This window comes from Lolium rigidum, chromosome 3 (assembly GCF_022539505.1).
Source record: "Lolium rigidum isolate FL_2022 chromosome 3, APGP_CSIRO_Lrig_0.1, whole genome shotgun sequence".
In the NCBI taxonomy this organism is placed as follows: Eukaryota; Viridiplantae; Streptophyta; class Magnoliopsida; order Poales; family Poaceae; genus Lolium; species Lolium rigidum.
This window is the reverse complement of record NC_061510.1, coordinates 285,480,126-285,551,051: the sequence shown is the minus strand read 5'-3', so window position 1 is coordinate 285,551,051 and position 70,926 is coordinate 285,480,126. Positions and strand designations below refer to the sequence as shown.

General features: G+C 44.6%; 4 protein-coding genes across 10 annotated transcripts; 3 read left to right on the top strand and 1 right to left on the bottom strand.

Moving 5' to 3' along the window:
* Nucleotides 1-8,129: 8,129 nt before the first annotated feature.
* LOC124703513 (uncharacterized protein At3g49140-like) lies at nt 8,130-18,395 on the bottom strand. 2 transcript variants are annotated; one of them, XM_047235724.1, is made up of 11 exons: nt 18,064-18,395; nt 17,839-17,989; nt 17,641-17,743; nt 17,450-17,517; nt 17,167-17,319; nt 16,941-17,069; nt 16,727-16,847; nt 16,539-16,636; nt 8,706-8,858; nt 8,489-8,584; nt 8,130-8,349 (listed from the first exon to the last, which is right to left on the bottom strand). In XM_047235724.1, exons 1-11 carry the CDS (start codon nt 18,297-18,299, stop codon nt 8,155-8,157), a joined length of 1,503 nt encoding a protein of 500 aa, XP_047091680.1. In that variant the 5' UTR covers nt 18,300-18,395; the 3' UTR covers nt 8,130-8,154. The 2 variants fall into 2 exon arrangements, with proteins under 2 accessions (XP_047091680.1, XP_047091681.1); XM_047235725.1 differs by having other exon boundaries at nt 8,130-8,359; nt 18,064-18,390.
* A 25,326-nt stretch (nt 18,396-43,721) lies between these two features.
* Nucleotides 43,722-46,113, top strand: LOC124703511 (cysteine-rich receptor-like protein kinase 6). 2 transcript variants are annotated; one of them, XM_047235721.1, is made up of 7 exons: nt 43,722-43,959; nt 44,154-44,284; nt 44,392-44,653; nt 44,930-45,152; nt 45,252-45,399; nt 45,513-45,710; nt 45,887-46,113. In XM_047235721.1, exons 2-6 carry the CDS (start codon nt 44,156-44,158, stop codon nt 45,696-45,698), a joined length of 948 nt encoding a protein of 315 aa, XP_047091677.1. In that variant the 5' UTR covers nt 43,722-43,959; nt 44,154-44,155; the 3' UTR covers nt 45,699-45,710; nt 45,887-46,113. The 2 variants fall into 2 exon arrangements, with proteins under 2 accessions (XP_047091677.1, XP_047091676.1); XM_047235720.1 differs by having other exon boundaries at nt 44,116-44,284.
* Nucleotides 46,114-50,005: 3,892 nt separating this feature from the next.
* LOC124703510 (disease resistance protein Pik-2-like) lies at nt 50,006-60,670 on the top strand. 4 transcript variants are annotated; one of them, XR_007003138.1, is made up of 5 exons: nt 50,006-51,231; nt 52,638-53,291; nt 53,822-55,653; nt 59,201-59,372; nt 60,435-60,670. XR_007003138.1 is itself a non-coding variant. In XM_047235718.1 (4 exons), exons 1-3 carry the CDS (start codon nt 50,167-50,169, stop codon nt 55,616-55,618), a joined length of 3,516 nt encoding a protein of 1,171 aa, XP_047091674.1. In that variant the 5' UTR covers nt 50,006-50,166; the 3' UTR covers nt 55,619-55,653; nt 59,201-60,670. The 4 variants fall into 4 exon arrangements, 2 of the variants coding, with proteins under 2 accessions (XP_047091674.1, XP_047091675.1); XR_007003139.1 differs by having other exon boundaries at nt 59,465-60,670; XM_047235718.1 differs by having other exon boundaries at nt 59,201-60,670.
* A 946-nt stretch (nt 60,671-61,616) lies between these two features.
* LOC124703512 (cysteine-rich receptor-like protein kinase 36) lies at nt 61,617-64,022 on the top strand. 2 transcript variants are annotated; one of them, XM_047235723.1, is made up of 7 exons: nt 61,617-61,897; nt 62,106-62,236; nt 62,328-62,589; nt 62,720-62,942; nt 63,046-63,196; nt 63,295-63,486; nt 64,007-64,022. In XM_047235723.1, exons 2-6 carry the CDS (start codon nt 62,108-62,110, stop codon nt 63,472-63,474), a joined length of 945 nt encoding a protein of 314 aa, XP_047091679.1. In that variant the 5' UTR covers nt 61,617-61,897; nt 62,106-62,107; the 3' UTR covers nt 63,475-63,486; nt 64,007-64,022. The 2 variants fall into 2 exon arrangements, with proteins under 2 accessions (XP_047091679.1, XP_047091678.1); XM_047235722.1 differs by lacking the exon at nt 64,007-64,022 and having other exon boundaries at nt 63,295-63,789.
* Nucleotides 64,023-70,926: the final 6,904 nt, after the last annotated feature.

Below are 70,926 nucleotides of genomic sequence, written 5' to 3'. Positions count from 1 at the left end.
AGTATGATCAAGGTTATGATGGCATATCACTTCAGAAATTATCTTTGTTATCGTTTTACCTGCTCGGGACGAGCGGAACTAAGCTTGGGGATGCTTGATACGTCTCCGACGTATCGATAATTTCTTATGTTCTATGCCATATTATTGATGATACCTACATGTTTTATGCACACTTTATGTCATATTCGTGCATTTTCACGGAACTAACCTATTAACAAGATGCCGAAGTGCCGATTGCTCGTTTTCTCGCTGTTTTTGGTTTCGAAATCCTAGTAACGAAATATTCTCGGAATTGGACGAAATCAAGTCCCGGGGGCCTATTTTGCCACGAACCTTCCAGAAGACCGAAGAGGATACGAAGTGGGGCCACGAGGGGCTGCCACCATAGGGCGGCGCGGCCCGGCCCTTGGTCGCGCCGACCTGTGGTGTGGGGCCCCGTGTGGCCCCCCACGTTGCCCTTCCGCCTACTTAAAGCCTCCGTCGCGAAACCCCCGATGCGAAAAACCACGATACGGAAAACCTTACCGAGACGCCGCCGCCACCGATCCCATCTCGGGGGATTCGGAGATCTCCTCCGGCACCCTGCCGGAGAGGGGATTCATCTCCCGGAGGACTCTACACCGCCATGGTCGCCTCCGGAGTGATGAGTGAGTATTTCACCCCTGGACTATGGGTCCATAGCAGTAGCTAGATGGTTGTCTTCTCCTCATTGTGCTTAATTGTTAGATCTTGTGAGCTGCCTAACATGATCAAGATCATCTATCTGTAATACTCTATGTTGTGTTTGTCGGGATCCGATGGATAGAGAATACCATGTCATGTTAATTATCAAGTTATTACATATGTGTTGTTTATGATCTTGCATGCTCTCCGTTACTAGTAGAGGCTCTGGCCAAGTTTTTGCTTTTAACTCCAAGAGGGAGTATTTATGCTCGATAGTGGGTTCATGCTCGCATTGACACCGGGACGAGTGACGAAAGTTCTAAGGTTGTGTTGTGCTTGTTGCCACTAGGGATAAAACATTGGCGCTATGTCCGAGGATGTAGTTGTTGATTACATTACGCACCATACTTAATGCAATTGTCCGTTGCTTTGCAACTTAATACTGGAGGGGTTCGGACGATAACCCGAAGGTGGACTTTTTAGGCATAGATGCGGTTGGATGGCGGTCTATGTACTTTGTCGTAATGCCCAATTAAATCTCACTATACTTATCATGTCATGTATGTGCATTGTTATGCCCTCTCTATTTGTCAATTGCCCGACTGTAATTTGTTCACCCAACATGCTTTTATCTTATGGGAGAGACACCTCTAGTGAACTGTGGACCCCGGTCCATTCTTTAATACTGAAATACAAATCTGCCGCAATACTTGTTTTTACTTGTTTTCTCTGCAAACAATCATCTTCCACACAATACGGTTAATCCTTTGTTACAGCAAGCCGGTGAGATTGACAACCTCACCTGTTTCGTTGGGGCAAAGTACTTTGGTTGTGTTGTGCGGGTTCCACGTTGGCGCCGGAATCTCCGGTGTTGCGCCGCACTACATCCCGCCGCCATCAACCTTCAACGTGCTTCTTGGCTCCTCCTGGTTCGATAAACCTTGGTTTCTTTCTGAGGGAAAACTTGCTGCTGTGCGCATCATACCTTCCTCTTGGGGTTGCCCAACGAACGTGTGGAATACACGCCATCACTGACCACTTGGGGTGTAGCTGCAATATATAACAGGAGGGGTTCCTTCTCTTTTGGCGCCACCAAGATTGGTGGTGTCGAAATTGCGCGTTTAAGATCCTCGAAAGCTCTATCTGCCTCTTCGTTCCACTGGAACTTTTCTCCTTGTTTGATTAGGGCGTAGAACGGTAACACCTTTACTCCCAGTCTGGTGATGAATCTGCTAAAAGTTGCGACTCGCCCAGTTAGCTGTTGTATTTCTTTCAACTTTGTTGGCTTCCTCATTGTTACGATAGCTTGGATTTTTTCGGGATTAGCTTCGATCCCTCTTGCTGAGACTAGGAACCCGAGAAGTTCTCCTGCAGGGACGCCGAAAGAACACTTCGTCGGATTCAACTTGAGACAAAACTTGTCGAGGTTGTCGAAGGTTTCCTTCAAGTCCTCGATTAACGTTGCCCCTTTTTTGATGTTATGACGACATCGACAATGTATACTTGTACGTTTTCCCCAATCTGTGTTGCTAAGCACTTCTGCATCATCCGCTGATATGTTGCTCCCGAGTTTTTCAAACCAAAGGGCATTGTTCTATAACAAAACACGCCATAAGGTGTGATGAACGCTGTTTTGACCTCGTCCTCTTCTTTTCAATCTGATCCGGTTATAACCGGAGTAAGCATCCAGGAAGGAAAGACGTTCACATTCTGCCGTGGAGTCGATAATTTGATCGATCCTCGGGAGGGGAAAGTGATCCTTTGGACAATGTTTGTTGAGACACGTAAAGTCGACACACATACGAAGGACTTTAGTGTTTTTCTTCGGGACCAAAACTGGGTTTGCTACCCATGTGGCCTCTGTGTGCAACTCCTTAATAAAACCAGCTTCTCTTAGTCGATCAATTTCTGACAGCATAGCTTTGCGGTTTGGCTCCGAAAAACGCCGTAGAGGTTGCTTGATTGGTCTCGCTATTGGATCCATGTTTAGGTGGTGCTCGGCAAGTTCCCTGGGTACTCCTGGCATGTCAGCTGGACACCATGCGAAGATTTTCCAGTGCTCACGGAGGAACTCAATGAGCGCGCTTTCCTATGCGAGGTCCATGTTTGTCGCGATGGACGTCGTTTTCTTCGGATCTGTCGGGTGAATCTGCACCTCCTTGGAATCTTTTGCAGTGTTGAAGGTTGATTCCTTGTTAGGCCTCCCTACATCTGGCAGCATGTCATAATCAGTTGTAAGCCTTGACGCCATGTATTCCGCTTGCATCCCGAAAGTTTCTGACAGTCGATGAAAATCCTTGTCACATTTATCGGCTAGCGCGAAATGTCCTTTGACTGTGATTGGTCCCTTAGGTCCAGGTAACCTCCAAAGCAGATACGTGTAATGTGGTACCGCCATAAACCTGGCGTATGCTGGTCGTCCCAACAAAGCGTGATGCTATGACGGGAAATCCACAACCTCGAATTCCAACCTTTCTATCCTGTAGTTTTCTCGGGTCCCAAACTGAACGTCGAGATTGATCCTCCCCAGTGGGTAACTTGGCTTCTCTGGTGTGATGCCATGAAAACGTGTGTCGGTTGGTTTCAAATTTGCTAGGGAGATGTTCATCTTCCCTAGTGTATCTGCGTACATAAGCTTTAAGCTGCTGCCGCCATCTATAAACACTCGAGATACGTCGAATCCTGCAGTTACTGCTGGTAAGATAAGTGCTGATTGCCCTGGTCGAGGAACTTGCTGCGGATGATCCGCTATTGTGAAGCCAATATCTTGCCCTGACCAATTTAAGTACTCAACCGTTGGTGGAGGCATCTTCTCTGCCATAAACACTTGCCGCGAGATTACCTTCTAAGCCCTATTGGATGGCCTAGCCTTCTGAATCATCGAGACCGCACCATTGGAGTTAGGATCAACATATGGAGGTGGTTGTGGTGCTGCCGCTATTCTGAGCTGATGTCGATTTTCGTCCGTGATCGCGGGAGGAGGTGGTAAGTGGATCTCACTCCTGGGCCCCTGGGGGTTTCTATTTGTTACTTGAGCATTGGCTATCCCTGCAACCCGCAGCATTGCTTGAAAATTGCGGCAATCTTTCTGCAGATGTCCTGACTGCCTTTTCCCATTGCTATCGAGATAAAAATGCATCTGGCACGGCCCGTTCATCATATCTTCGGGAGTTACAAAAGGTCTTTGAAACCTTGACCCGCTATATTGCCTGTTATTCCGAGAGTCATCTCTATTGTCGCCTTGCTGTGCATTACTCCTTTGATAATCATCTCTATTGTTTCCTCCATTGTTTCCCCGAAACCCAGCCGATATTTGGCCAGGGGCATCGTAACTCGAGAATTGTCGAGGAAATCGGCACCTATTTTGAAAATTTCGACTGCGGTCCTCCTCTGGTGACCTGTGTCGTTTATTATGTACTGCATCTTCGCCATCTGCCCATCTGTTTGCTATTTCCATTAATGCTGATATTGTCCTTGGGTTTGTTCTTCCCAAGTCCTCCAGAAAATCTCCTCGTCGAACTCCTTCTACAAACGCATCTATCGCTCTCTCGTCAGATATATTTTCTGCCGAGTTTTTGATGATGTTCCACCTCTGAATGTACTTCCTCATTGATTCATCATGCTTTTGTCTACATGACCTCAACTCCTCTAGTGTCGCAGGTTTTTTTCAGGTTGATCGGAAGTTCTTGACAAACACGTCCTCAAAACTGTCCCAGCTGTCGATGGAGCCTGGGGGAAGCTTTTTTATCCACGATCTGGCGGCTCCGCTCAGGTGTATTTGAATGCTCTGCATGGCTGTTGCTCTGGTTCCACCTATCAATTTTACCGTCTCGAGGTAATCGACTTGCCAATCCTCGGGATCTTGCAGGCCATCAAATTTCTTGAAACTATCGGGTAGCTTGAACCCTGATGGGACTCGAGTTTTTCGGACCCGTCGCGTGAAACACGGGAGTCCACACATATCCTCTTCAGCAAGTTCTGGTAAATGCTGATGTTCTCTTCTATCTTGTCGCGCTCTATCTACCCTGGCCTGAGTCGCCGTATCTCTAACTCCGCTTGCTCTTGGTGGATCTTGTACTGCTGCAGTAGGTCTCGGGCTATTTTGTCTTGCAGTTCCTTCGGGAGGTGTGGCTGCGAACGCTGCTCCCATGGCTCCACATCCTGCCATGGCCATGTTATACAACGCTTCTCTTGGATCCCCGGGAGGTGGCCTAGACGCTAAGATGAAAGCTTGCGTTGCCATGTATCCTGCTTCTGGTGTTTTCGGGATGATATTCCCCCTCGTATCGATTGACATAAAAGACATATCGAGGTTTTGAATTAAAGTCTCTCTTTCAGCCTCAGGTATATTTTGGAGCCGAGATCTTGCTCTTCTTCGAGCTTCTCTGTGGCTATCTCCCGAAGTTCCTGATTGTCGACTTAACTCCGCTCTTCGCCTGCTTGATGCGGAAGCTGCCTCCTTTCTTCTATTCGGAGCAGTACGTCTGTTTTTCCAATTCTCTTCCAGCTCGAGCAAGCCTATATTGGTAGGCCTCGCAATTCTTCGATTGTAGCGATTGTTGCCATTGGTTCTAAACCATCCATAGCTCTTGCGGCTCTATCCCATGCTGCTTGTGGAAGTTGAACCCTAATACGTGGTGTAGGCCCGACATATTTATTGCCCAAACCTCGCCTTAGGTCAGAGGGATCGACATATGGATTTCCCAATTCGTCGAAAGCCTCTGATGTCTCCTCCTGATCGCGACTTGCTTCTCCAATGGCGTAAATCTGATCATATTTTGGATTCTGAACCTTGCTGGGTTTGGTGACACCATCATAGAGATTGGTGAAGACCTTTCCAATAGTGATGGAATTGTCGATGAAGTTGAAGTTGTCGGTGTCACTCGAGTCATCGCTTATATAGGAGTCCGCGGATGACTCGAAGGACATGTCGCTGAAGATCTTGGCGAGTTTTTCACTTGCCTTGGTGCTGATGAAGCGTGGCGACGAAATCTCCTCGTCGCCTGACTCGATGGATGATGCTGAGCTCGAAAAATCAGGATCAGCCGCCGATAATCCCGACGAGATCGGAACTTCGAGACGATACGCTCCTTCTTTCTCGACGCAGAAGTGAAACTTTCCAAACGTCATCTCCATGGGCTCCTCCAGATACGCATATGCATCCAAACGGGAGGGCGGGTGAGGAACAAAATCAACGAGACCAGTTTCGATCTGTTTACCTCTGTCCATGATGTTGCTTGCTACCGACGAAGTCGACGATCTTGAACGTGCCATCGAGATCAGCTCCTTGTCGCCTCTAATTCCCACAGACGGCGCCAATGGACAAGGTATTAACTTGTCAATGCCTACGAGTTGTAGACTAGGGTTTCGTTAGATGTAGAGGGCAAGTAGATCTCGAAGGTTTCAGCCGAAAAGTACTCGACGATGTAAAAACTAGGGTTCGTGAGACAATGATTCGATGCTTTCTTTGTGCCTCGACTCCCACTTATATAGGAGGTGGAGCCGAGGGATTCGTGATGTACAAGTTACAGAGTCCGGGAAGGTTTCTAACTCCTCCCGTAATATTACAAGTGTTCTCTCCTAATACAACTCTAGCTTTCCTTAACTAGCAAGCTGGGCTTCCGAATTTTCCTTATCCTTCGGGTCGTGGGCCTTCAATAAACCCCGGGTACCATCTTCGGCAGGCCCATTGGGGATGCATATGTCACCCAGCTCTTGTGACGCACCCCCTCCCCTAGTCTACAGTTCAGGTTGCCCACCTCCCGCGACGCTCATTTATAAAAAATCGTGACATTTAGAGCTCGCCCGTCACGAATTTTTGGGGCCGACCGGCCCAAAACGCCACCTGTAATGCGAAAACGCGGTACCGTCAGAGAAAAAGACATTCGCTGACGGATTTATCAAACGTTAGCCCTGTACCGTCATTGATGCCCTAGTTGTTTGTAGTGGTAGGGTGCTGGCAAAAGCCAAGGAACTGGGCATGCTGAAGCGCCTAGCCGGCCGGGAGCTGACGACTACAGTCTCGCTCTACGCGGACGATGTGGTGACCTTCTGTTACCTGGATGAGGCGGACCTGCAAGCGTTTTGCGGCATCCTTAAGGTCTTTGGCAAAGTCTCCGGGTTTATCATGGACTACCAGTTGGCACCCTACCATGTAAAGTACTTGGGCATACCCCTTGTTATTTGACGGCTCATGGCTCATGCAGTCCAACCGTTGATCGAAATGATTGGGAATAAGCTGCCGACGTGGAAGGCATCCATGATGCCCAAAGCGGTACGTCACACCCTAATCCGCTCGGTGCTCACTGCAATCCCTCTTCACCAACTTATGGTGCTTTTTCTAAACAAGAAGGCCCTTAAGCCGGCGTACAAATTGTTTGCGGTTTCCTATGGGTGGGTAGGAAGGAGGTGAATGGTGGGAATTGTTGCCACGTGAACTCGGACAGGGTGTGTAGACCACTATGCTACGGCGGTCCCGGTATCCCTGACCTTCATGTACGACCATTAGTCTCAGGACCCTTTGGGTGTGGAGGATGCATATAGAGCCCTTGCAACCTTGGTGCGGGCTCGATATGCAGCTATCTAGGAACGAGCATGACATCTTGTTCTCCTCGACCATCATGGTGTTAGGTGATGGGTCCTCCGCTCCGTTCTGGGACGATAGGTGGTTGGATGGGAAGTTGGCCGGGAAGAATCGTCGAATTTGCTAGTGCTAATTCCACGACGCCCCAGACGGTGGACGAACGATGGCCATTATTCCTCCAAGTCCTGCTACTACACCCTCTTCCAAGGGTCGTTAGTGTAGGGGTCTTGAATGTTGAGCTGGAAATCTTGGCCGCCCACCACCTAGAGTGAGGTTCTTCATGTGGCTTGCTTGCCAAGACAGGTGTTTGATGGATGAGAGGATCACGCGCTGCAGGTTGCCTCATCGGCCGCGTTGTGTTTTCTGTGACAAGGCAGAGGAGACTATGTCACATATTCTTACCTGGTTCCCGTTCTCGCGAACTATCTGGCATGAGATCCTATCCTAGATTGATCTATTGCTGGGCCTCCAGTTGTTGAAGGGGATTTCGCAGAGTGGTAGTCGCTGGTGGTGCGCTCCAACCCACGTCATATGCGCCAAGCAACATTGTCGCTAGTTATGCGTACTGCGTGGTGGATCTGGAAGCATAGGAATATGATTGTCTTCAACAACGAGCTGCTTTCGGTGTCCTCTCTAGTTGACACGATCCAAGCCGAGGTGAGATCATGGGCGGATGCCGGAGCACGAGGGCTACGTCAACTTCTCAATTAGCCTTGTTTTCGTGGGTTGGGTTGTGTGGCGTGGGCGTCGGTCCACTTTTTAGACTTGTGTATATAACTTTTTTTCTATCAATGCATCGAAACGCAATATTTTTTACGTTTTCGCGAGAAAAAAAAACACGACTACACAGCTGCTCTATTTTTTTTTTTTTTGAACTTCTGCATACTCTCGAAAGCCAAATCACAATTTCAATTCGAAGTGAGACTGTCATAACTTATGAAGATGGCTAATATTTTATTTCGCTTGATTAACTTCCCTACCAAAAGATGAAATGTCTCATTCCTATTTACATCAAGACTCTTTCTGTTGAGCTTGTGGTGACTGCCCTTCTTGATGTATCCGAGGAAACAGTAGCTCGTGTATTTGCTTCTCTGCGCTGAACTCTGAAGTAGCCTACAGTGTAAGAACCGCATGAGAATGAAATGCAAAGATTTTCTTCCTGTACAAACTAACGTTTCTCCACCTTTCATCTATCCATCACACACATCACAGAGAATGAAACAATTATACACAAAAGCTGACCTTTGTCGGGAAAGCAAATCTCAATGTCTGCACTTGTGTTCCTGAGCACAATCTCAAGTCAAATCCAAGGCAGTCCACCCCGATGATTGCTGCTTCCTGCAGAAGCATAACCGGCTGTGCTTTAATAGCGACTTCGAGATAATATGTCCAATGTACAACTCTTTCCTTAATTTTCAATGTTAACGAAGTGCCTATGAGAAATGTGAGGAAATATTACCTCTACTGGAATGGCCTTGCACCTCCAACAGAGTGATTTCAGAGCCTGTGTTATCTTGTCTCCACCAGCTCTCAAGCGCGATATTATGTTCGGTGCGGAATGCGCAATGATGTCTGGCCTAGATTTCCGGTATTCTTCTATCTTTACTTTGGGCTACAGGGAGTAAGAAATGATGCTAGTGTTCAAGAATGTACAATGGCAAATCTGCAGTTACATAAGATATTAAATTGCAGAATATCACATATAAGCTCGGGCTACAAGAAGTCCATTTTTTCAGAATTCAAAAATAGGGTTTTAAAAGTTTTCAAAAAACTGAAAAAAAATCTACATGTACAAAACGTATGTATCCTACAAGCGTGTAAAGTTGCAATATGAAATACCTTATATTCTAGGAAAAGCAATATTCTGACGATTTTTTTTATGAAGGACGCTTTTATGCTTAGTCAATACACCTGGCCATTGCACAATTTAAGATGCACACAACCGCAACAATATTAACAAAATAAAAATATGAAATCCAAGTAAACATCAAGAAATTTAAAATGTCTACGGAGATGTAGGACCAATCCATAGATCCGCTGTCATCCATGATGGATAAAAATATCTCTCGTCCCGTCCTCCAACCATTTGTTCCGTCTCTGTGGATAGGTCTCGATTCTCTATACGTTGTAGAGGCGATCATGAGCGGAGCAAACTTGTGCACCGGTAAATAACATGACGAACAAATTCCGATAATATAGCGGGATTTTTCGAGAATACACCATTAAAAAATGTATAGATTATATAGAAGGGTGCCAAAGAAGGCAAAAGTTGTGCTGCCAACAAGAGGAGGCAGCTCCTCACATAAGCCTACTCTCCGTACTACCATGATATCTCTCTCGGCTCCGGAAACACAAAACAGAACAACGGAAGAGCTTCGCAAGCCATCATCTATCGTACTCCTCCTCGATCTTCTCCTTAATGGCCGTATGTGACACCCCCACACCATTAAAGACCACGTCATTGTGATGCCTCCATATGCACTAGAAGACGTGAATGATCGTCGTCTACAAGTCTCGCTTATGCGCTGCAATGCACGAGCGAGATGTCCACCAATCCACGAGATCCAGGTCCCCCTCATGGAGCCAGTCCAGCTTGTTTCAAAGTCGAAATGTCCAAGACCAAACCTCATGAGCAACCACACTGCATGTGGCCTCTCTTCTCTCGATCTCACGAACAAGATTCAGTAGATGATGAACACAGAGAGGCGAGAGTTATGTGCTACGTGTAACTGATGCAGCTTTTCTGTTTCTGCTTCCTTTTATTCAGCAAAGAGGAGAATGTGCATGATCTCACGATGCCCACAACGAACGTTTCCATCCCACGTTCAGGCAACGAGAGGATCGGGTCAAGCACAAGACCAAATCCTAGTCTCTATCTTCAGCTAAGAAATAGATGAACTCTAACTGATACTACTCTGATGAAAAAACAAAGACACTACTCAGAGACACGCTAGATTAACCAACAAATTCCTCCTAATCTATGTCTCCTTAACCTCAACGATGTCAATGCGGCGGCGCAGCTCCTGGAACTGCACACGACCAAGTACCTTTGTCATGATGTCGGAGAGCTGGTCCTCAGTGCGCACGAACTAGACGTCAGTGTCACCACTGTCAACACACAGACGAATGAAATGATACCTAGTTTGAATGTGTTTGCTTGGGTCATGGAAGACAGGGTTCTTCATCAAGGCGATTGCTGCTTTGTTGTCGACGTGGAGCTCGATCATGCCATCATCGTATCCAAGCAGCTCGCCCTGGAGCCACCGGACGCCCTGACACGCCGCTACCGTCGCCACGACGTGTTCCGCCTCACAGGACCAAAGTGCGACGATCTTTGCTTCACATACTGCCACGAGACAGCGCTCTCACCAAGAAAGTGCAGAACACCGTTGGTGTTGCGACAAGCTTGGGCTTTTTACTCCTGGTAAGTCTACGAGCATCCAAGGTTCTTTGTTCCGACGATGTAGCACAAAAGATGCTTCACCTCCCTCGAGTAATCGCTTGCGTGTGCTTCCATGAACCTGCTCAGGTACCCCACCGTGTAGCAGATGTTTGGGCGCGTGCGGACGAGGTAGCGGAGGCCTCCGACGATGTTACGGTAAAGCATGGGATCCACCGCCGCCCCGCTCCCCTTCTTGCTCAGCTTCAACCGAGGCTCCATGGGCACGAAGGCAGCATTGCAGCTGCACATCCCCATTTTGTCAAGCAGCTTGTCAACGTAGGCAGATTGCCCCAGCTTGCCAGCGTAGGAAGATTGCCCCGGTTTGATGCACCCAGGGCGCTGGATCACCTCAATCCCAAGGTAGTATGATAGCAGCCCCAGGTTGCTCATCCTAAACAGCGACGTCATCTCCATCTTGAAATCACCGATCGCTGTTGGGGACGCACCGATGACGATTAGGTTGACGACGTACACATCGAGCAGGAACCGTTCCCCGTCCTTGTTGCGGGTGTACACCGCATGGTGAAGCCAAGTGCGACGAGGCTGATGGCCAGCTTCGCGTTCCACGCTCGCGGAGCTTGACGGAGCCCGTAGAGTGCCTTGTGAAGTCGCAGCACCTTCCCCTCCGATCCATCCATGACGAATCCAGGGGGCTGAGCAACGTACACCTCTTCCTGGAGCTCGCCGTTGAGGAAGGCGGACTTGACGTCGAGGTGGTACAACTCCCACTTCTCTTGCACAACGACGGCGAGGAGCAGGTGAGCGGAATCGAGCCGTGCGACGGGGGCGAAGACCTCCTCGAAGTCAAATCCCTCGCGCTGCACATATCCTTTTGCGACGAGGTGGGCCTTGTGTTTGACGACGGCGCCCTTCTCATCCCTCTTCACCTTAAACACCAATTTAAGCCCAATGGGCTTATGGCCACTAGGTAGATCCACCAGGGCCCAAGTCTTGTTCTGCTCGATGGAGGCCATCTCCTCCTCCATTTCCTTGCTCCAGCTTGCGTCTCGCTGGGTCTTAGCGATGCAGCTTGGCTCCTCCGCCGTGGTGCGCAGGAGGCGCCCGGCGAGTCCTGGTGGTGCGTTGTGGACGCCCAAGATGTCCATGACACGGCGGTAGCGGTGCTGCTCCCCCTCGCCGTGCGCGTCAAACATCTTTAGATCGATCTGGCGCAGATGGAGGTGTGGCCAGCTCCACGGATGGTGGCGGTGAAGCACCCATGGGGTGTACCGGCGTGCTTGCGGTTGGCGTCGAGGCAGGGCTGGTCGTGGCAACCTCCTCCTCCGGCTCCTCCATCGCTGCAACGAGCGAGGATGGCGAGGTAATGTACTCCACCACGAATTCCCCACTGCTTCCTTCCGGTTCCCCGTATTGCTCCTCCCAGTTCCAGCTCGCCGTTTCGTCGAAGACGACATCGCGAGAGACGTGGACGCGGCGCGTCGATGGCTCATAGACCATGTATGCCTTCGACCGTGGTTCGTACCCAATGAACACCATTGGGGTGCTCCGGTCGTCGAGCTTGCAAAGGAAGGGGCGCACGGACTTGACGTGGGCAACGCACCCTAACACATGGAGATGCTCGACCGAGGGCTTCCTATCGTGCCACGCCTCGTATGGTGTTCGCCCGTCGACGCTTCACGTGAAGGAGCAAGTCAGGACGTACACCGTTGTGGTCACCGCTTCCCCCCAGAAGAAGCTTGGCATCTTCTTGTCCTTCATCATGCTCCTGGCCATGCAAACCACGGTCTGGTTCCGTTTGACGCTGGTGTTCGCAAAGTGCGCGGCGAGGGTGTTGGAGGTGAACTCCCCGCCGTGGTTGGTGCATAGGGTGCACAGCTTGCGGCAAGCCTCGGTCCGCGCCTCCGCCTGGTAGCGCTTGACTATTGTCGCGGCCTCATCCTTTGTCGACAGTAGCACAAGCCACATGAAGCGGCTGTAGTAATCGACGAGCATCAGGATGTACCAGCAGCCGCCTGGCTTGGGCGCGTGATCGCGTCGTAGCGATCAGCGTGCACCAGCTCGAGCGGCTCCACCGCTCTAAACTTTTCTTGTTGCGGGAAGGGTGCTCGTCGCTGCTTCCCCGCCATGCATGCCTCGCAGAGTTCACCTGTGGGCTCGATGTTGGGATGGCCACGCACCATCTGCTCGCGCCCCATCTTCCGTAGTGCCTTGCAGTGGAGGTGCCCAAAGCGCACATGCCAGCGCCACGACGCCGCGTCATGGCGCAGAGCTAGGCACACGGGCAGCACAGGTCGAATGGTGAGCTTTGTAGAGGCAGTATGGTGCACGGTTTACCTTGACGACGAGGTCATCACGGATCGTGAGGACACCGTGCTTGATTCGGATGTTGCATGCGTGCTCGTCTAGCTGCCCGAGGCTGATGACGCTCCTCTAGAACGCGCGATGTGGTCCTCCGTCGTTTCTGAAGGCCATGGTGTCGTGCCCCATGATCTGCACCACGGAGCGATCGCCGAACTTGAAGTTGCCGCACACCACTTCATCCAGCTCCACAAACGATGCGCGCTCGCCCGTCATATGGTTCGACGCCTCTGTGTCCAAGTACTAGATGGAGTCAACGGGGTCGGTGTCGCTCCCTGGCAGAACCTTCGCTTTTTCGGCATACTTTTAAATAGCCGGCTATAGGATATAGCCGCGGCCGCGACCTCCGAAAAAGGCTATAGCCAGGCTATAGCGGGCTATAGCCACCTTTTAGCACACGAATGCCTTTAGCGGCACCTTGCTCGAAAGGCTATAGCCGGGCTATAGCGAGGCTATAGCCGGCTATTTAAAACTAGGCTTTTCCTCGTTGAGTAAGAACAACGCGCGTTCGGTGAGTGCCGTGGCCGCCTGATGCACTAGCGTGGTGATGGTACCGCAAATGGAATGGGAGGTGCGCCGTCCAGCACGACCTCCGCGAGCAGCATGAAGGGATCAGTGTGGTCATCGACCTTGGCCACGTGCACCTCCTCTCTCTTCTTCTTGCGGCACTCACGGGCCCAGTGCCCTTTCTTGTTGCAATAGCGGCACGTGTCATCCTTCTCGGACCCGCCGGACGCATTCGCGCCATCCCCGACTGATCGCTTATCGTCGTGGTCCTTGCCACGGTTCTTGCCCTGATGGTGATCACCCCCTGATCTGGTGCCACGCCCTCCATGAGCACCGCGCGTGAAGCATGCACGCCACTCCTCCGTGAGGAGCAGCTTGCCGAAGTCGTCTTCTCCGTCAACGGATTCATTCTCCTCCAGCACGTGCAACCGTCCACTGAGCTCCTCGATCGACATCGTCTTGATATCTAACGGAGATTCAATCGATGATGCCATCTGACGGTACTTACGCGGGAGGACGCGCACGAAATTCCTCACAGCCTTGGGCTCGACCTCAGGATCGCCGAGCATCTCCAGATCACTAAGGATCGTGGAGAGGCACAGCGTGAAGGTTTCCACCGTCTCGCTGTCCTTGAACGTGAAACGGTCGTAATCACGATGTCGCGTCTAGGCCTTTGCACCGCGCAAGCGCTCCGCTCCGACGAGCATCGTCTTGCTCGTGTCCCACGCTGCCTTGGCATTGTCCTTGGCGGCGAGGATGTGCACCAGCTCCGGCAGCACGACATGGAGTAGAGCCGATAGAGCCGCGCGATTGTCGTGCTCGTCATAGTCGCCCTCCTTCAAGGCTTCCCACAACCCGTGTACCTGCAGCTGGATGCGCATGAGCACGACCCAATCCGTGTAATTGGTGTGCTTCAGCGTCGGCCACTCTGAGCCGCTGTTGACGGCGTGCACCACCCTCTCCCTCAGCACCAGCTCGCGCCCATGGTGCTGCCCGGGACCACGACGAACCAGTGAGAGGGAGGTGCGCCTCGGAGATCTTGATCACGACCCGGACGCCGTGTTTTTAGGTTTCTTCTTCCCCACCGACGCATCTCTCTTTGGCGGCGGCGTATCCGATTCTGCCATGATCGGCAGGCTCTCATACCAGTGGCCTCTCTTCTCTCGATCTCAGGAACAAGATTCAGTAGATGATGAACGCAGAGAGGTGAGAGTTTTGTGCTGCATGCAACTGATGCAACTTTTCTGTTTCTGCTTCCTTTTATTCAGCAAAGAAGAGAACGCGCATGATCTCACGATGCCGACAACGAACGTGCCATCCCACGTCTAGGCAACGAGAAGATCGGGTTAAGCACAAGATGTTGCATTTCTAACTAAGCATTCTTCCACCTTAAAACTCTTTCCTCATGTATATGCTAGCAGGAGGAGTCTAGCGCATCTCGAATGAATAAATTGCTGAAGGTTACAGAAGCACTACGTGGTATTTTAAACTCAAGGCTTTTTAACATTTCCCATCATTGTGCTTATCAGAAATTATACGATCTATTCTTACAATGGTATCCTGTGCGAACATCGAGTGACCAAGCTGTTACCTAAAGTTGCCATACAATCGTTGTTTAATCCTCTTTTATCGTTTTTGCATTTGTGGTGTGGCACAAGCATGGAAGTGGACGGATGAAGAAGAGAGGGGCAACCCTTATAATAGAGGAAGTAGATAAGTAAAAGGTATGCTTCTCTAAATTAGATTTAGACTTGGTTCCACGCTTATCCTTTAGTAAACAGTAGCACAAAACATGTACGTGGTAAGAGAAAGTTCTTCCATCAGTTGGGAAGTTATTGATTGAATTTAAAGATGGGAGATTACTTGGTGACATTTTATTTCTTTTAGAGGGCATTTGTGATTTGAAGAAGTTTTGGGTTCGGCTAAGATGATTGGTCTTTCATAAATTTCTCAAAGTGGACTATTAATGATTTTTATCACACTGAATTATTTTTCTGCCCTAATATCATTTAGTTGGATTGTTTCTGTCTCATGTCCATAGCTTGTATTTTCTTCCGGGTCATTCCTGGTTGAGAACATTAAGAGGGCTCCATATGTCAATGTGGGTGAAATGTTTAAGGAAAGATTAATTTTAGGTTACATACACCTCGGTCTGACTCGAACCTGAAGTTCCTCTGTTACATTAGATTAGTCTTGCTTTCTCGCAATTTTCTCACATACTTTTCCTACTACAGGCCATAGCTGAGCATCTCTGGGTAAAAGAGGTGGCTGGTATAAAGATATGTTTAGGGAGATGAACCTTAACAAATATGTATGATTAATTCTGATGACCTGATGATTGGATTAAATGCCAATGGATGTTGTGACTAATTATTATTTTCTTCATTCCGCGAAACTTTTGCATCTTGATATCATTTGACTAGCGTCACTAGAACCTTCTGTTTTTATGTAGAATCACAGCCTCCGTGGTGTTACTTATTTTCGTCCAAACTGATTTTCTTTTGAAGGTATTCTTGTGTTAGACTAAAGTAAAATCAAAGGCGGATGAAGAGAATGGAAGTGGAGAGAAATGAGGGCAGGGAGAAAGATGCCGTAGACTTGTGAGTGTGAATTATGCCCTTCGTTCAGATACTCAAAATCGTGGTTTGTCTTTATCTATCAATACGTGTGTGCACGTGCAAACTTACTAGTAGGGGTTTAAAACGTCTACTACTGTTCACCTTTCTAACAATCACACTTTTGTAATTTTTGTATAGCCTTGAGATAAGGTATTTCACATTGAAATTTCACATGGTTGCAGGATATAATGTATACGTGTAGATTTTCTTCAGAAATGTTTGAAACTTTGAAAGACCGTTTTCGAATTTTTCAATGCACTGTATTAGGCTCCCCTGGAGCCCAAACTCAAAAATACTGCACTCATTATAAATTTAAACTGTTAATCAACACCAGCATGCCATAAACTCACCAACGGTTCAGCAGTTCCGGAAAATTACTTTGGCATATCAAATGAAGGAGACATACCTCGGTACCATATGCAGTGATCAGCTCAATGCTCAGAACTTCAACCTTGAAAAATGTAGCTCCACTCTCCTTTTTACTATCTTTTAGGGGTTCATCACCTACCAAATTTCATTAACTGTGAGATTACTTCGTTCCATAAAACAATGTCTGCTGAACAAAAGGTTCATTTCCAGGTTCGTCACAACAACCATTTAATAAATGCCTGGAGACCATGGTGCTCTCTTCAGCGAAGGCAGGTCGCAGCTGGCCCTCAACAACGAGGCTTGCAGGTGGTCGGTCCAACCAATCTATATTAGATTTGCTCGCGCTCTAGCAATAAATGTCAAGAGCATAATGGTTACTCTTGAATAATAATTAAACTTTGTTTCACTGATGGATAATAATTATGTTTCAATCATCTACCTCCACAATCATCCTTGCAAAATAGAGAGGATGGCAGGAATTCACGGTTTCAAGGTTGGACCAGCTAGGCGCATCATCATCTTCATCGTCGTCGTCGCCATCTTCTTCATCAATAGCAAACACACCCTCCTGCACGTTTTTAAGACACACATCATCAAAGTAAATCACTGTATTATGTTTTTTGTTGACCAGTAACAACAATCATTTTATCAAGGATTTTCACCACCTCTTCAAAGTCCTCATCAAAGTCGCTTTCCTCATCATCTGAATCGTCGTCGTCATCTTCTTCTTCCCCTTCTTGCATAAATTGAGCTGATGATGCCGCGGCTAGATCCAACTCAGCAAAGACATCTGTATTATCCAGTCCAATGATAACATGCTGCAGATACAAAAGAACATAGTATAATATTAATTAAGTGTATGCACAACTACAACAACGCATAGTTAACCTGTTTATTAAGAGAATTAAGTGACAAGAAATAGAATGGTAATTACAACGGAATTGTTACCGCGATTTTGTCTTCGCCCATGATGCTTTCCATGACTGCGTCTTCATTGTCGACCTCGAAGTAAATATCTGAGCAGATTGCCACACAGAAGCTTCAAGGAAAAAAAATGAGAGTGCCCCAAAGCAAGTTACAAGAGCCTATTGGGGATAAGAAGGCCGTTGCACAATTATCCGAAGTACCCAGCAGCATACCTCCATTCTCGTCGGTCAAATAGGGGAACTCCGGCAAGATGATTCTCTCGTGTACACCATCGTCGACGAGCGTGGAGATCATCACCGTAGCATTGTTGTTCACCTGCACATAACCAGCACTTTGTTCAACAACAGGGGACTCGCACTCTCCCAGGAATTCAGCACTGCATATAAATATGGTTCGAGTAGTTAACTAACCTCGACGATTGTTCGGGCAGATTCGGCGTCGGTAAGGCGCGCCGGCTCGCCGTCGTTTAGGTGGAGCGTCTCGGCAATATCCTCGGAAGGATGGTAGCGGCCGGCTCTGCCCGACGGCAGCTCGTCCGGGGGGTTCGGCGTTGCACCCGCCCTGCATTCTCGACATAACTAAATTCAGCCATTGCACCGACAAAACATATGAGCAGTACGCACACATTTTCGTACCGGCAATGGCGGCAATGGCTACTCCGGCCTGCGTGCGCATTGCTGCTCCAAGAGCAGTGACAGCGACAGCAGGAGTGTTGACTCTGACTGCGACACCGGCGTAGTAAGGCCCGCGGGAGGGCCGAGCCCCCGCCTGCTCTCCGCACGGCGAAGAAACTATGCGGCGAAGGGTGGCGGCGGTAGCGGGAGAAGAAGGGGTGGTACGGCGCTGCTGCAGCGGCTGCCGCCAGCAGCATGGTATACCATGGAACGGAGGTGACCGAGCTGAGAAGTAAGATAGTTGGAAGAAGATAACCAAAAGCGCCGCACTGCTTGCTCTCATGTGCGGCGGAAAAAAAGCGTAGGGCCCCCTTAATAACCGATGTATCTTATCCTCTCGTGACTATCCCCTCGTGAGTCGTTTGGTACCACAAAATTTCCTCTCCTCCTGAGATCAAGCCTAGTGAGGGAATCGTTGAGGAGCGCCGCCGCGCAAGCACGGCTCGGAGGCTGCCGTCGCGCGAGCAGGGGTCGCCGCCGCCACCGAGCACGCGGCAGGTGTTGCCGCCGCCGACGCCGCGCGAGCACGTGTCGCAGGGTGTGGAGAAACACCGGTCGGGGAGGCACGGGAGGAGGTAGCCTCCGACGACGAGCAGGCATCAGGGAGGCACGCGCCAGCGAGCACGTGGAGCTAGGCGCGTGAGGAGGAGGTGGTTCATCTGCTATCTTCATTCGCCATGGAAATAGAGCTCGAGCCTGTTGCTTTACTTGCTCGAAATTTTGGGGAAAAGAGACCCATGCAAGCAGGTAGCAACAATAGTAGGCTATGTGGAAATTAATTTGGCAGGTAGGACTAATTAACCTGGCAGTATGCACTAATTATTCTGGCAATTATGAACAGACTAATTAACCTAGAAAATACACACTAATCAAGTCGTATTTTAAACTTGACAATACTCCAAGTTAATTTGGCAACTAGAACCTAATTAATCTGCCAATTACATTTTGTGATATGAGTGGGTATATGGTTTGCATCGTGTTTAAAGTTGTCTTATGCCATCTTCTTCTTCTTTTTATCATCTCCCCTTAATCTTAGCAGCATCAAAAATAAATTGTTAAACTATAACAGTAGAAAAGGATGTGGTGATTTCTAGCAAGGTAGAAAAACGGGCAGATCTTTTTTTGGGAGTGACTATAGAACAGCCGTCTGTTTTGCAATTTAGGAACAGACACTTTTCACTGAGTCAATCAAATGATGACAACTGTACATTGTTACCAGCTCTATGAAAAATGACAGTTACAAATATGTCTATTTGGGTTCACATCAGTCCACCTTAAGTTCTAAGTTTCCAATCAGTTATCCGGCGGGCTTTCAAAATTTTCAGTACTCATACCACGTTCCAAGGGCTACTTTTTAAGCCTAAAACTGTACAAGCCCGAAAAAAAGAGCCCATGAAAAATGAAAACGTCCATAGAACAGATCGGCCATTCTCTGTAAGCCCATATACAATTGCTCGACCTTCTCTAGCAAGCAAACTTCCTCCGTCTGCTCCAACCACTCCATCGACACATAAAGGGCTACATGTGGTCCTCTACGGAAGATTGAGACGCTCACAAAGGTAAAAGGGGAAGAATATAGATTAAGATCTACAACGACCAAAGAAAAAGAAAGGCAAAAATATTCTGGAAGGCAACTTACTTGGATTTGGAGATTCACTGAAGTCCAAGGGATGCTCCTAAATTCCCAGTAATCTGAAACAGAAAATAGTGCTCTCATGTTCTAAGATAGTAGCAGACTCATAATTGTTTTAGCTTTGAAGGTTGTGCTCAGAACATATTATGACTTAAAGGCTGTAGTAGCACACCTGGATTAAAGTCAACTTTATCCTGCACTCTTGTTTAGCAGAAGTTCCCTGTAACACAAAACACTCAAAATTATTCTTGAAAACAAACTGAATTGCCATTTGCAGTAGGTTTCCCCAACCATATGAGCAACAAACAAAAAGTTGAATCTACCCGTTCTCCCTTTATTCTCATATAAATTTAACTCTCACTCTGAAAATAAAAAATAATGCTTTTAAAAAAGATGGTCAAATCACTGAGGAAATAGACACAAACAATGAGACCGCAAAAGAAATCTCGGAAAGATTCACAAACTAGAGAATATCTGAGATACTTATGTAGATATATGAACAAAGAAAATATGAACGCATCTAAAAATTAAGGAATGCGAACTTAAGAGACTGACAAAGAGAAATAGATGAGAAAGTATGAGACCTGCAGCTTGCTATGCCGCATCACATAGAGAGACATAATGAAACATCGAGAGCATCAGAGAGAGCTATCTTGAGAAGGACTGCGGCGGCTGCTCTTAAAGCTTGATTCGTGCAGCAGGTGGAGTGGCACACAAACGGAAACAAGCGACTGTGTCTGTAGCTCGAAGTAAGGAATGCAATCTGAGAAAATGATAAAATGAAAAGGAGGAGGAACAATGAAAAAATGAAAACCCCAAGGAGACTAAAAGATCAATGACAGTGATGCAAAAGCAGGTACCTCTAGTGAGAGTGGAAGTGATAGTGACAGTGATAGTAGTGGCAATATAAGTGATAGTGGGAGTCAAAGCAAAAGTTCTGCAAGTGGCAGTGCGAGCATCAACGACAGTGATAGCGATGCTTCGTCAAGCGGCAAGGAAGGGTCTGATGCATTTGTGGACATCACAAGGGAGGATAACAAAGCAGATACATCAGGGAGAAAAGTAGCAGATGAACTGAGGTCGTGTTCCTCGCCAAGAGATTTGCCAACAATGGATGGTGATGATGAGCAAATCGACATAGGAACAAATCTGGATTACACTAGTATATCATCACACATTGATCTGAATAATTTTAATATCGATTGTGATGAGGCGGCATATACAGCTGCAGCAACTGAGAATATCGGTGCAAGCAAAGTAAAACATGCCATCAGAAATTTTAGGAAGCAAAAAACATCGGGAGTTCTAGGTCTGATGGGAAGTATCCTGCAAACAAAACATCTTACAAGGATAATCTCTTTTTGATGACCACTTAGCAGTGAATAGTGAAAAGTTGCCTATTGAAGAAGCCATTTTGTTCAAGAAGCAGGATGGTAGAAGAAGAAAATCAACCTCAAAGGATGGAACAAACCATGTACCGACAAGGACCTCAGAGAAAGGTACCAAAGCCATCTTGAAAAGGGGTTTTAATAATAAGAATGCAACCATAAAGTCAGAAAGTTCCAAAAAGGCCAAGGTTGACATTGCTTATTCGGGAGCTATAGGTTCTTCATCAGAGCACAGACAAAACTTACCTCCTGACAAACATGTCAATGAGAGGTTGAGCAAAGAGACGGGAAATGTTGGATTGGACAGACATACATATTTGTAGTTTCAATATACTATTCCTTCTATGAAAGGAAGACCTCCGGCTTTTGGAAATGTGCAAAAGATAAATCAAAGCCCAAATGTTTTCATATCCAGACAATCCACTCCAAGGAAACACAAGAAAATATTGGTAAAGCAAGTTATAAGAAGAAAGTAGATCAGATGCAGAAACCTTCGAATAGTTTGGATGGTAACCTAGGGAAAGGTTATGTACATGTTGATGACCACTATATCAATTTTAGCGACCTGCTGCAAGAAAAAGAGGTAGTCATGGGGGATCTTTTGTTGATGGGAAAATGCACAAACATTCAAAGGATGCCAATATTGATGCAAATTCCATAAATATAGCAAAAGGTGTCAGAAGAAATGTTAAACAAGAGCTAAAGAGATTGAAGAGTGAAAGAAAAGCACCAAAACTAAAGAGAATGCAGAATATATGGAAACAAACTTAGCTAACAAGAAGCTGAAAAAATCAAAACAATAATTTCTAGGCAACATGTAGCAGTACGAGAACCACTGGTTGAATGATTGAATCGAGCAAGAATAAACTAACAAAGGTAACCAAGGAAAACATAAGCGTAGCAAGAGTACCTAGAGTGGGCTGCTCCGGGAGGGAGGGACTGAAGGTGGAAGAAGAGCTTGACCAAGGAGAGTCGAGGAGGACTTGAATGGGAGACAGAGCAATGGAGATGCTATCGATATATCTACTTCTCCTCCTCCATCCCGGCGGTCGCCTAAACTAAGAGGTTGAACAACAAAAAATCAGTGAATCAAATAAAAAGACAAGAGAAGACAAAGACACTAAAGCGAAACAAGAAAGAAATGGAATTCATGGAATTCATATAGTAATGCAATGCTAGACTAAGGCACACGCGAGACTGGAAAAATTGAGGTACTTAAGAAATTAACTGATAAAAAAGGAAGAAGAACAATACTGAAAATGCAAACTCTAATAATGAAAAAGAACAAGAGTAAGACCGCTGAAGAACTGTAAACTGAATACAGAAAAATAAGACTACAAATCACAGGACAGAATGAGTAATTAACTGAAAGAACACTGAATAAATACTAACCAATGACGTATCTCGCACACGAAAAATAAGGAACTGATAGAAGAGAAAACTAAATGACTTGGACAAAAGAAGCAGACAAGCTGAGGAAATAAGAAAATGAATGAGCAAAGACAAACAAACTGAAGAAACAATAACGGAGTGACCCGAGAATAGTACAAGGAGATTCAATAAATGAGATAACATAGAACTGAGCAAGTAAGAATGAGCGCATATGATAGATCTAACTGAAGATTTAACTGGAAAATTATACCAGAAAATATGAGATACATGCACATCAAGAGACTGAGACAAAGAAGAAGTAATGAGGGACCAAAGACTACAAAATGAAAGAAAGAATTACCGAGAGACCCAAGACTGCTAACTGAAAATAAGAAGTACCAGAGACCGGAGATAACTAAAAATTAAGTAACTGCTGAATTTAGATACTAGACTAATAAACCGAGAAGAAAAAGAAGCTAAGGAAATAAGAAGCTGAGGAAACAAAAATTATACACTAAGGATTGAAGGAAAGTGAATACTAGATACTAAATTCTAAACCAGCAGAAAGATAAAAAAAAAGGCGAAACAGAAAAGAATGAAAGAACATACTGATACTTAGGGCTGACAAAATCAATACAGAAAACAATAAACTGAGAGAATAGAAGAAAGTGATAGAAATAAGATACTAAGGGACCAGATCACTATGTCAATGGGATTGCAATTTGTGGCTCGTGGCGGCGACACGCAACCACCGGAAACAATCTCCTTGATGGTGAGTAGGAGGATGTTGCGCTATGCTCACGCCATGTCCTAGTCAACGAAGTCCGATGCCAGAGCCAGATAGCATCAGGATGCTGCCTCCATGTGGAACTGGTGCCTAGCTAAGGTAGTTTAGGCTATATGATTTGCATTTCAGTTCTGAAAAAGGAATCATGGAGGGGTCTGCTTCAGCTCAGTAACACTGGTTGTTTGACATCTAACTGACACACAAGTACACAACAAGGCAAAGAAAATGAGGTAAAAGTATCATACCAAGTTCAACACCATAATTTCCATAACACTATGCATATACCATGCTGAATCCCCAATAGGCCAATAAAAGTCTCTCTGAACTTCTCTCCGAACCATACTAGCATCGATCTAGTAAACTTGAAGACACATACTACGGAGAGAACTGAATAACCTCGACTCTACATGACCAAATCATCAATATCTCATCTCCAAAACCTGGAACCTATCACACTCAACTAACACACAAACACTCTGAAACCTAAACTATTTCCTATAAACTAAACAAATGAACACAATATCCTAAAAAATAAACATCAAAGAACAAAAATCATCATGGATACTGAACCATCACATTTGACTAGCTACCTCCAGATCTGGCTACCTCCACATACGAATCAATATCTTCCTATCTACATCCACTTAGAAATCAACAACCCCATCTACAGCAAATTGTTAGAACAATGAACAACCTAGCACCCAAATAATAGATCCGTACAAAACGAAAGCACAGCTACCTCCACCTACAAATCATCAAAATCATCTTATGCAGCTCAAAAACAAATGACAATCCCCGCGCTTACTCATCTTTATGCACCTCCAAAATAAAGACGAAACGAGAAACAGAGAACTGAAGGCGGAGGAAAATTACCCATCTCGTCGGCGACTCAGCGGTGAACATTCATTCTACGCTCTCAAGTCGCAGACCTCTTTCCCGTTGGATGGCGAAGGACACGAGCCGCTGGATTCCTCATCGCTGCTAGCGGCGATCAAAGCGTTAGCACCGCCCCCAACACCGATCGAGCAGGACGTGGCTTCCCCGCAGCGCTGGCATAGCACGACACACCGTCCGTGCAGCAACCACCCCCTCAAACGCCGGCCGGGTATGATGCGGTGACGCCACGGCCTTCTCCGGCTCAAAAGTGAAGCACGCATAACATGTTGTTTCGTTGTTGTGTACACAATTGATAGTCCCACCCATTCAGATTACAACTTATCTTGCATATATAAGTGAAGCACGCATAATAATGAACACAATCAAGAACAATTATATATGTAGCATTAATGTTTAGTATTAAATCCAATATCCTCACAGATGATCTATGATCAAATTCATTATGAACAAGGTCAAATCAATTCAAATTATTCAAATATATATATGATGGATACCATGCTTTTACTGTGCGACTCTGGTATATAGAACCAATAGGTATGGAATCATGACCATAACTCACAGTGTATAATATGTTGCAAATATAAGTGAAGCATACATCAATAGCATTGAAATGCAACATGTGTTGGGATAAACACAAATGATATGAAAAATCTGGTTCGATTCTAGAAGAATTAAAACAATCTAACAGCAGTAAAATTACTTTTGGTGGCTGTAGTATTTCAAACAAAACAGAATCAATATTCATATTATCACGGAAATTAGGTACCATCCCGCAGCAAAAAGACTCTATCACATAGCATATAGGACTGAAAACAGCAAGTTTCAATTCAGTAATTCTATCACAAGCAGTGCATATGTGATCCACTAGAAATTTCTCATCCATGCTATAATCACCAATGAATTAAAGATGAAAAAAAATGCATAAGTGCTAGAATTTACATGTGAAATTTCAGAAATCTTATCCATAGCACTTGCAGATTCATAGGTTCATTTAACATGATATAAAGACACAATATCATTAGATGGTATTCTAGCAAGTACCTCTTTGTGTGTAATCAATACCATATGATTAAAATTCAAAATGTCCAATGCATCACATGGTGTTGAAGTATATGTGCAAGTGAAATCCAATGAAGCAACAAACAAAGAAGTAGACTCACAAAATTGTTTAGTATGTGCGGGTTGTAGTTCCAAATCTCGTTCATGTTCTTCGATCGAATCGTTTACGCTGCATGCTCATGGGTTTCACATGTCATGTTGTATGAACAATAAATTAACCGGTCAAAACGGAATCATTCATATTTCATTTTAGTGCAATCCTGTCCTAAAGTGCTCGCTCGGATTAACGACTGCTAGCTAGGGGTATCCCTTTGTGTGTCCGATTCTCTAATCCTGGATTACCTCCAAGCCGGTCAATGGTAGTTACTACTCCGTGTGAAACATCCATGTCCAATCCCTCTTTCCTGCCGATGTCAGAATGTAGACGGACAAGTCCATGAGGTCTGTCACGTACTTTTCATCAGTCGCGCAAAGAAATTTAGCTGTCTGCCGGTGTTCCTATAAGGGCGGCCGGGCCTGAAAATGCCCCTCCAGCGGGTGATGCATAGTGATCGAGTCGTCCATGACGACGCAAACATAATCTAAATATGCGTTAGGTTTGCGTCTCCGCGGACGCTGCGCGGACGCATCGGTCGTCCGTCCGGTCCTCGCACAGGCCCGCCTGCCAGAGGCACAGCTGCTTCATCTTCGGCGGCATTACTTACGGGCGGCACGCTGTAGCCTTTCCAGGGCCACGTTAATAGCGTGCCTCGGCTTCCGCGAGCGTGCGCAGCTGGGCGGCGTCGCAGTGGCAGAACATTGAAGGCGAGATGCCGTCCGAGCGTCTTAAAGGGACGCTGTCGGCGCCCATTTCCCCGACCACACCATTGCCAGAGCCCACACTATCCACCCCACCGACACCATGGGGAAGAAATGCTGGCCGTTCCGCAAGACCAAGAACGACCACGAGGCTAGCGGCTTGCGGTCCGGCAAGAAGCCACGGATCGGGCGGTACGTCCGCATCAAGTTCGTGCGCCGCCTTTCGGAGGAAAACCGGCCGGTGCCATGGCCGGACGCAAACCTGCCTGGAGGAGGCTGGTGTAGGGATTCGTAGCATAGAAAACAAAAAATTTCCTACCGTGAGAACGCAATCCAATCCAAGATGCAATCTAGAAGACGGTAGCAACGACTAACCCTTGAAGATTTCCAAAGCCTACAAGAGGAGGCTCTCGTTGCTGCGGTAGACGATCACTTGCCGCTTTCAAAAAGCGCGTAGAAGATCTTGACGGTGCTACAATCGGGCAGCACCTCCGTACTCGGTCACACGTTCGGTGTTGATGACGACGTCCTTCTCCCCGTTCCAGTGGGCAGCGGAAGTAGTAGATCCTCCTTGGAATCCCGGCAGCACGACAGCGTGATGGCGGTGTCGATGGAGAACTCCGGCAGGGCTTCGCCTAAGCATATGCGGGAGTTGTATGTGGAGGAGGGGTGCTAGGGTTTGGGGAGAGGGGTGCCTTGGGCGCCGGTCATGAAGGGGGCAGCCAAGGTTGGAGGCAAGAGTGGCCGGCCACCCTCCCCTTGTCCCTCATTATATAGGTGGAAGCCCCAAGAGTTGTAGTCCAAGTCTTCGAATAAGACCCCAACACCAAAACTTCCCAAAGGTGGGAAACCTACTCAAGGGGGAGTCCTACTCAAGGTGGGACTCCCACCTTTCCTTGAGGTGGGGCTGGCCGGCCACCAAGGTGGAGCCCACCTGTGACTCCTCCCCCTTAGGGTTTGGCCGGCCATGCTAGTGGAGTCCCTCCGGGACTCCACCTTTCCATAGTGCCTTTCTTCCGAACTTTTCTAGAACCTTCTAGAACCTGCCATAAATGCACCGGATCATTTTCAAACTTGGAATATGACTTCTTATATATGAATCTTATTCTCCGGACCATTCCGGAACTCCTCGTGATGTCCTGGATCCCATCCGAGACTCCGAACAAAACTTCGAACTCCATTCCATATTCCATATCTACTTAAACGACATCAAACCTTAAGTGTGTCACCCTACGGTTCGCGAACTATGTAGACATGGTTGAGACTTCTCTCCGACTAATAACCAATAGCGGGATCTGGAGATCCATAATGGCTCCCACATATTCAACGATGACTTAGTGATCGAATGAACCATTCACATATGATACCAATTCCCTTTGTCACGCGATATTTTACTTGTCCAAGGTTTGATCATCGGTATCACTCTATACCTTGTTCAACCGCGTCTCCTGACAAGTACTCTTTACTCGTACTGTGGTATGTGGTCTCTTATGAACTTATTCATATGCTTGCAAGACATTAGACGACATTCCACCGAGAGGGCCCAGAGTATATCTATCCGTCATCGGGATGGACAAATCCCACTGTTGATCCATATGCCTCAACTCATACTTTCCGGATACTTAATCCCACCTTTATAACCACCCATTTACGCGAGTGGCGTTTGATGTAATCAAAGTACCTTTCCGGTATAAGTGATTTACATGATCTCATGGTCGAAAGGACTAGGTAACTATGTATCAAAAGTTATAGCAAATAACTTAATGACGTGATCTTATGCTACGCTTAATTGGGTGTGCCCATTACATCATTCATATAATGACATAACCTTGTTATTAATAACATCCAATGTTCATGATCACGAAACCATGATCATCTATTAATCAACAAGCTAGTTATACAAGAGGCTTACTAGGGAATCTTTGTTGTTCACATAACACACATGTATCAATGTTTCGGTTAATACAATTATAGCATGGTATGTAAACATTATCATAAACACAAAGATATATTATAATAACCATTTTATTATTGCCTCTTGGGCATATCTCCAACAGTCTCCCACTTGCACTAGAGTCAATAATCTAGTTTACATTTGTAAAGATATAACACCTTGGCCTTCCGGTGATTTATCATGTTTTGCTCACGGGAGAGGTTTTTAGTCAACGGATCTGACATGCTCAGAAACGTATGTATTTTGTAATTCATTTGCGTCTCAACGCATCACTCATTTTCAAATGAGTTGGCATTTAAATATGTTTGGTCTTCTGGTGGAACCTTAATTCCGCGGTCTGAAATATGTCACTAATATTGTCACACACAATATAGCTTCAAAGTTCTGACTTTGTCGGAACTACACCAAGTTCTCAAAGAACCTTTTGACTTAACATCCTTTGTCATTGTCAAAACAATGACATACTCTGCCTTCTTTTGTAGAATCCATCACAATATTTAGAACTCTTCTAAATCTAGCATAGATAACTTCTAGCTCATTGTGCTACCTATTAAAACAACACTTAGTCTAGTTTGAGATTGAAATTTTATTTTCATATGTGACAAAATAAATATCGGTGCAACACCTTACAGCGATTTGTTTGTCATTTCTTCATACAAAACTATATATATATATATCCTTGGTTCTTCTTAGGTACTCAAGAATATTCTTACTGTTTTTAATGATCATCACATGAATCATTCTGGTACATGCTCATAACACTTTTAGAGCACATGACATCTGATTGTGTACATATTATTCGTGATCTATAATCACTCATGTGTTTTTACTCATTGAGTGTCAGATACGCTCAAGTTTTGTCAAACCTTCACATGCCAAGAACATTTTCTTAATATTTCTATATTGAGCTACTTCAATATCCATTCTATGTATTTTGACTTAAACTTATTATGTGTTTCAATCTATCTTCATAGATCTTGACACTAAATTTGTTTCAGTCCATATCCTTTCATTGAAGTTAATTTCTCAATGAAATCTTTTAATCAAGTATATAATTACATCATTTATAACCAACTATATGTCATCTACATAAAGTATTATAAATATGTCTCAGCGCTCCCACTTAATTTCTTGCAAAAGCAAGCATCTTCATCGTTTCTGATGAAATCAAAAACTCTTTGACTATTTCATCTGGTGAAGATTCCAACTCCGCGATACTTACTTCACCCAATTGAAGTTTGTATACCTATCTAGTATTCCACGGACTAGCAAAACTCTTGGTTGTATCTAGTATACACCTTTAATACATACTTATGTTAAGTAATGTATTTTGCCAACCTACTAGCATATCTCATAAATAAATATGTAGCGATTACTAGATAATCCACATAGACTATAAGCATTGCTACGGAAGATCTAATCTTATCGTAGTCAACTTTTGAAATTTGTCGTAAACAACTTTTCGACAAGTCGAGCTTCTTCAAGGATATTCCATCCAAGTCCATCAGTTTTATAGATCTATTTACTTTCAAAAAGTATTTATCTATCTTGGTTTTATGGCGTATAGCCATTTTAACGGAGTCAGGGCCCATCATAACTTCTTTGTTTGTAGTTGGTTTATCATTGTTCAAAATCAATCCTTTGTCCACAAATCATTTATTTGATCACAAAGTAAACCATACCTACAAGGTTCAATTTGTACTTCGATCTCCATGGCTAAAATACTTTGTAGTCATGGGAGCCATGACCATCGTGGCCGCTTCCGGAACCAATTCCGATGTTGCGCTACTCTGATCATTATGCTCAGGTTCATAAACCTTATCAAATTCTATTGTCCTCCCACTCAAATACTTTGCTAGAAACAATTTCTTGGAAATAAATAAGAAACATCGACAAACACTTTTGTCTTTGTATCCATAGTGGAAAGAATTCCCAATCAATACTTTGGGATAACCAACAAAAACATTCATCCGATTTTGGTTGTAAACTCTTAGACCAAAATTTTAAAGAAAGGACTATTAGGGTTTATACCCATGCCATAACTCGTATGTTGTCATTTCAACGGATCATGATGATGCTCTATTTAGTGTAAAAGCGGTAGTCTCTAAAGCATAATCCACAAATATTATAATGACATTAATATTTTATCTCATCATTGATCCAACAAGGTTTGGATACATCTCTCGGATACTTCATCATCACTATGATACTCCAAGAAATGTGAGTTGTAGAATAATTTCATAACTCTCTTAGATGTTCGCTAAAAATAGTAATTCAAATATTTCCACTATGATCCAATCATAGATATTTGACTTTTCTATTACGATGATTTCCACTTCATGCTGAAATTTATTTGAATCCATTCAAATGTTTCAAACTTCTTCCTTATCAAATATATCCACATATATATACTCAATTCATTGTTGGAAGTTTTCATGAAGTAGAAGAATCTCCCGCACACAACTATGCCCAGTGAACCATATACATCATCATGTATGTTTCCACTAAGTTAGTTGCCCGTTCAAATCTTGGCCTATGAACGGTACTTCAGTCATCCTTTTAGAAGAGATTTGCAAGTGCCAAATGATTCAAAAAATCAAATGACTCCAATAATCCATTTGCATGGAGTTTCTTCATGCGTTCCTCTCTAACATGACCTAAATGGCGGTTTCACAAATAAGTGGAATTCAAATCATTTGCCTTATGGCATTTTAGCGTCAGTGTTTATGTATGTATGTTTCACCATTAAGATTTATAATAACTTATCCATCGTACATGGAGTAATGTCATAATTTGAACAACTCATTGTTTTCATTTGACCAGAGCAAAATAACAATTATTAAGTTCTTTATTATAAATTCTAAGGGCTAGGTAGAATGCCAACTATAAACATAACAACACTTTATTATGTTCCAGACGTGCATTATTACCATATTCCTTATCAGTCACTTAGGCCATTGTATTCTTGTATTGCGTTGTTTTGTATGACACTTCATACCAACCAATATGGTACAAATACCCAAGAATTTCATTGTGTGACCTAACTAGGAATACAACCATAACATGTATATCATTTATATACACCTGAGCTAGACTTTCTAGTCTTTTCTTTCTTTCTGCCAATAATCTTTTGTAGTTTCTCTTTTAGCTTTCCTCATTATTCAGAAAAACACTTCATCTTTAATAACTTCTAAGTTTGTTGGTCAAATACCAATAACCTTGAGGTTCTTACTTTGAAGTTGATCATCATATGACAAGTGTTCTAGATTTCACTATTAGTAACTTTGTAATATGATGAACAATTTCACTCATAATTTTATCCATCAATTCATGATGACTTTCTGAGACCATGTCTGTACATGCTAGGCTCATAAAGTTTAACCTTAGTATTTGCATGTACAAATCTGGCTTGCACCCGTTGTAAGCACACGTAGAATCTATAACACCCGATCATCACGTGATGCTTCGAAACAACGAGGCTTAGCAACGGTGCATACTAAGGACAATCACTTCATGGATATGCGAATATCGTTAGTGCCCCAATAGTTGGAGGATTGGGAGGCCTTGCGTCTTCAACCTTCGTACATTCCCATAAAACTTATGAGTTTATGTAGTCTCACCAAATTATATTCTATCATCTTGCAATAAGGTCTTAGATATCACATATATCTCATACCTTGATTATTTCTGAAAACTAAATCTTCGGCTCCTTACTTTTCAAACAGATTTGAACTTTAAGTTTCATGGGGACAAGATAACTTTAGGTACTGATTGAAACCACAACTCTTTGAATCAACAATGTGAGGTTTACTAAAAGTTTGCAATAAGACTTAATCATTTCTTGATTCTTTAACAATACGGTACCAGTCCGTAAAGTTTCTTGTCGGACTTTAACGAGTATTTCTATCTCAATTACAAGACTAGCGCATGGTAGAAAACGGATGCCAATACTACAAAATTAATTCAAAATAGTACTCAGACTATGTTTATGATAATTAGTTCATGTTTTAATCTAATTACTAATGAACTCCCACTTAATACAACATCCCTCATAGTTGTTAAGTGGTACACGATCCAAATCCACTACACCAAAACCGATCATCACGTGAGATGATGTAGCTTCAATGGTGAACATCAACATGTTGATCATATCATCCATATGACTCGTGTTCAACCTTTCGGTTTCCGTTGTCCCGAGGCCATGTCTGTACATGCTACGCTCGTCAAGCAAACCCAAGTGTTCCGCGTATGCAACATGGCTTACATCCGTTGTATGTGAACGTTGAGTCTATCACATCCGATCATCACGAGATGCTTCGAAACGACGAACTGTGCAACGGTGCATACGAGGGGAGAACACTTTATTATCTTGATATTAATGTGAGGGATCATCTTATAATGCTACCGTCGCGTTCTAAGCAAAATAAGATGCATAAAGGATTAACATCACATGCCATTCATATGTGATATGATATGGCCCTTTAGTCTTTGCGCCTTCGATCTTCATCTCCAAAGCACGGACATGATCTCCATCATCAACGGGCATGATCTCCATCATCGTCGGCGTAGCGTCAAGGTCCATGGCGCCGTCTTCATGGTTGTTCACCTCATGTAGCAACTATTACAACCTTTGAAATACTACTCAACATGAATTTGAAAAACAACCATAAGGCTCCTGTCGGTTGCCACAATACAATAATGATCATCTCATACATATTCATCATCACATTATGGCCATATCACATCACCAAACCCTGCAAAAACAAGTTAGACGTCTCTAATATGGTTTGCATATTTTACGTGATTTAGGGTTTTCAAGTAAGATCCAATCTACCTACGAACATGAACCACAACGGTGATACTAGTGTTGTCAATAGAAAGAGTAAATTGAATCTTCACTATGGTGGGAGAGACAGACACCCGCAAAGCCACTTATGCAATACAAGTTGCATGTCGAACGTGGAGCAAGTCTCATGAACGCGGTCATGTAAAGTTAGCCCGAGCTGCTTCATCCCACCATGCCACAAAGATGCAAAGTACTCGAACTAAAGACAACAAAGCATCAACGCCCACAAAACAATTGTGGTCTACTCGTGCAACCATCTATGCATAGACACGGCTCTGATACCACTGTAGGGATTCGTAGCATAGAAAACAAAAAATTTCCTACCGCGAGAACGCAATCCAAGCCAAGATGCAATCTAGAAGACGGTAGCAACGACTAACCCTTGAAGATTTACAGAGCCTACAAGAGGAGGCTCTCGTTGCTGCGGTAGGCGATCACTTGCCGCTTTCAAAAGCGCGTAGAAGATCTTGACGGTGCCACAATCGGGCAGCACCTCCGTACTCGGTCACATGTTCGGTGTTGATGACGACGTCCTTCTCCCCGTTCCAGCGGGCAGCGGAAGTAGTAGATCCTCCTTGGAATCCCGGCAGCACAACGGCGTGATGGCGGTGTCGATGGAGAACTCCGGCAGGGCTTCGCCTAAGCATATGCGGGAGTTGTATGTGGAGGAGGGGTGCTAGGGTTTGGGGAGAGGGGTGCCTTGGGCGCCGGTCATGAAGGGGGCAGCCAAGGTTGGAGGCAAGAGTGGCCGGCCACCCTCCCCTTGTCCCTCATTATATAGGTGGAAGCCCCAAGAGTTGTAGTCCAAGTCTTCGAATAAGACCCCAACACCAAAACTTCCCAAAGGTGGGAAACCTACTCAAGGGGGGAGTCCTACTCAAGGTGGGACTCCCACCTTTCCTTGAGGTGGGGCTGGCCGGCCACCAAGGTGGAGCCCACCTGGGACTCCTCCCCCTTAGGGTTTGGCCGGCCATGCTAGTGGAGTCCCTCCGGGACTCCACCTTTCCATAGTGCATTTCTTCCAAACTTTTCTAGAACCTTCTAGAACCTGCCATAAATGCACCGGATCATTTCCAAACTTGGAATATGACTTCCTATATATGAATCTTATTCTCCAGACCAATCCGGAACTCCTCGTGATGTCCTGGATCCCATCCGAGACTCCGAACAGAACTTCGAACTCCATTCCATATTCCATATCTACTTAAACGACATCAAACCTTAAGTGTGTCACCCTACGGTTCGCGAACTATGTAGACATGGTTGAGACTTCTCTCCGACCAATAACCAATAGCGGGATCTGGAGATCCATAATGGCTCCCACATATTCAACGATGACTTAGTGATCGAATGAACCATTCACATATGATACCAATTCCCTTTGTCACGCGATATTTTACTTGTCCGAGGTTTGATCATCGGTATCACTCTATACCTTGTTCAACCTCGTCTCCTGACAAGTACTCTTTACTCGTACCGTGGTATGTGGTCTCTTATAAACTTATTCATATGCTTGCAAGACATTAGACGACATTCCACCGAGAGGGCCCGGAGTATATCTATCCGTCATCGGAATGGACAAATCCCACTTGTTGATCCATATGCCTCAACTCATACTTTCCGGATACTTAATCCCACCTTTATAACCACCCATTTACGCGGTGGCGTTTGATGTAATCAAAGTACCTTTCCGGTATAAGTGATTTACATGATCTCATGGTCGAAAGGACTAGGTAACTATGTATCGAAAGCTTATAGCAAATAACTTAATGACGTGATCTTATGCTACGCTTAATTGGGTGTGTCCATTACATCATTCATATAATGACATAACCTTGTTATTAATAACATCCAATGTTCATGATCACGAAACCATGATCATGTATTAATCAACAAGCTAGTTATACAAGAGGCTTACTAGGGAATCTTTGTTGTTCACATAACACACATGTATCAATGTTTCGGTTAATACAGTTATAGCATGGTATGTAAATATTATCATAAACACAAAGATATATTATAATAACCATTTTATTATTGCCTCTTGGGCATATCTCCAACAGCTGGTACCTCAACTCCAGGCGCGTGCCGGTACCCCCAGTGCCGCGCGAGGGCCGAGAGCGCCGGGACGAGGTGCGCCGCCGCCGAGCGATCTTGCCGCCGGATCTCCAAGAAGATCCGGCGTACGCGCTCAACTCCTACAACTGGATCTCGTTCGGAACGTGGGAGTTCGACGCGCGCCGCCGCGCTGGCTACCTCGGGCACCTCGAGTACTTCGACCGCGAGATCGCCGCGGAAGAAGAGGAGAACGACCAGGAGGACGCGGACGATCACGAGGACGAGGACGAGCAGGTGGAGTGCGCAGAGTACGACCACGACAACGGTGGGCCGGCGTGGGATTCGGAGACCCAGCCGCCGGACATTACCGAGGAGGAGGCCATTGGCATGGCACTGGCCAACAGTGATCTCGACGAGCTCAACGACCTCGCTTTGTGGGACGGGCTCGCAATCCAGCTCCGCGAGTCCGCGCTGCTGCAGGGTAGGTCGGCGACTCTATCTAGGGTAGAGTGGAGGCAATGGGACAAGGGGGTGGAGGGCTTCAAGGAGCTGGGCGCAGGCTATCGGCGAGGAGCGGGTCACCGACCCAGCGGTGGCGAACGGCGTGGCGGCGTGCGCCGTGCCCTATCGATAGAGAGGGAGAAGTGGAGGTACTTCGTTCGTGTTTCTGATTTTTTTTTTGCAGGAGAGACAGGATTAGCAGGCTCCACGGACGCTGTCCGTGAGTCCGTGTAAAATACGCGGCCCATCCACAACTCTGTTTGTCCATTTTAACGGACACGCACATAAGGAGTCCACGGACATCCGTGTCCATTTGCATCCTGATGCTGATGCCACCGCCGTGATGCGAGCAACTCGAATCCCATGCCTGCTGTACCGATCCGGCCCAAGTCTCAGTATGTAGTGGCCGGGCCAACTGGTCTGAGCCCGACGCCGCCTGAAGCACGACAGGCCCGTGCCGTGCTGCCCGACCCGGCGTCTGAGCACCAGCGGTAGGTAACCCTCCTCGTCGGCGGCGACAGTTGCAGATTTCATCCGTCATGTTGCAGTGTTAAGCCGATCGGATTGGAAGTGAATTTCAGAAACACAAGGATCCCAATGAAGATGTGTTCCCCCAAGATTCGAAGATTTGTCCATCTAATCGTGGACGACCTCAAATCCGGGGCTGGTGGCTACTACTCCCTGCGGAACATAGATGTCCAGCCCCTCTTTGCGGCCGGTGCCGCCGCCAGCGGCCGCACCAAGATGCGAGCCACTCGGGCACCTCGCCAGGCCGCCTCGTTCGAATTCGCCAAAAAGGAGAATCACATGGAGTTCTTCCTCCTGGGCAGCAGGATCGTCGGCGTGAACAAGAACCGGCACACGGTCATGTACGACACCTCGACGAATGCCTTCCGAGCGGGGCCCGATCTAAGGCACGGAAAGTTCATCCAGCCTGCCTGGGCGGCGGTACGAGGCAGGCTCTACCTCGCCGACGTGGTTCCCCTCGGTCACGGCGAGCCGTGCTTCGAGTCCCTGCGTTTCGACGACGGCGCGCTCCAGGACTGGGTCTGGGACCTGCTCCCCTCGCCGCCCTTCTTCGACGGCACGCCGTGCGGCATTGGGAGCATCATACGCAGCTACGCGGCCGGGGACGGCGGCACCATATGGCTATCGACCCTGAAGGGCACCTACACCTTCCACGCCGGCACGGCCACATGGTGCAACGAAGGCGACTGGATGCTGCCGTTCGACGGCCGGGCGCAGTACGTGCCCGACTACGGCCTCTACTTCGGGTTCACCACCAAGAGGCCGAGCAGGCTGTGCTCCGCCGAGCTGGTCGCCGGCGCCAGGGCCCCTCAGCCGCCGGCGCACCGTGACGTGTGGTGCGACGTCGACGGGTACACGGGCACGGTGGACGATGAGTGGCCCGATGTCGATCTCGATGCGTACGGCGCCGGCGACGGGTGGCGTCTGGCCCGATCTTACCTTACCTGTCTCGGCGGCGGCAGGTTCTGTGTTACGAGGTTCTACGACACGGCGCATGATCAGGAGGAGGATTTTGGTTGTTCCTGCAACGTCGCCGTCATCACCGCCGTGGAAGCGAGGCTTGATCCTGGCACGGGGGACCTGCGGATGGTCAAAGGGGCTTCCAGGTGCTACAAGTTCTCCGACCACACGTCGCATGGCTGGGCACTCTGAGTTTGCTCACGGCGCCTCTGTCATCGTACGTGTACTCCTGTTGAATGCATATTAGGTCCGCATGTGTAAACTTTTCAGGCTACTTGTGTGTTCCCGTATGTCAGTAAAATTTGGTATTTTAGAATTTTATAGCAGGATGAAGGAGATCCACATTTTTGTTTGCCATTTTTCTTGAAAGCTAAGAAGCATCTGCCCGTGTGTGCTGACCTGCACCACTTTTTCCACACTTTAGCTTGAGTGATATTTCATATTGACAAATGATACAGGTTTATCAGGATTGTCCCTTTTTCCATATTATAGCTTGATTGGAATTTCAGATTCATAAAATGGTATCTCTTGTGCTTCTTCTGAAACCGAGGCAAAACATAAGACAACTTGTGAGTTATGAATCTTATTAGATGAATAACTGAACAAGTGGCCCCAAGTCTAAGCCAAAGCCAAGTGAGGCAGATCTATATGGAGCACAGAGCTGAAGTACCCAAGACACATTCTTGTAGGTACGCCACCTCTCTTGCATTTCCAAGTCAACGATCCTCTTCATTCAGGTCAGTTACAGACTTACAGTTCATTCATCATTGGTGGTTAGATCTTGTTCCTGTCGTACATATGCTTAAGTGTATATATTTCGTGATCCTTTCTGTAATTTCATATGGATAATAAAATTTCCACTGAATAATTCATGTAGCTACATATCAGGTTGCAACTTTCAAGAGCGATGCAAGGTAAACTACCACTTCAGAATAGGACAGTACCAGCAATTTCTCTACCGAACAAGAACTTGGTAGAGGTGGTTTCTCTGTCGTTTATAAGGTGATTGACTTCGATTAAGCTCCGATCGTTATATTTTATGAATTTTAAATGCATGTATTAAAGTAAAACTAGTACACAATTTAAGAAGAGCATATAAACAGGGAGTGCTTCCTCCGTTTGGGAATGTGATAGCAGTGAAAAGGCTTAACGCAATGACGGGAACACATGATGAATAGAGGCTGAGGTTAACGTTCTTATGAAGCTCAAGCACAAAAATATTGCCGAACTACTCGGGTACTGTGATGGAAGACATGAGATGGGAAATACTGTGCTGCGATGGAAGAGAAATTGCTTTGTTATGAGTATCTGCCTAAGGGAAGCCTAGCAAAGTTTCTATCTGGTAGTTTGATAAAATGCAAACACAAAATTCAGCTTTGCCTATTTTTCCTTTTCAGTGAAACTAAATTACTATTGGAACTGACTTATCCAATGTTTGCATACAAATTGGTGTCGACCAAGAGGAGGTGTAGATTGAGGTTTGTCTCTGAGCTTATTGACCATGTTGGCTCTTGGCGGGTGGATTTGCTCAATGAGTATTTCATACCGATGGATATAGTGGAGATTTTGAAACTGAAGCCATCACCAAGATTGATGGATGATCAACTCGCTTGGGCTCCTGAAAAGGATGGCCTATTTACAGTAAAGAGTGCCTATCGATTTGCTATGGATGAGTCTTGGCGGACATCAAATGAGTCCACAAGTATATCACCTGATGGATCGAGAAAAATATGGGATCTCATATGGAAGAGTAACGTTCCACCTAAGGTTCAGAATTTTGCTTGGCGTCTTGCGACGAATTCACTCCCCACTTGGCGAAATAAGTGTCATCGAACTTTGGAGGTTACTGATCAATGCCCGGTGTGTGGAGTTGAGTCCGAAGACAATTTTCACCCGTTTGTTCGATGCACTTTGGCGGTTCAGCTATGGTCTTATATGGTGGAAGTCTGGCATCTACCTCCTGGTGATTCTATTGAAAATAATGGGGTAGAATGGCTCTTGACTCTGTTGTGGGATAAATCAAGCACTGTGAGAAGTATGATTCTCATGACATTTTGGCGGATTTGGCACGTCCGCAATGAGATCATCCATGATAAACCACCACCGGCGTTGGAAGCCTCTCGCCGTTTTCTTGTGAGTTACCTGGAATCCATAGTTAACATCAAGTGTCATCCTACTGAAGATATTCTAAAGGGCAAGTTCATTTTCGATCAAGAAGAACAACGTATCCATGAACACAAGGATCCGACTGCCAAGCTACCTATGCTCTGGTCGCCGCCGCGAGCTGGATGGTGTAAGCTTAATACTGATGGGTCCTTTGACAATAAGGGGGATGCAGGAGCTGGCATGGTTGTTCGTGATCATGATGGTAACATCATTCTCTCAGCATGTCGGAAGCTACAGTCATGTAGGGATCCTTTGGGTGCTGAACTACATGCGATCATGGAGGGTTTATCCCTAGCCATACATTGGTGTAACTTGCCAATCCTAGTGGAAACTGATTGTCTTGAGTCGGTGAAGATGCTGAAATCTGAAGGTGTGGATCGATCTGTCCATGCACCAATGGTAGAAGAGATTAAGTCTCTGCTGAGAGTCCGTCAGACTTGTATTACTCATGTTAATCATAGTCAGAATAGCAGTAGTCATTTTATGGCCAATTACGCTAGAACTCATGCTAGTACGGCTGTTTGGCAATGCTCTGGCCCACATGGTTTAGCAAATATTTGCTACCAAGATTGTAACCCCTGATTTGAGTAATGCAAGTTATGTTTCGCAAAAAAAAAAGAGTAAGAGAACTTATTTATTTATGCAGGAGAATCTAGTGAACTTCGCTGGCGCCGGTGTTTTGGAATAATTGAAGGGATCTGTAGTGGTTTATATTACCTGCATGAGGATTGGGGAAGCACTCCTATTATTCATCTGAATTTGAAGCCTAGCAACATACTATTGGATGAAAAAATGTTGCCAAAAATAGCAGACTTCGGTTTTTCAAGGCTATTTGTTGAAGAACAAACAAAAATTTGCACCATGAATGTTGTGGGATCAATGTACGCTCAATACATGTACTTCCATAGTTTCTTCTTTAGGAAAGCATGCATTTGTTTGGTTTCGTTTCTATGCACTGAAACTGTTTTGTGTATTTTACCTAGTCTTTCATGCATCAATGTTAAAAGTCATGTGTGATTTTTATGCAGAGGATACTTTGCTCCAAATACTATCATACGGGTGACATATCAGTCAAGTCAGATATGTATAGTTTGGATATTTTAATCTTCGAGATTGTCACTGGAATGGAAAACCACCCTGTTCGTACTGACTTATCAGCCTATCGCTTCATTTTTTTAAGGAAGCCTGTAAGACTACTGCATACACTTCTTTTCGCTTGTGCAGATATGTGGTAATTGGTCAGATTTATGTCTCCATAATCTAATTCCAGCTCTTTGTTTCAACGGTGCAGATACGTGCTAATTGGTCAGAAATGTCTCAAATAGCATCAAAATTCCCGTTACTAGAAACTTGTAGACTCCAACAAGTGAAATAATGCATAAAAATAGGGCTGAATTGTGTGCAAACTGACGCAAATAAAAGACCAACCACCAGTCAAGTTATTTGTATGCTTGGAGAATGCTCTATTGCTTCATCTGCAATACTGAACACATTTCCTGCCAATTCATCATTTTCTTGCAAATCAAATATTTCAACAGAATTGCAGGTTGACCAGGTAAGAACATTCAACAACATTAGTACCCTATATTTCACTTTAATACTGAATATATAACACTGAGACTTCCTGTGTCTTGGCTACTTTGGTGAATCCTGGAAATGTTCCTTCGTACAACCTACAGGCTAGGTACCACCTTGTACCCAAGGGATGTCCAGTATGATGTTATCTGTACAATACAAGTTCAACATTCTACTCAAATAACGCGGATTTATTTTTCCAATTGAAGGTGGTTAGTTGAAAGGGTGGATGATGATTTGTGGAAGCCATTTCCTGATCCTGTAAATGAGCACAGAAGGAAGCTCATTGTTCAAGTGGTCACAACATCCATGACCCTAGATTATTTGTTCGAAATGGGGTATATCCCCAGCCTCTGCATCAATCGATGCACACAACTTTTTTTTTATTACCCAAAGTATCAAAATATCAAGTATCAAAGTTTTACAACTCAAAGATCATACGTGTACACATAAACTAGCCAACGAAACAGTATAGTGACACGTTTATGCATATGGACCCACTTTGATTGCTATCAGGATGCTATTAGAGATGTTTTGGTTGAAGCGGAAAAGTTTGAGGAGGCTTTTACCGTAATCAAGAAGGTTCTCTTGAATAACATCCACTAGCCTCCCTTTCTACTGGGTTCGGTAGGTTCGGCCTGGGAGCGCCGGATGAAGAGTTGGGCCACGCCGGCTAAAAAACTAATTTGGGGGCCGTGGCTGGGCGCAATTTTTGGCGCCGACTCTCCCCAAAGACCCCCTATAGGCCTAGCATCTAGGCGAAAACTTCCATGCCTAACACCATGCCTAGCCAGAGGAGAAGGAGTGCGGTGGTTAATTGTGTCGAGGAGCACAGAAGGGATGTCCAGTATGATGTTTATGTACAATACAAGTTCAACATTCTACTCAAATAACGCGGACTTATTTTTCCAATTGTAGGTGGTTAGTTCAAAGGGCGGATGATGATTTGTGGAAGCCATTTCCTGATCCTGTAAATGAGCACAGAAGGAAGCTCATTGTTCAAGTGGTCACAACATCCATGATCCTAGATGGATCCACTTTGATTGCTATCAGGATGCTATTATAGATGTTTTGGTTGAAGCGGAAACTTTTGAGGAGGCTTTTACCGTAATCAAGAAGTTCAGGTTAAATGTGCATGGCATATAGGTTTCCTTGAATAACATCCACTAGCCTCCCTTTCTACTGGGTTCGGCCTAGGAGCACCGGATGAAGAGTTGGGCCGGCCGGCTGAAAAACTAATTTGGGGGCCGTGGCTGGGCGTGATTTTTGGCGCCGGCTCTCCCCAGGCCTTTGGGGGGACGAGTGGAGATGCTCTTAGCTAGAAATTAAGGAGCGTGGTGGTTAATTGTGTCGAGGGGTTTCTGTCAAGCATGTGGAAAGCGAGACAGATGGGTAAACACCCGAAGACCATAAAATTTTGAACTATTTAGCTCCGCATTAGTTCTGCCTTCTAGACCATGTGCTCAATATCGAGGCCAAATTTCTCATCAACGGTAAGGAAAACACACACATCCAAACAGGCCATGAAACAATTTCCATATATTATGACGTGGCATTTTCATTTAAAAAGGACAAGTGCCCAAGTGGGCTGTCAAGAAAAAAAAAAGGTATAAGAGACAAGTGGGCTGTCAAGAACAAAAGGTAGAAGAGGCAAGGGGGAAGTTTTTGATTGGTTTCAAGTCTTGGTCGTTTATAGATTAAGGACCGCTTGGTATCAAGTCTTGGTCGTTTATTGGCAATGACATATGTACTTGTGCATCTGCAGCCAGCTTAGCACTAGAGAGCATCTTGTCTAACAGGCCCCGTATATTTTCGCCCCTTAAAACACGAGTAGAGGGCCCTGTATTCACTTTTCGCCGGCCGAAAACTCGAACGAGCTAGCAGAACCTGTAAACTCACCCTGTAAAATGGAATATTCCTAGAATATGCCAAATCGAAAGAAAAAAATCTCCCCTTCATCTTCCTCCTCTAGCCAACTGTTGGCCTAGCCACCAAGCTCCCCGCCCCGGCCATGGCTGCCCCGCCCCCGGCCGCCTTCGCCTCGCCCAGGCTCCGGCTGCGCCGCCCCCGGCCACGGCCGCGCCGCTCGGCCGCCCTCGCCTCGGCCCGCCGCGCCCGGCCGGCCTCGCCCGCCGCTGCGCGCCACCCCGGCCGCCTCGCCCCGCACTGCTCGCGCCACCCCCGGCCGCCCTCGCCTCGCCCGGCCGGCCACGCCGCCCCGGCAGCCCTCGCCTCGCCCGCCCCGGCCCCGGCCACCCTCGCCCCGCCCGGCTCCCGACCTTGCCGCGGCCGTGCGGCCCGCCCCTCGCTCCGGCCATGCTCGCGCGGCCACGGCGCGCTCGCCCGCCCCGCCCGGCCCGGGCCGTAGCTCGCCCCGCCCGGCTGCGGCTCGCCGGAATTTAGCCGGATTCCGGCGAGGCGAATCGCGAAAGCAGTTACATTTTCTGAAATTTCAGCGCGCCACGAGTGAGGGGTTGGCCCTGTATACAGCCTCCCGCCCCGCACAAGTAAGGGGCGAAGACCCGCCCCGTAATCGAAAACAGCAAAAATCGAAGCGGAGACCGATTTTACGGGGTCTGCTAGACGGCCGGGTAGAGCTCTACCCCGTATATCGGCGGTTATTATACGGGTTTGGCCCTTTTAAGGGGTCTGTTAGACCTGCTCTTACAAAGGGGTACATATGTTACACAAGCGGTTAATCGGGGCAGCTGCAAAAGTGTCCTCTGAGACAATGCACGGTGATTTGAGTAGATAAGTTTTGTGGTAGAGATCGTTGGTACTGTGTCTTCTGTCCTAATCCAAAGCAAGGTGCAAGCACGATGCACAGGTAAATCTTCTCTGTTCTGCCTTGACCGTTTAGTCGGACTTGGATTTGGCACTCAATCTCAACGGCTATTTCATCTGTACTTCAGTTTTAATAGTATTGCATTCCACGACAGTTTTTTCCCCTAGGACAGCGTAATAATAATGGAGACGCGCTAACTTGAAAAATATCTCTCGTCCACGCGGACTCGCCATCCATGAAAGGCAGAGTGTGAAATATTTAAAGCAGTGGTGATGCAGACACGGAGTATATTCCCAGTGGGCACATTATGTTTTTTTTTCTACAGAAAAGGTTCGGCGAGCATCTCTATTGGGTAGAGTGAAGTCAACTCATTCTGGTCTCCACGAGACCGCGACCTATCCAGATCTAACTGGGTTGCTCTATATACATCCCACCCAGCTGCGGCTAGCAAGGAAACCATTCCTCTCAGTAGCTCATCGCCGTTTCGTTCAATCGTTCTGCCTCTCCACAACTGCTACAGGATCCCGCAACCGTTCCATCTTCTCCAGCTGGTTAGTCCTTTTAATTTGGAAGCTGATTGTTTTCAGATGTTCTTGCTTCCAGCAACCATGTTAATGACTTGCTTTCCAAAAGATCCATGTATGCTTAGTCTTGTGCATTTAGATCTGTCTTTGCTCTGGTATATGATAATTTTTTGTAATCCATAGCCTGTAGAAGCTCTCACCAAATCTTCTTAAACCATCAGAAATGGCGAACAAGCCGACCGTTCTGAGCACATTACCGAAGGAACTGCCGCTGGACTTTCTGAAGACTAGCACCGACCAGTTCTCAGACGACCGTATTTTAGGTGTAGGTGCATTCGGAACAGTTTATCTGGTATGTTTGATGCATATACACTATCTGCCCTTTTCCGAAGTTTGTGAAACAGATACCAGTATTTGCTGAAAACATGTTTCTGAGAAAGTGTCTGTGCGGTTCAACAGGGGATTATGCCAGATGGCCAAAAGATTACCGTAAAGAAACTGGTGGAGAACTCGCCACTTGGACGCGACAAAGTCTTTTCCAACGAGGTTACAAATATTATGGCTCTTCACCATGAAAATGTCGTAAAGATGCTGGGCTTCTGCCATGAAGGTCAAAAGAAAGTGGTGCTGAATAATGGAAGATATATTGTTGCAGACATTGTTGAAAGTTTACTCTGCTACGAGTATTTATCTCAGGGAAGCCTTCAAAAGAATCTTTTTGGTATGTATTACTATCCAATTGTTTTACAAACATAATTTAAGATTCTTAACACTATATATTTGCGTTTGGACACCGGTGTACATTCCGTTACCTATTCAACGCTAGACAACTATAAGAAACAGCAGTACCATTCCATATTATCAAAATGAGTGGTTGTTATTTGACTGAATTTGACGTCTCTCAACACATTTGGTCGTATTGGCATCCTGAGAAACAAGTACTACTGGAAGTCATGATCTCAGTGTACTTACATAATTCCATGTTTCACTTTTTCAGAAGTTCCTGTTAAAATGGATTGGGACACACGCTTCAAAATAATTAAGGGGATCTGCAATGGTTTAGCCTTCGTGCATAGCATTAATGTTGTCCATATGGACCTTAAACCTGAGAGTATATTGCTGGATGACAAGATGGTACCGAAGATTGCGGATTTTGGTCTCTCGAGGCTCTTCGGCCAAGAACAAACACGGATGAACACACAAAATGTTGTGGGATCATAGTAAGTCGAACACCAACTGCCATAGCATTTTGTTCCTTAATGAACAAGTGAACTGCATTTTAATCTCTCCAGTGATACTTACTGAACTCTTATTGTCAGTGGATACATAGCTCCGGAATATCTATACAGAGGTGAAATCTCCAAAAGTTCAGACATATATAGCTTAGGTCTATTAATCTTGGAGACCACCACAGAACAGAAGAATTGTCCCAGCAATGAACCGTCTGCGGTGCAATTTATAAAAAGTGTAAGAGAATTATTACTTAACTATTTGGCAACTGATGTTTGTAGAAGCTTATGTTACAACTTATAATTGGTTAATATTATCTGGAAGGATTATATTTCCGATTCTGTACATAGGTACGTGAAAAATGGACACAAGAGCACATAGTGTCCCAGTTCTCATGTTGTGATGGTGATTGCCTCCAGCAAGTAAAAAGGTGCATCGAAATTGGATTAGAGTGTGTGGAGATTGAACGGCAGAAGAGACCTACCATAGAAAATATTCTTGACAGGCTGAACGGACTATGTTCAAGTACAAGCTGAATGCGCTACATGGTATGAAATTAACTGGTCGCACCGGTGGCTCTCTGTTGTGATTAATTAGCTTTATTAGAACGCAAAAGGAAAAAAAATTTATTCTGCCAAATCTATCACTGTCATTATCTGCAGAACCACTTAGTTTGTGCTACCTTTCAGCTGTTGGTAACATACCCTATATATATGAATTTCAGATCTGCAGTCTACAGGGAGCATTAAACCCTGGTCTTCTCAGGAGTGGATGTGGAAGAAGGAAGAACATGCTGTGTTACTACTACAATGACTTTATTTCTGAAATTATTTGCTGTCATGTCCTGTGGAACCTGTAAAATTGTATTTCTTATGGTTCAAATTCAATGGTGTTGTTTTTTAATGGCAGTACTCAGTACAATTGTACAAAGTAACATATTTTTCCTGGCTAGATGAGAGTTTGTTTGGTTCCTATCAAACATCTGCACTTAATTTACGACACACTTAAGTTAGCCATGCTTTACAAAGATAAGCTTTCCGATAACTAGTTCTCATACTCCATAGACATAAGAAATGTTTACCTCTGTCTAGCCGTGATGCCAAATTGTCAATCCAAAATCAAGTTGAGAATGAACGTCTTTAAATGGAAGTGGGAACTGTGGTGTGTGGTCTATATCATTAGGAGTTCGACCGGACAAGGATTTTGTGCACATGGGAGTCAGTGCTCCCTTCACTTTTGGATTTTTGAAAATTTCAGATTCTTATATTTCTCTGCTTTCAAGAATTATGACATTAAATATGTAGATAGATGTGTATACGAGGATTGGAATCAAAAAAGTCTCGTCAAAAAATACGTTATATTTTGGGAGATGCAAAAAAGACAAATTTCTGATGTATTTTCCAAAATACAAAGTATTTTTTAATGGGACTTTTTTGACTACACTCCTCGTGTCTAAATCTATGTACATATTTAATACCAAAAATTTTGAAAACATAAAAGAGCGAGGTTTTGAAAATTTTCAAAAATCCAAAAGTCCAAGCAGCACTTGTGCTCATGTGCACATGGTACTTGTCCAAGTTCGACCTGTTATTTAAGGAAGGAGTACGGTTCGTACCCTGGTACTCTAGGAAAAAAGGATACGGGTACCAAAAATTTCTAACATTAGTTTGGACTTTCTGTCCCCCAATGTATGGTGCCTTTGTTTATCTTTTTATTTTTAGGAGAAATTATTCCTTATCTTCTGGCCTCTTTATCTAAATGAAAAATATAATAGCACTTTATTTATGGAGGTAGCGTTTTGGCTCATAGCAGCAAATGCTCCCATTATACAAAATAATATAAAAATAATTTTAAAATGTCAAAAAATTCTGATATAATTTTTTTTGATGTACATCGTGACATTCTATGTTAATGCACAAGTTTTCGTGGAGAAACAATATTTTATGTGGCGTGTACAAAAAAGATAAAAAAAATGGTCCCGTACTTAATCGTGTTATAGCATCAAAATTTATCTTTTTTACAGGAGCCACAACTTTTTTTTAGTTTTTTTTAAAACTTGTGTACGAGCATAAAATGTGTAGTTGCACAAGAATTTTTTTATTTTAGAATTTGCTGACACTTCGAAATGTAGATTCACATAACGGGAGCAAATGCTCCTATAAACCAAAGTGAATATCCCTTTATTATACCGTTGTAGTCTCTCTGGATGAAACTGCACAATTGCATGTCATTCCCAATGGGGAAGCTTATCTCCCATTCTCTCTTCTCTCATATCATGCACCACATCCTCGGTCTCATGATGGGAGCATGCCCCTTCCTTGAAATCCCTCCCTGGCGGAACGTTTGTATTTGGAAGGAAAATAATAATAATGTCAAAGTTTCCCCATGCCCATGTGTTAGAAAAAATGCCTAATATATGTTGGTTATTGGTAGGTATGGTCCTTCATAGTGAAAGTATCATAAGTAGTATCATGCACATCATGTTAATTTTTTTTAATGTGGTATAATAATAAATGAAGAGATAGAGGAGATAGTAGTATCGTAATGTGAAAATAGTACTTCAAGAAAAAGAATATTCCGTCTTTATGAGACACTCAAATGTCAAACCTAGCGTTTCAACTCTGGTGGGATGGAGATACAACCATCCTCCTAACCACCCCTTAATTATAACCATGGGACTTACTCATAATAATATTGTTGAGAAAACACACTTTCTACTGTGTAAACATCATCAAGTTTAAAAGTTCCTAAGAAAATGGAATTTCTTAGATGTTCTTTTTTGACTAAAGAAGAACACTTCGTTTAGGAAGTGGTCCCTTTAATGAAATATTCTTGTCTGCCTTGTTGATCATCCCAACTAGATGACTACTAATTGATATGTCATTTACTATTACTCCCTCCGTTCCTAAATATAAGGTGTATAATTTTTGGCACAGAAATTAAAAAACACACGTGTAGAAAAAAATATGCAAGGTTTTTGACGGGATTAATCTTGGACAATTGACATGATAAAATAGAGGAGTAGATAAGGAAACACAAGCAATTTTCCAAAAAAAATATCCACACAGGTTTTCCAACGCAATATACGAAATAAAGGATTTTGGAGCCTTTTCTCAAAAAACTATAACCCTTATATGTAGGAACAGTATAAGTATGACATGTTGTAATTTATATGCATTAAGGATGTGTGGTTTTATTGTTTTAGTGGTAGGTTGTTCCACTTATTGTCGTTGGCCTTGTCGATCACCTCAATGATCATGATGTCTACCAATCATCCAATTTTTCGTAAGTATATATACACGAATTCAAGTTTGCTATAAAGTTAGTTCTTCAACATTTGACTAATGAAAATAAATCTTTGCTTTATTGTTTGTGTATGTGATAAGTGTTCACAGCTACTACCTCTGTTTCATAGAATACAGCCTATTTTTTTTAAAAAATGTCAAGCTAAGTAAAATAAAATCTAACCAAACTTTTAGAAATAAAAATAGTCAAAAAGCACGATATTTTGTAGATATTATATAAAATTGTATTTCATGATGGATCTAACAGTGTTAAGATTAGATTGTACATATTAACAATTTTTCCCTAAAAACTTAAATCAAATTTTAATTAGTTTGACATTTCGAAAAAAATAAGCCATATTTTTTAAAACCGGGAGTAGTAATATCCTTGTACCGTGAAGCTGAATCGCGTCTCAATGTTCTTTTAGGCAGCCAATAAGAGAAGAGTATAAATGCACAAGCTTGATTAACTCTTAGATTTTGAATAGCAGTAATGAGATGCTCATAATAAAAAATGGGAAACTTAGGCCACCATGACCAATGACACATCCCTCGACTATCCAACCGTTGCCTCATCACGCCGACTGATATAGAGGAAGACATTGATGACAATATGATGAGAATCAACAACAAGACCAAAAAATAGCCGCTTTTGGAGAAAACCCAAAAAAACTAGCTTGAAAAGGCCAAAATTGTACACCGGTCTACAACAACTCGCTATTACTAACATGTCGAAACATCGAGAATGCGCACATCCATGTTATTAAAAGTAAGAACAAGCAAAATATTGATTTAGACCAATGACGATAACCCCTACACTAGACAACACATGATTTGCAAAAAAGATTCTTTGAAAGAGCAGGTCATCTTCGTTTGCTGCTAGAATTAGTCATAATAGATGCGAAAAGAGAAGCTCAGAGAACCTGGTTCTACTCATGTTCAAAAAAAAAAGAGAAACTTCTTCAATGCCTTCCACAAGGTAGCGCATCGGAACAGAGCGATTTACCACCGGCAACGGTACCTACCGGTGTTACATACCATTCAGTTCCTGCTTTGGGATTGGTGAGCCTTTTGATATTTGTCTAATATAAAACTAATAATTGAAACATAAGTGAAATTTTTATGAAATAAAAGTGATACATGAAAAATATTGTTAAACATTGTGACAAAAAGTGAAACTGATGATGCTGCTGACATCACTGCTGACGTCACTCCAGTTTATTTTACAAAAATATTCGCGTTTCAGTTATATTTCAATTATGTTTCAGATTTATTTCATAATTTTATGAAAGAATTGCTCACCACATGAGAAACATCACTACTGTAGGTGCAATTACCTTTAAAAACAAGTTTTCGGTAGCGTCATTGTCATGTTCAACCAACTAAGTTAACGGTTTTCACCATGAACTAAAAACTCCATACATCATCCACCTCTTAGTTCCTCTTTAAAACAAAGAAAAATCATAGGAATTCTGGAGGGTAGAAAGGTAGATTCCCTGTCCGTGTGGAAGGATTAGACGACTCCGAGTCAACGCATTACACAGCTCCAGCAAGTCTTCTTTCAAAAACTCAATCACCAAAAGTCCAAAACTTTGCTGTTGGTAGCTGCTCTAGTGTTCCCCATAAGAATCCCATCCCAAAGCTCTGCTAGATACAGACCACACGGACACAGCGATCAATCACCCAACAAGCTAAGCAAGCAGCGACCGAGTCAGCAGCAATGGCGGACCTCGCGGTCGGCCTGGCCAAATCGGTGGTGGAGGGGGCGCTGACCAAGGCGCAGTCGGCCATCGAGGAGGACTCCAGGCTCCGGCAGAGCGCGCAGCGGGACCTGGTGTTCATCACCGGCGAGTTCCAAATGATGCAGTCCTTTCTGAAGCTCGCCGACGACGAGCGCGCGCGGAACATCGTGGTGCGGACCTGGGTGCGGCAGATCCGGGAGCTCGCCTACGACGTGGAGGACTGCATCGAGTTCGTCCTCCACCTCGACAAGAAGTCCCAGTGGTGGCGCCGCATGCTCCCGCCCTTCATCGCGGCGGCCACGCAGCCGCTCGACGAGGCCATCGCCGAGATACGGCAGCTCAAGGCCCGGGTCGAGGATGTGAGCTCCAGGAACGCGCGCTACAGCCTCATCAGCGACTCCGGCTCCAAGCCCGCCGTCGTGCAGCAGCAGCCACCCGCGGCGGCGCGCGCCGCCATGGGAGCCGCGGCGTTCAGCATGCTCGTCGAGGCCACGGACATCGCCAGACGGCAGCACGGGGATCTCACCCAGCTCATCCCCAAGAAGGACGACGGGCTCCAGGTGATCTCGGTGTGGGGGACGGGCGGCGATCTCGGGACGACATCCATCATCAGGAAGGCGTACAACGACCCGGAGATCTGCCAGAACTTCACCCGCCGCGCGTGGGTGAAGCTAACGCATCCTTTCAATCCCCACGAGTTCATCCGGGGATTGACTGCACAGTTCTATGCAAACTCTTGCATAGAATTACACGAAGAAGCACTCAGAGGCGTCCTGACGAGGTCGGACGCCACCCAAGGCGATTTTCTCAGCGAGTTCGTGCGGCAAGTCAACGATGCGAGGTATCTCATCGTCTTGGAAAACCTGTCCACCATGGCTGAGTGGGATTCTATCAGGACTTTTCTACCTGACAAGAAGAATGGAAGCTGGATCATCGTGTCCACTCAGCAATTCGAGATAGCAAGCTTGTGCGTGGGACATTCGTACCAAGTATTGGAGCTGAAGCAGTTCTCTGCTGAGCACTCGGTTTATGCCTTCAGAGAGGTAAAGCCTAGAACATCGTCATTACATTCAGCAAAGTTAATGCCCTAATTTCTACAGTTTAGCTGTTGGATGTTGACTAGGAGATTCGTCATGGTCAGTTACATAATATTTTTTGGGTGTGCATATGTCTCAGTTGACTGAGATTTTCTTAAGTCTCAGTCAACTCAGAAAAGTGCAACTACAGTTTAAAGAAAAGTGCAACTCGGTTCAACTCAAAGCACATTTTTGTAAGTGACTTAGACTTAAGAAAATCTCAGTTGACTGAGACATAGCAAAACCGATATTTTTTCCCAGTTGCACACTGGTTACAACTGTTTATTTATCTGTTTTAAACTGATTTTTTTTTCATTTGAACTACAGTTACAACTGAATATTTCTTATAAATTCTCATTCGCGTGAGGTCTAGGAAAACCCATTCAATTTAGATCATTGTCTTTGACACTAATGGTCACAAATGCACACATACGAAAGAATATTTAAACTTTGTTGATATGAATCACCTTCCAAGGTTTACTACTGGAATTCTAGGATAACAAGTAAAAGAGAATGAATCCGTACTTGTTTAGTTAGATAAAGTGTGTAGTATATTTTAGAGCTTATCGTGTAAACATGGATTATTTTTCATAAAATTGACAACTAAATTGTCTGTGACGCACATTGAACTTGATACATGTTGTTACTAGATTCAAACTAAAAGGGAAAATGTACTTCATTAGCAATCAAACATTTCAAATGACCAATTCATAAGAGAGCCTGAACTTCCAACCCATGTCCATTAACTTCTTCTAACTCTATAAGTAAATGAACTTTCAGTTGGGAGCATAAGCTTTCTGAACAAACTTTTCCATTTATTGACAAAAAGAGCCACAAATTAAAGATCGACATTGGAAATACGGGCATCCAACTAGCAATTGGTGAATCTATCAATAGCCAATGGCACTGGATTTACCACGACTTTCTGTATCACAGAATGGAAAAATTGTGGATAACCTCCTGGTGAAACAAGGTAGTGTACGCGACATTGAATTCCTGCTCTTCCCACGGAAGCTATGAATCTATTGTTAGGCAAGATAATAAGAAAGAAAAGTGAGTGGAAGAGGATGCAATCAATTCCATCAACATCTCTTCTCACTTCTTTTAAGAGGCTCCTAATAAGTTTATTGGACTTACACACCCATCTGTGCGCTTGTTTACCTACAATAATTTCCTTTTGGTTTCGTATTTCTCCCTTGAACTCCATGTTTCTTCTTAACCTGTTCGCCTTCATATTTCAAATGAAATGATCAAATTTGACCTCTAACAACTTTATGTTATTTATTTCTTGTTATTTACTTAAAATTTAAGGTGTTATTCTGTGGGGCCTGCTTGTGCTCGTCAATTTTACTTTGGTTCCTCCTTATTTTCAGGGATCTCAAGGTGATAGAGAGAAACACGAGGAGATACCCGCTGAGCATGGAGTGGGACCTGCCACAATTCTCACCTCTAAAAATAATGCCGCTACTGCCTGGATGAAAAAGAACTCCATCATTGGACGCGAGTCAGAAATGAATGAGCTTCGTGAATATACAACCAGGGCACGATTTACCTCTTTGCAGGTTATATCTGTATGGGGAATAGCTGGTGTCGGGAAGTCAGCTCTTCTAAAAAAATTCTTCTGCGACAGAATTCGTACTAATCTATTTGTGAAATATGGTTGGGTGGATGTATCCCATCCCTTCAATTTAAGGGACTTCTCTAGGAGCTTACTTTTGGATTTTCATTCGGAATCACTTCAAGACAAGGAGGCTGCTCACCATGGAACGATAAGGTTCAAAAACCCTATTCAAGAGTGCCGTGATCTTCTGGAACAACATCATTGCCTCGTCGTTATTGACGATCTTCAGTCCAAGGAAGAATGGGACTTGATAAAAGGTGCCTTGTTGTCTAGATCCTCTGAAAGTATTATCATTGTCATTACGACTGATTCAAGCATCGCCACATGTTGCGCGGATAAGGAAGAGCTTGTGTTTAATGTCAAAGGTCTTCAAGATGATGCAGCCTCTGATCTCTTCCACCAGGAGGTGTGTTTACTCATAAGAAGCTTCTCTCTGTTTCGGCTCCTTCTATTTGGTCATGCATGTTCTTACAATGATAACTCGTCATGCAACAATGAGCGTCTTTCTCCTTCATTTAGGAGATCAAGACATAACATAAGACCAAGTACTATCTTAAATTTACTAAATTGGAAGTATTGCTATATAAGTTCGTTGTGGACTGTTTTGAAGACATTGGCGTTATTCTGAACTTATTGCGTAAATGTTTATCAATTTTGGTTGGTTTGTTAAAGTTATGATGCCTTTGGTAGCAACAGTAATGTACTTTTCCTTCTGTCCATTTCCATTTCCCTATCATTTTCCCATTATATATAATTTCGAAACTTCTATGAATTGTACCATTTGGTTTCACATTACTTTCTTGAATTTATGCATGTATATCTATAATGTTTGTCTGCCACTCACTTTATATTTTGCAAGTGAAACATCAAAATCTAATATGTAGTCAGTCTTTACCATATTAACAATTGTTATTTCTCAAATTGATTGGAGAACAGGTGGAAAGGATGAAGCCGTCGTCCACCTTGAAGAATCTCAAAAAAGAGCCACTAGAGGAGCTTACTCTCAAGTGTGGCGGGCTTCCAGAAGTAATAGTAGCCATAGCTGGTGTATTGGCCAAGAAGACAGTCACACTAATGGATACAGTGGATTCTACCAATGGCAAATTCATGCATACATTGGAAACCAACCCAGAGTACGACAGTCTACGAGGTCTATTCGGTTGGATGTATTCCTACTTCCGTAGTTGCCCAGATTCCCTCAAGCCTTGCATATTCTACATGTCGCTTTTCCCCCGAGATCACAGCATTCGGCGGAGACGCGTGGTGAGGCGGTGGGTCGCAGAGGGCTACTGTCGGGATAGTGAAGACAAATCGGCAGAGCAAAATGGGGAGGTGTTCTTCTCCATGCTCCTCGATCTGAGCATAATACAGGAACCGTCACAGCTAGTCAACACCACAGTGGGAGACACAAGGATGATCGCATGCCGTGTCAATGGCTTCATCCGTGAATACATCGTCTCACGTCGGATGGAGGAGAACCTTGTCTTTGAGCTGGAGGGCTCCTGCAACGTGACCACCCAACGAACCGGTCGTCACCTCATCATAAGGGATAGCTGGGACAGGGACAAGATTGTGTTTGAGAGCATGGACTTCTCGAGGCTACGGTCATTAACGGTATTTGGGGAGTGGAAACAATTCTTCATCTCCGAAAGCATGAAGCTGCTCAGGGTGCTTGATCTAGAGGACGCATCAGGCATAAATGATGCGGATCTCGAGCAGATGTTGAAGCAACTCCGTCGTCTCAAGTTCCTCTCACTGCGCGGATGTGGTGAGATCCACCGTTTGCCAACCCCGTTTGGTCATCTGCAGCAACTCCAGACTCTCGATATCAAACGCACCTCCATTATGAAGCTGCCAGGGAACATCACCAAGCTGCAAAAATTGCAGTATATCCGTGCCGGCACCTCCGTCCTGGCAGAGGAATCATTAACACCATGTCTTTCAGTGCCCAAATTCTGCAGATCTCGTGGCCAAGTTGGTGTTGTGGTGCCTGGAGGGATTGACAAACTGACAGCGTTGCACACGCTTGGTGTTGTCAACGTCGGTGCATCAGGGGGGAAGGCCATCCTTAAAGAGCTCGAAGATCTGACCCAATTGCGCAAGCTCGGAGTGTCTGGTATCAACATGAGAAATAGCAAGAAGTTTTCCTCTGCAATCTCAGGTCATGTCCATTTGGAATCCTTATCGGTGCAGCTGGACAATGACAGTGAATGTTGCTTGTCTGGCATCAAATTGCCTTTGAAGACACTGCAGAGTCTGAAACTGCATGGGCCTGTAGAGAAGTTGCCAGTTTTGGAGGTCAGCGAGCTTAAAAAGCTGGTAAAATTGGATTTGGAAATGACCACATTGACAGAGACTGACAAAAGGCTCATCGGGGGTCTACCCAAATTATGCACTCTTCGTATCAAGCTGCTGCAAGATAGTCAGCTCGGTTTTTGTATCACAGATACTCGAAGTGGCCTTGAGTTGCCCACTTATGAAAAGGTCAAGGTCCTCGAGATTGCTTCCTGCTCCAGCTTAGAAGTTACTTTTGGAGAAAACACAATGAAAAGTCTTGAGCTGCTGAAGGTTCACTGCTGCAGTGGGTCTTCAGTGAAGTTCTCCGGCCTGGATAATCTAACTGAACTCAAGGTAGTCTTGCTTAAGGGTTGCTGTGACGACGAGCTGAAGGAAGAGCTGCGGACCCAACTCAACGGTCATCCAAAGAAACCGACTCTGAAGCTGGAGGCATAACCACGTTCGTCCTGATGGATACTGATCTCTGAATGGTAATTGTCCCTGTTCGTTTCTTTTTTACTTCTTTTTTAGCCTATCACTCAATCCTGTTGTCCAATGTAAAGTTCAACTTAGCTGTGTAATTGTCATGTATCATGCGAATGAACGCCGAGCTTCATAATCTGTCAGAATATACCTGTGAGTATGTTTGTTTTGCATCTTCTGGAGAAGAAGTAAAAAACATACTACCTCTGATCCATTTTAATCAAAGGGTAACAACTATCCGTACTGCATGCTCTTCACAAGTCCGTGTCAATTTAATTGGATCTTAGCGAGTACCTGATTTATCTTCCAAGTAATGAAGGTATTTAACTGGAGATGTTTACGTGGTGGGTATGTGGATGGAGATGGTGGGTGGACGCCCTCAATGAGGTGGAATCTGATGTATTGTCAGGCATGATAAAATGCAGATGGAGCCATGGAGGTGGTTGCCGGATAAATCGTAGTGCGAGAGCGGGCGTGCTGTCGTTCTGGCCGAAGTGCCACTATGGTGCCGACTGCCGGGAAGAGTGGTGGTTCGGCGGTTCGGCCGGCCAAATCCGCCCGGCCTGGGGAAGGAGAGTATACCGGATCTGTGCTTGGATATCTGCCATCCCTGAATGTACATGATGGATTCTCGCTCGAGAGCAAAGTACGAGATCCAGATCTGCAGTGGAGTCGAGAAGGCAACGGCCTATTTGGTCCGCAAGGCCTTGTTCGGCATAAGTGTTTTTGAGAGGATTAGTGGGGTGAACTCCACCAGGATTGGGTGAAACCGCTCCACTCACCCAATCTTCTCAAAACCACTATCATCCTAACCCCCTACAAACTTCTCTTTTTTTTTTTGAGATAACAAACCTCTCTCTTTAAAACGCCATTTGGTAGGCAGGTTTTTAACTCAGATTTTAAACGTCATTGTGAAGCATCAAGGCAAATCAACATATCTTATAAAAGATATAATTTTTATATCACATGAACAAAAATGTTACAAAATCATTATGTAACAATTTCCAACATCCAAAAGAGAATAATTTTTATCATATAATTCCATGAGCTACTGATCAGACATACTAGTTACAACCACCAATCTGACAGATGTATTCTAGTTCAATCAATTATTTCCTGATACCATAATCGAAAAACAATGCACCAAGATTTGTGGGCAACAGAAACATCACATTGAACATGAACTGCAAACATAATTTAGCTAAGAGCATATCCACCGGCGCTCCCAATCAGTGGCGGAGCTGGTGTAGAAAGATTGGGTGCAAATGAATCCAATGATTTTTGCCAAATCTTCAATAAATTAGTACCGTGGTTGAATTTTAATGATAGATTATACCATAAGCAATAGAGCTGAACCCAATAACAATGTGCTCTAGTTTCACCACTGCTCCCAATAGCTCTATTGGGATCCTAGTGAGAGAAAGCGCCCACACCGACGCTCCCCAAAACACGCCGGCATGTTCTGGAGCCCCATTAAAGTGCCGGCGTGCCCGAAAGGATCCCTATGCGAAGAGCTTCGATCAGGATCGCCGACGCCTCTTCAGCAACAACTCCACGTCGAATTTCTAGAGTTTGGGGCTTTTTATGGGGCTCGGTGGGGGTACCGGTGTGGGAACATCAACCCCAAATGGAGGATGTTGTGCCGGCGCCTATTTGGGGGACGCCGGTGGAGATGCTCTAACTACTCCAACACACCGAGACACACTAAGAAGACATTAAATTCAATGTAGTCAATGCCTGAGATCATGGTCTTCTACCATGCCGTGCCAGCAGCCTCAACCTCCTAAAACAAGAAAAGAAGTAGATTGTTAAAATAACGACAAATACTTGACTGCATATGCCACAGCAAGATTAAGATGCTTGGAAAAAAAAAGTATCATAAACATAATAAGGCCATAGTTTAGAATTTATTACCATAAGCTGTATAAATCTAAATAGTAGGATCAACTCATATCCATCACATATAGAATGACAAACTGAACATCTTAGGAGCTGGAAGATCAGACACACTGGATAAGCCGCTGTTGGCAGCGCTACTCTATTATGTTACTACTGGCTACCGTTACAGAGAAAGTCATGTTACTAAAATCATGTTACCTTAAAAAATAAGAGCATCTTAATGCAACTAGAGTCATGTTACCAAGTACTACTTCCGTGTAAGATGCACATCTCATCATATATGTGTGATAAAAACCCTATAAATGCGACACCAGCACATATGTTGTGTAAGCTGAAGGCAACAAACATAATCTAAAGTATCGAGTTTCCTTATAGAACTAAAGCATCAAGGCTTTCAATATAGTTGTCCGGCTTTCCTATATTTATTGATGCAAAGAAAGATCACGGTTCCATCAGATTCAGATAGAAACTTTGAGGTAGTATATATAGAAATACTAATGTTCTCAAATGCTTCGTAACTTCATAATATTCATATTCATCAGATGCACATTGATCAAAAAAAATGACGGAAACATTTCAAAGGATAGAGCAGCAAAGTTTTCCCCTTCAACAGAAATCTGATCTAAGCTTCCTTTCTGGTCGGCTAAAACAAGAAATTCGTAGATGAAAGCAACATAACTATGCTTGAGACTAGTACTGTAGTACGCATGGCCTCTAGTGACACGTGCTTGCAGATTTTGGTCCGTCTGCTTAAGTTTTAGCACTCTCCAGGAAACGGATATATTGGATGTGGATGCCAGTAGACAGTAGTTGCAGGGCCGGTCGATGTACAATCGATCCTTCTGGTGATTTCCAGTGAGGACTAGTAGTACATCTTATTTGCTGAAACCAATCAAAGAACAGTAGAGCACACATGGTTTACAGGAATGATTTTTTTTTTTGTGTGTCACAAGCTACTTGTTAGTTTACTTGTTATTAGATTATAGGTAGAGTTGAAAATAAGAGATGTTGCTCGGCAGCCTATGTATGCATGGCCCTCCGACTGTTTCTGTCAATCTTTGTACCTGTACATGTTTTAGCTAAGCAACTTCTAGTTTGAACTTTGTAGTACCATGTTTAAGCGTGACTGTTGTTATTGGAAGTTAATCTAGATTTCACTGTATGGCCGTGAGCTTTTGCATCTCCTCTTATCCTGGCTTAGCTTCGTTCTGCAGCTTTGCTAATTACTTTCTGAATAGGAACATAGTATCAGAACCCTCAGCTTCAGATACTAGGAATATGCCTACCATTTCTGTAACAGCTTCAGATACATCCTATATTTAAAAATATACTGTATTAATTACTTTCTGAATAATCATCTATGAATTATCAAATGCAGCCTATATTATATATAGTATGGCACAGTATGCTATGGCACAAGTTGTTATGATTCAGTCTTGTTAGTTGTTACCCACCAGTGGTTACAGAAATAGTCCTGAGGTCCTGATGCCAAGTCTGAAGCTGTTATTTACTAGGCAGCAATAGTAGACCTATTCCTAGTAATTCCATCCTATTACTGTTATTTACTAGGAAAATTCTGCAGTAGAAAAAGGCATCTTAAGATACATCCTTAGAGGGTCCTTTAGACTTTTGATTAAGTAGCTTCTTCTTTTTCAGATAGATACCTGCACCTTGGCCTATTGTTGGATTGGATCAACGGCCTCCATCTTGGGATCTTGTGAGAACTCCTGTTTTTGGTATGAATCATATTTACTGCTTGTACTTGATGTGAAACCATGCAATCTAGCTATCATGTGGCTCAGGGGTGAGCTGCAAGAGTTGACTTGAGGTATGTGCTTGTACCATTAATTAATTGTCTAGTTTTTGCATCTTAGAGAAACAAGAATTTGAGTTACTTTCCTCGTGGCTTTGCCTTGCAAGATTATAAATTGCTGATGTGATGCAATAAATATTATCTCAGTGCATATACTTCTAAAGGAAAAATACATGAAAAAGAGTTACCTTGAGGTACCTGCATTTCTATTTTCTTCTTTGACATGATAATTGGCATGCATCTTAGATGAGCATTGTTAGCAAATTAGAATTGTATTAGCAATTTGGTTTCGTCCATTCTTATCTGTAGAAAAAGAGTTACTAATCCTGCTAATGTGAGTTCTCTGATTATTAGAGTATTTTGTCTCAAGCCTGCATATCGTGTCGATATTCTGAAAATGCACATGAATCCTGAATAGTAATGCGCCAATGCTCTGCATCTGGAACTACTTTTAAATGAATATTTATGCAGCACGGACCTCAGTTTAAATGTTATTTATTTCATTTCGTGAGCAAGTATCAAACCAGAGGCTTCATATATTTTATTTACTCCTCATCATAACGCTATGCCATGCATGCAATTAAGATTTTGGTAGACGTTGACCTACAGATTTTGATAATGATCTATGGTGTCTACATTCCTAGCAGATCTTTTTTTTGCATTCCTAGCACATTTTATTTTGCTATGTCAGGTTGGATTATTCAATCTGTTCCTTTTATTTTTCTGGTTAATATTAACAAGTGCTGTTGAGTTCATTTGTTTAAGTACATGGCTTATATATTTAGTCATGGATGGTGCCGGCCTAGAGCTAGGTGATATGCTACTGATGTTCGCATAATCGGATCATATTGTGCAGTTTCTGTAATGTAATCACAGTTGATATGCTTTGGTTGGTTGACACTGGCCTGTAACATACTTAACCTTGATGAAGTATGCCTATCTAGCCATATATGAATCTGAACTCAAGTGTTGTATGCATTTAACTTAGTCTTTAAGGACGGGCTTAGTTAAATTATAAGTATGATCCCTAGTTGCAGTTACTTGCATACTAAATTTTACATCTGCGTGTATTTCTAGCTGGAGATCCTCTGGCAGCGGCAGCGTGGTTTCCGGCGTTCGGCGACGAGCACGCCATGACTTCTAATGTTCTTCAAACTACATAACACTGAGTTTATGGCAGCGGTTGCTCATCTGTTGGGTCGAGCATTTATTTATATGTGTGTTCTTGTTCGAGAAAATTTGTTTGACAAAATTGCATGACACTGAGTTTATGTTAAAGACAGAGTTTTTAATTTACTGATTGTCCATTATCATGATCTGGGATGCAAAGATGATTATCTGATCTCAGTCCTCTCATATCCTCTCTCATCTTCAAAAGCAAAGTAACTACAGACTATGGGGGAGGGTGTGGGAAAATGAGGGGAAATTAGGGGGGGGGGGGAGGGGATTGGGTGAAAGGAGGGTTTCATCCGATCCCTCTCATCCCCAAACCTCTAGGGGGTGGAAATACTCTAGGAGTAAACAAGGCCTGACCTGACGTGTTCCGAGGTGTTTTTCGGAGATTGATGGGGCTGAGCCCACCAAAAAACGGTATGCCGAACAACAAACGCGTGGTTTCTAGTGTTTTCAACTGGGCTGGGATAATACACAAAAAAACCTTGCCAAAACCCCTCTGCCGAACATGCCTGGGGGAGCGCGCTAAATCAGCTTGTGAAACTGATTCATCCATGGAAACGGAGCTGCGAACAAAATGTTGCAATAATGAAAACCAAGCTTCCTCAGTTGCAGCGGAGGTACCTGGTATGTACATTGCGTATCTCTACCTTGAACATGGCTCAGTGATTTGACGGCGATGATGACTTCTAGAGTTTGCGCATGAGGTGCTCACCAACGGCCCAATGGATCAGATGTGTTCTCCCTTTTCGTCATAGGGCGACTCGTGATACTCCGGTATCTAGCTAAGTAGCTAGTTATGTGTTGTTTGTGTTTTTAGGACATATAAGACTCTGATATCATGGCCTTCCTTCATTGTCAGGTTTGTAGTTGTTGCGCATTCGCTGTGACTTTTTTCGATCTATATTCTTGTCAGATCTTTATTAAATAAAATATAAATATAGGTTATATGCATTTATGCTATTGTCAGGTCTCAACCTTCTTTAGAAAAAAAACCCGTAACGGTGTGCCCACATGTGCTGTTTAGAATCTGCGTTTATGCTATTGTCCGTGGCCTGACTAGTAACGGAGACGCGCTAACGCGTCATCAGCTCGCAAGACACGCGGTAGCGACCTGGGTACCCAAGTCTTTTTGCATCATTCCCAACGACCGTGTTTTTGCAGAAAGACCTGAGGGGATCTGAGGTCAACTTACCGCTGCTTCCACGATCCTTCCACATTCGATAGATCCACATCTCGTTTGGCTGTTTTATATGCACCTCCAGCTAGCAAGGAAACCATTCATCTCACAAGCCTCCACCCCATTTGGTTCTCCTCTTCCCAGCTTACCAGCTTCTAGGGTATCTCAAGTGTTCGATCTTCTCAAGGTTAGTGTTTTTTTTTATCAAGAAGCTCGTTATACTGAGAAGATGTTGGTACTCGCAGCACAACCATGGTTATGTCTTAGTTTAAAAACATGTTTAGAGCTTTGTGCGTGCATTTTTATTCTCTAAAATTAAGATTTTATTGTTCTTCAATTCCTCTGTTGAATCCATAGCTTGCAGCATCTACATCCATAACTTCTTATATCATCAGAAATGGCCAATAAGGAGACCGTTCTAAGCACATTACCGAAGGACCTACCATTAGACTTCTTGAGGACAATCACAAATAATTTCTCAGCGGACCGTATTATCGGTACAGGTGGATTTGGCACAGTTTATAAGGTAGGTTCACCCCTTAATGTTTTCTGCTCTTAAGGAAGTTGCCGAAAGAAATCCCAATAGTTGCTGAGAACATCTCTGTGACCTTGAACAGGGAATTATGCCAGACGAGCAACTGATTGCTGTGAAGAAACTTGCGGAAAATGCGCCGCTCGCACGCGACAAAGCGTTTACCAATGAGGTTCAGAACATGATGGCTCTCCGCAATGAGAATATAGTCAAGTTGCTTGGGTACTGCCATGAAGGGCAAAAGAAAGTGGTACAGAACAATGGAAGATATATTGTTGCAGATGTCTTTGAAAGTTTGCTCTGCTACGAATATTTACCTGTGGGAAGCCTTCAGAAGAACCTGTTTGGTATGTGACGCTACAATATACATTTCTATTACTTTGATCTAATATTTACAATGTTATGAGCGTCAAGTGTGTGCACCTGTTGAACTATAAATCTTGGCACTGCAATAACTCAGTCTTTTAACTTCTTCAGAAGGACCCAGTAACATGGCGTGGCACACGCGCTTCAAAATAATTAAGGGGATCTGTAATGGTTTACTCTTCCTTCATAGGATTCCTATTATCCATATGGATTTGAAGCCTGAGAATATATTGTTGGATCATAACATGACGCCGAAAATTGCGGACTTTGGTCTTTCCAGGCTCTTTGGCCAAGAACAAACACGGGCAAACACACAGAATGTTGTTGGATCATAGTAAGCTGACCATAACTGTTATATTTTGTTCCTTTATCATAGAGTAAATTGTATTTCACCTTATAGTAATGCCTACTAAATTATTAATATTAATTATATGCAGCGGATACATAGCTCCGGAATATCTATACAGAGGTGAAATCTCCGCCCAGTCAGACATATACAGCTTAGGCCTACTAATCATCGAGACCACCACTGGCGAGAAGAATCAACCCAAACAGAACGAACCATCAGCAAGGGGATTTATTGACCAAGTAAGAATTACTTGATTATTTGACTGATGAAATGTAATCATCTTAGATTTCATCTTTATAAAATCACCAAGGATAACAGTTCCACATTCCTTACGTAGGTACAAAAAATTTGGACAGACGGACACATAGCGTCCAAGTACCCACGGTTAAACCCAAATGACCTCCTGGAAGTAAAAGTATGCATCAAAATTGGTCTAGAGTGTGTGCAGATTGATCGAAAGAGTAGACCTTCCATCGAAAAAATAGTTGAGAGGCTCGATGGACGCTGTGCAAACTGAATGGAAAAGCAGGTATAAATATTAACCATGGACTGGATCAGGAGCTCTTTTTTGAGACCACTTAGTTACATGAAAGTTCAAAGGAGTTTCAGTAGTTTTACCACTTTCTGAGAAATCTATCGCTGAAATATCCTATTGCTTCCTATGCAGTAATACTGTTCCAAATGACGAAACTCCACAAAATCCATGTAAATATTTTGGAATCGAAATGTAAATAGTTATTAAACCCTCCAAAGTTCACATCTACAGCTGAAATTAGATTGCATCAAGCTGGGACTAAAGTGGATTGTGATGATCCTTCTGCCAAACTAGCAAGCCAACTATATTAATTTTTTTACGGCTAATTTTTGTGTAATATGAAGTAAATTGAATTCACCACAACCCAACTCAACAACCGAACAGCCTAAACCCTAATAGTTAATATGAATCGCACCTTTTATTGATGTTATCTGATGGCATGCCAACTTGGCATGGGCAGTTTATTAAGATGTATCAGGGCTTGTTAGAGAATGTACTTTTCTCTCATTTGCAGCACAAAATGTTCGGATTAAGATTTTCTGCAACTCCTATCTGCAGAATGACACTTCTTGTGTTGATTTTGGATTGTTATTCTGTATCTTACCCTCTTAACTTTTAGTTGCATTTAACCTGGTATCGTAACATATACTCTGAAATTTCAGACCTCCACCGGTTCCAAGCGAGGATTAAGCTGGGGTCTTCTCCTCAAGAAGATCTGCACCATGGGGAAAAAACATGGCATATTAATAATTGAATGAATTTTATTCGAAAATAATACGCTTTGAAGTCACACCATTATGGAACTTCCTAATGCTATTTCTTATTGTAACTGCTACAGTGTTACTCACATATCTTTTCCTCTGTAATCGAATAGTTTGGACTCCAAATAGAATGTTATTCCTCCCTGAGCCAATATGTTTAATGAAGTTGGTTGTACTGATGATTTCTCAATAATGATAGCCTGTCTATGTTTAGTGAAATCTTGGTAAGCTATGTCATCCTGTAAGCCTTGTGAATCTGCAGTTGGAGCAAAATATGGTTTATTTTGATGTGTTACCTATTTGCACTTTTACCTGAAGCCACATGATACGATGAACCTGAGGTCATCACTGGTCGCAGTTTCATGCTTGCACAGTGAAAAATGTTATGAGTTCTGAATTCTTGCTAATATCCAGGCAGCGAAAGCGCCTGAAAACAATCAAAATTGCGATCCTTGTATCCGCTAGAATGATGATAGCAAAATGCCCTTGTTAAACTCCTACCAAGCTCTGGCTCTTGGGCCTTGAACCAGAGACTCGGGCAAGAAACAACATCATACTACAGAGACATTTCGTAAGGCAGCATACCCTACCTGACAGACGTATTGAGGTCAGTGGAAAGCGTTTTTTACTCCATACTCTGAACAGAAAGCACACGCTCCTACAAGGCATGCAATTTGTGTTTCTTCTCCTTAGTTGGACAAAGATATCCCTCCTCCAACCATGTAGACACATCCATAAATAGGTTACGACTTTCCACACGTTGTAGAGATAACCATAAAAAGAAGCATAGCTGTGCATCGGACAAAAATACCGATGTGACAGCTAATTAAGGTTGGTCATAGTGGTAAGTATCATGTAGTAGTATCATGCATATGATACTTGTGTATGATACTATGTCTATAGTGGTTAGTATCATGAAGTAGTATCATAGTCATGATATATTTATTGCTTTTTAGAATCTCAATACAAATTTGTGCACAAGATTTGTTTGACATTAACTTTTCTCGTGACATGCGCTATGATACAGTATCTACCTATGTTACTCTAATCTCCTCTCTCCTCCTTAATTAGCTGCCACATCAGCATTTTTGTGGGACCAATGTGCATGATACTAGCTATGATACTAGCACTATGGCTAGCTGAAAGGATCGTATGCCGCACCTAGAGGGGGGGGGTGAATAGGTGCTAACCAATTTTTAGTTCTTTTTAAATTTAGGCTTGACACAAAGGTAAATTCTCTAGATATGCAACTATGTGAATTTACCTACAGGCCTGGTGACGTGGGCATTACCCTTCGGGTAACCGACATTGCTCTATCCTGTATTAACTACTTGGAGGCACATGAAGGCGCTTGGAGGCAAGACGGGCCACCTGGATGGCGCGCCAGGAGATTCCTTGGCGGGCAAGATGAAGAAGCAGCCGAATAAGGAAGGATAGATTTAAAACTACTGTAAACCTAGTCGTACTCGGTTAGACCTCTTGAGACCTGGCCTCCTATATAAAGGCCAGGAGAGGGGCTGCCGAGGGACACGATCAATCTTAGCAATCTTAGCCATCAAAAGCTTAGAGCTAGGTCACCATAGAACTTAGCCATCTCGACGAGATCTCAGCCGAACTATTCGGCACCCCATTGTAACCCATTACCATCATAATCAAGAACAGACAGGCAGGACGTAAGGGTTTTACCTCATCGAGGGCCCCGAACTCCGGGTAAATCGCTCTCCCCGCTTGTCCGTGAACCGATGTCTCGTGTCAGCTTGCAGTGATTCCATCAACCCTAAGCCCCTATCGGAGGGCATTGCCGAGGAGCACCCTCGACAATTGGCGCCGTCTGTGGGAACCCTGTCGGCACAAGATCGGTCATCGGTAGATCCAGTCATGCCACCGGCAACTTCATCAGCAACTTCATCCACACCGTCATCGCCAAACTTGGGAAGCCCGATTCGATTCGGCTCCTACGAATTCACCCCGCACAACAATTCCTCCCGCTCAACCTTCCCAGATCTACAAGGAAACATGGAGATGACCTTCGGCAGCGTCCACTACAACGTCAACGCGGAAGGAATCCTTCGGCTGCTGGAATCGCCCGCTTCCGGATCGACGAGTCCAAGCGCGTCATCATCACTCGACCTTTCGGCTGGTCTGACATGCTCGACGAGTTCACCCGCGCCCTCGACTCCCCGTTCGGCATCTTCCATGTCGGTAGGATCCGACGATCCCACATCTTCGGAGTTAACTTCGTACTACTGCTTGAACTGCGACACCAGGCACGGGCTAGGATCGAGCGACACGCCGTTCATCTGCAATGCCCAGTATTCATCGGGAGAGGACAGTATCGACATCATCGTCCAAGGAACCACCCGAAGAACGGCACACCATCAGGTTTATGTCGCCAATAACACGGGAAACACAAGGCACAGAGGAGATGGAGATCATACCCCCCGTTCCAGTAGACGAGCAAGTTTCGAAAACAGCGCCAGCAACCACAACAGCGACTACACCATCGCGGACGAGGAGTGGGCAGCAGCCAAAGCAGCAATACTTAACAACACGCCGCTCCCCGCAGGAACCTCGGTTGGAACCCTCAATGCCTATCGCTCTATACTAGAGAAAAACCAGGAGCACCTATCAAAAGAGCAAGCCACCCTCGAGAGACGCCTATCCACGGCAGACCGATCCAGCGAACGACGAAGAGGCTCGCAAGGGAGCGCCTCTCGAAATACTCGTGGGGAGGCAAGCACCGGTCGAGACTATCCAGGCTTTCGGAAGATGACGCTAGAGAAATAACGTCGAACCTAACCAAGTCCTTTATGACCACGGACACCGCGGGCATGCCACGGCCGAAAACCGTTGCAGGAGCAACAGCCAACCTCGCTGCATACCTCATCAACCAGCGCCCTGAAGGATCCATGGCTCAAGCTCATCGAGGCGCCCTAGAAAGTCTCGCGATATTGGGAAATAATCTAGTTCCGCAAAAGGAAAAGACCACGTTGCAGGCTAGTGGATCAAAATATCATGCGAGAGATGCTCGGGATGAAATCACCCAGAGCAGGATCGACAAAGCAAGGCGACGACGCGCCGCTAGGGAAGAGAATGACAGTGATTCTTCGGATGAGAATCAAGAGTATGACGGCGAGCTCAGGGGAGCCGACTGTTTAAGTTACAAAATCCGCGAGGCGATGCCACCCAAAAAGTTCAAGCCCACCCCTACTGATGCTGCCAAATACGATGGGCAGCAGGAGCCAAGATCTTGGATAGACGACTACCTGCAGACTGTGATTCTGCATAAGGGGAACCAGATTGCAGCAATGCAGTGCTTGCAGCTTTACCTAAAGGATTCAGCGCGGGCCTGGCTAAGGGGGCTGCCGAAGGGTTCCATCAAATCATGGGATGACCTAGTAGATGCCTTCATTGCCAATTTCCAAGCAACGTACAAAAGACCCGTCGGGATTGAAGAGTTACGGAATTGCCAGCAAAAGCAGAAGGAATCGATGCGCTCATACATCGGGAGATTCACCAAACTCCTAAACGCAGCCGAAGATGTATCTGTCGACAGAGCAATCGACGCTTTCAGTGATGGCGTCCGAAGTGAAAGTTACATAGAAGAACTCGGACGCAAAGAGCCAAAAACCATAACCAAGTTAATGGAAATCGCCAACAGCTGGGCTGATGGCGAGGACAACGTGCGAAGGCCGCGACAGCGCAGTGACGACGAGGACGACGACCAGCCGAAGCACGACTCGGGTGGTCGAAGGGATCGTCACAAGAGAAGGAAGAACCGCAGCTATGACGACAACAACCTGGTAGCCGCAGGGTACTCTGATCGGCAGGACGATCGATACGACGATAGAAGAGACGATCGACAGGATGGTAATCGGAACAACTCTGGGAACCGTGTCAATTATAAACCACGGCAGCAGAGGACTCCCGAACTGCCCTACGCTGAGCAGATCAACGCCCCCTGTTACCTGCACTCGTATGTCGATTCTAAGGACGGCAAAACGAAGTCAAGCCACTTGCTCAGGGACTGTCGGTAGTTCATTGACATGCACAAACTCATCCAGCAGGCAGGCCAGCAACCACCACCACCACCTCCACCTCCACCGCAGCATCAAGTCCAGCAGGCCCAACCTCATCAACCCAACGAGGCGTTCCCACCACCACGTGGGCAGATGAGCATGATCCATAGGACAGGTGTCTCGAGAAGAGAGATGAAGAAGCTCACCCGAGAGATTAACCTGGCAGAAAGCATCATGGCCAACATCCCGAGTATGTCGAGTGGTCCTCTCAGAACATTACGTTCAGTCGAGCAGATCACCCGATGACCATACCAAAACCAGGACACGCTGCCTTAGTAGTCGAGGCACAAATCGGGGGGTTCAAGATGAGCAAAGTCTTCATGGATGGTGGAAGCGGGCTAAACCTGATATTCGTCGACACAATAAAAAGTATGGGGATCACCATGAGGATGCTAGAAGAAACAGACACTTGCTTCCATGGGATTCTTCCAACTGCACCGGGCTACTCTCTTGGCAAGGTTTACCTGAACGTCGTCTTTGGCAAAACCGACAATTTCAGGAAGGAAAAGATCGAGTTTGAAGTAGTGAACTGGGAATCACAGTATCACGCTATACTCGGGAGACCAGCTTATGCCAAGTTCATGGCTGTACCGCTCTACGCATACCTCAAGCTGAAAATGCCTGGGAACAATGGGACAAACATTACAGTCTATGGAAGTTTTTCACGCTCGGACAATTGTGATCGCGACTTTCAGAGGATTGCTGCGAAGTTTGGGTCACGACAAGAAATCGTCGACCCTCTGCCCAAGTTGTCGATACGTGAAATCAAGGAGGAAAAACATGTCAGGGAAACCAAGAAGAAGCCAGCCGACCTTGCTCTTGAAGCTTCGGCAGTAGAAGCTTCGGCAGCGAAAGCTTCGGCAGCAAAAGTTTCGGCAGTTGATGGCACAGAAGACATAGGAGACAGCAAGACGCTGGCAACCATTGTCCAGACCCCTGGTGAAATCAACAACGCTGCAGCAACCACTAACGTGGTGAAAAAGCCAGAAGATGAGAAGAACCCCTTCCTTGCTTAAGCAATTTATTAGCGTTTAATTTTTTCCCTTTATTTTGAACAGGGCCTTCCTTTTTTCGCCCTCTAGTCTCGTGCTTACCTTATTAATGAGAACTTAAGTTTCGATCCTTTGTTAAGCATTGCAGTAATTCAAAACGTCTAAGCCGCATCACCATGCAACATAGTACGCGGCAGAAGATCGTGCTTCAAAAGAAAAGCCTCTACGAGTGCTAAAAGATACAAAGCAAACAAGGATGTTAATCCTTCCCTCTGCTATAGATGCCTCTACGAGTGCCGTAAATAGCAAGAGTTCGGAAATACATATAAACACAACCCACGTTCGATATTTTACTTATGGAAATATCAAAGGACAACGGGCTCATCGGCAGAATCACTGCACCCGAAATATTCGGGAGTGACTGTCGAAACATACATCGGTTGAAAGCAAAGTTGCGCATACAACAGGTTTAGCAAAACCCGCAACACGAGCTGATCACTCAAATGATTTGTCGACCAACGAGTACACATACATTTAAACGGGCAATTAAGATTTGCTCCCTCAAAATTTGCCAACGGCATTAACACGGTAAAAGTACATATACATGTATCTACCGAACAAAAGGGCTCAATTACACAATCCAAACACTTGGATGAAGTAGCCAAAATACCTATTTACAAAACAACCTTAACCCCTGAAATTACCCTTGCGGAGTTCCTCTTTCCTCAGGTACCTTTGAGTCATCCTCGAGCTTGTCGACAATTATATTGGCAGGCAACAATACCCTCGGATACAGTGTCTCCAAATCACCAGTTGCGTTGGCGATAGACAGCAAATTCGCTGAGGGATAACGAGCAAGGACAAGGGCAAGCGTAAACCTGGCCCCCGCAAAGACCTGAGCTCGCACCAAGTCCCGAATCTTCTTGGTATTTCCAAACTCCGACATCAAAGTCAGCAGCGTAGGAGGGACCGCGTTCAAAGGGAACATAGTCCTCCAAATTACCCGTAGAGCTTTGTAGCATTTGTCGAAGAAATGGTGGACTTGTTGGACCCGATCCTGAAATTGTGCGACAGCCGAAGCCTTCGAGTGTTCCCGCCAGAAAATTTCTTCGGCTGATGACAGCTGGGTCAGTGCGTGCACACGCTCGTGAATCCGTTTGTTCTCTTCCGCACGGTTCAAAGCTATGACTGGCAAAGGAATCAATGGAAGATCAGGCAATGCGTTTTCACAAAAGAGTGATGAAATCAAAGACCAGGGAACTTACAGTTTAAACTTTCAGTAGCCTTATGCAGTTCAGTAAGAGCGTAGCGCTCTACGTCGGCTGCAATCTCGCCCTTCTTCCTGATAACGGCGGCCAAGGCATAGGTACTGCGCAGGTCCTTTTCCAACTGTGCGATCCGATCCTTCATATGTTGCAATCGATCATCTTCAGAAAGAGCACTCGAAGAATCGTCAACGAAGGCGGGCACTGGGAACACCTGCAAGGAAAGACATCAAAGGCATGACAGATCGGTTCACCTCAACAACAGAAGGTACTCCCATCGGGAGAATACAAGCAGCAATATCATAACAAAGAGTGTGCTAGCAACATTGCTAGCACA

Coding starts and splice junctions, on each gene's coding strand:
- LOC124703512 (XM_047235723.1), top strand. CDS start 62,108: ATGGCCAATAAGGAGACCGTTCTAAGCACATTACCGAAGGACCTACCA. Junction 62,590..62,719: donor CCTTCAGAAGAACCTGTTTG/GTATGTGACGCT, acceptor TAACTTCTTCAG/AAGGACCCAGTAACATGGCG. Junction 62,943..63,045: donor CAGAATGTTGTTGGATCATA/GTAAGCTGACCA, acceptor AATTATATGCAG/CGGATACATAGCTCCGGAAT.
- LOC124703513 (XM_047235724.1), bottom strand. CDS start 18,299: ATGCTGCTGGCGGCAGCCGCTGCAGCAGCGCCGTACCACCCCTTCTTC. Junction 17,518..17,640: donor TTTGACCGACGAGAATGGAG/GTATGCTGCTGG, acceptor CAATCTGCTCAG/ATATTTACTTCGAGGTCGAC. Junction 17,320..17,449: donor TGGGCGAAGACAAAATCGCG/GTAACAATTCCG, acceptor TTGTATCTGCAG/CATGTTATCATTGGACTGGA.
- LOC124703510 (XM_047235718.1), top strand. CDS start 50,167: ATGGCGGACCTCGCGGTCGGCCTGGCCAAATCGGTGGTGGAGGGGGCG. Junction 51,232..52,637: donor CGGTTTATGCCTTCAGAGAG/GTAAAGCCTAGA, acceptor CCTTATTTTCAG/GGATCTCAAGGTGATAGAGA. Junction 53,292..53,821: donor CTGATCTCTTCCACCAGGAG/GTGTGTTTACTC, acceptor ATTGGAGAACAG/GTGGAAAGGATGAAGCCGTC.
- LOC124703511 (XM_047235721.1), top strand. CDS start 44,156: ATGGCGAACAAGCCGACCGTTCTGAGCACATTACCGAAGGAACTGCCG. Junction 45,153..45,251: donor CAAAATGTTGTGGGATCATA/GTAAGTCGAACA, acceptor TCTTATTGTCAG/TGGATACATAGCTCCGGAAT. Junction 45,400..45,512: donor CGGTGCAATTTATAAAAAGT/GTAAGAGAATTA, acceptor TTCTGTACATAG/GTACGTGAAAAATGGACACA.